We start from the raw sequence: 72089 nt of genomic DNA, 5'->3' as shown, positions 1-72089 counted from the left end.
GTGTGTAATGCATTTACCTCATGAAATCCAGCCATTTCAAATGATAAAATATAAAAATAAGGTGACTATATAATTTACTGTCCATAGCAGGACAGTTTTAAGAGTAAAATGAGGCATTTTTCAAAAGTAAAATTAAGAATTTTTAAAGATTGATTCACAAGGTACTTACGATATTGTTGATGTTACAAAATAATCCTATTTGAAAACCAATTCCAAACTGAAGGTGCATGTCTATGCACGTGAAAGTAAAATTTTAAAAACTTATTTTTATTATAATACAAAGAAAAATAGTTATCCTTTTAATATATTTTGTATTTTAGTAAGTTTCTTAGCCACTTGTGGTTAATACTGTCACTATATTGTTTTGAAGAATATTATTACTGCTAGGCAAGAATATACAATGAAGAAAAAGGCGAGTCCCTTCAATAAGTGATGCTGGGAAAACTGGACAGCTACACACAAAAGAATGGAACTGGATCTCTTTCTTACACCATACACAAAAATAAACTCAAAGTGGATTAAAGACCTAAATGTGAGACATCAAGCCATAAAACTCTCTGAAGAAAACACAGGCGGTAATTTATTTGACAGGGGCCTTAGCAATATTTTTCTAGATATGTTTCCTCAGGCAAGGGACCCAAAAGCAAAAATAAACTATTGGGACTACACCAAAATAAAAAGCTTTCACACAGTGAAAGAAATCATAAAAAAAATAAAAAGGAGGGGGCAATCTCCTGAATGGGAGAAGACATTGGCAAATGATATATCTAATAAAGGGTTTATATACAAAATATAATGAACTTCTATAACACCAAAAAAGGATCAAATGTTCTGATTAAAAGTGAGAAGCCCTGAATAGACATTTTTCCAAAGACACACAGATAACCAGCAGTGAGAAGCCCTGAATAGACATTTTTCCAAAGACACACAGATAACCAGCAGACACATGAAAAGATTCTCAACATCACTAATCATCAGGAAAATGCAAATCAAAACCACAATGAGATACCACCTTATACCTGTCAGAATGGCTGGAATCAAAATAACAAGTGTTGGCAAAGATGTGGATAAAAAGGAATGCTAGGGATTCCTGGGTGGCTCAGCAGTTTAGTGCCTGCCTTCGGCCCAGGGCATAGCCCTGGAGTCTTGGGATTGAGTCCCACGTTAGGCTCCCTGCATGGAGCCTGCTTCTCCCTCGCCTGTGTCTCTGCCTGCCCCCTCCCCTCTCCTCTCTCTCTCTCTCTCTGTCTCTCATGAATAAGAAATAAAATCTTTAAAATAAAAAAAAAGAATGCTCATGCAGCATTAGTGGAAGTGTAAATTGGAACAGTCACTGTGGACAACAATATGGCGTTTCCTCAAAAAAAATTAATAGATATACCATATGATCCAGTAATTTCATTACTGGGTATTTACCCAAGGAAAATGGAAACACTAATTCAAAAAGATATATGTACCCCCGGGTTTATTGCAGCATTATTTACTATAGCTAAAATATGAAAGCAACCCAAGTGTCCACTGATAGATGAACAGATAAAGAATATGTGTTACACACACACACACACACACACACACAAAATAGACTAATAATGGACTCTCACCCATAAAATGGATGAGCTCTCGCCATTTGCAACAACATGCATGGGCCTAGAGGGTACTATGCTAAATGAAACAAGTCAGGCAAAAAAAAAAAAAAAAAAACAAAAAAAAACAAATACTACGTGATTTCATTTCTATGTGGAATCTAAAAAATAAACCAAATAAACAAACAAAAGGCAGAAACAGACCCATAAATACAGATCACTAATGGCTTCCAGAAAGGAAAAGTTTGGCGAAAATGGGTGAAAAAGAAGGGGAGATACAGGTTTCTAGTTATGGAAAGAATAAATCACAAGGTGGAAAGGTACAGCATTGGGAATGTAGTCACTGGTATCGTAGTGGCACTGTATGGTAACAGCTGGTAGCTAAACTTATGGTAAGTATTGCATAATGTATAAATTTTTTGAATCTCTATGCCGTACATCTAAAACTAACATAATGTTATGTGTCAGCTATACTTCAATTAAAAGTATTGCTTCCTTTTAGAAATATCATTTTTATCAAATGATGTAAACACATTTTAATATAAAGAACATCCATTGAGCATTTAATACTTTATTTTTATGAGGAATAGTTTGCATATAGGAAAATGGGCCAACATCAATTGTATTGATGTTGTATCGCTGTTGACATATGTATATACCATATGTACCCTCTAGAATATTCCCATCACCTACTTTGCCTGTTCCTAGTCAACTGCCCTTTCAAACCAGAGGCAGATACTACACTGATTTATTATTATTTATTTATTTATTTATTTATTTATTTATATTTTTGGAATTATTTATATTACTGAAGATTAGTGCAACCTGTTCTTGAGCTTCAGAACAAGGGAATCCTACTCTTTTATATCTATTTTTTATGTGGGGCTCCCTCCATTCTGAATTATGTAACATTCATTCATAGTTACTTATATCATTCACTCATCTTTTTTTAATTGCAGAAAGGAATTTCTTTGTATGATTGATCATATTTTTCTATTTACCCGTTCTCTTGTTGACTGACATTTGTCTGCAGTTTCAGCCTTTCGGGATAAAGCTGCTGTAAGTATTATTTTGCAAGTCTTTTAGAGAACATATTACATTAATTTATTTCTCTTAGATACATATTTAGAGTGGAATTACTGGGTGAGAGAGCAAGTGTTCAACATTATTAGAAACTGCAAACAAATTTTTACAATGTGATGGAATAATTTTATATACCACAAACAATATATGAGAATGCCTGTTGTTCCACATTTTTTTAAAACTATGCTTAACCAAAATCATATTTCGTCTAAATGTTGATATTTATATATTTTGATAACTAGAGCCTTTTTCTGACTGGGAGAATATGAACTTGTTTGACTAAAATTATGAATTATGCGTTCACTGAAACCACTTCCAAGTTTTCCAGTTTAGTAAGAATATGATTTTTTTTTACACTTGCCATGCTCTGCCATCTATGTACTTGCACTATCACTGAAAACACATGTAATTTATCCTAATATAAAATCTTCAATTGAATTTATAATACCATGTATAATAATGTCAGATATTTTACATTCAACAGAATGACTTTCTAAAAATAGAGGTTTGATTCTATGATTTGGAATGGGAAAATTTTAATTATTTGAATTAATCTGATTTTCTATCAGAAGCATCTAATGATGCAGATAAAAAACTTTGCAAATTTTTCTCTTAATGAGTTCACAACTGTTACATCAATTACTACATATCTACACATAAAAAACAGCTTTGAATAGGGGTGGCTGAGGGATGCCTGGGTGGCTCAGTGGTTAAGAGTCTGCCTTTGGCTCAGGGCATGATCCCAGGTCCTAGAATTGAGTCCCACATTGGGCTGAGAAGAGTTTGCTTCTCCCTCTGTGTCTCTGCCTCTCTCTGTGTCTCTCATGAATAAATAACTAAAGTATTTTAAAAAGAATAGGGAGGGATACCTGGGTGGCTCAGTAGGTTAAGCAATCGATTCTTGATTTTGGCTCAGGTCATGATCTCCGGGTCTTTGTGCTGGGCATGGAGACTGCTTGGGATCTCTCTCTCTCTCAGTCTGTGTCTGTCTGTCTGTCTCTCTCTCTACCTCTCCCCTTGCTCAACCCTTGCTAGCACACACATGCGCTCTCTCTAAAAACAAAACAAAACACACTGAATACAAAATAAGTAAAATTAATTTTTTAAAAATTGTCATTTGATCTACACAAAAAGACAGACAAAATGCTATTTAAATACACCCTCTGTAGTAGGCCATGTTAAATTGTTGCTGTGATCTTCTAAATAATTACTAACATTTAAATTACTGGTTTATGCCTCTTAGGAAGCATCCTGATTTTTGTGTTGTCACTGCAGCCCCTATGTTGGTTGATTAAGGTCAACAAATATTTTGTCAAGTTATACAATTCATCATCAGTTTCCTTGAAAAATCATTATTAAGTTTTTCATTATATAGGCATTTAGATCTTAAGCATCTTATTGTGGAAAGGATTTATTGCAACATTAAAAATGTTACTAGGTAATACATACACACATATATTGCAAAAAGGAATGGGGAGGACTGGTCAACTTACATATATTTATTTAACTACATGTTAAAATAAGAACTAATCGAAACTATGACAAAAGCTCAAAGAACAATATTGTAGTTACCAAGCCTATTTTAATACAAATGAATACTATAGGACTGAAAAATCCTTGACAAATGACAAATACCAGGATAATTAGCAAAAATAGGGGTTACCAGAGCAGACCCAGGTGTAAAGTTCACACACATATATATACACACACACACAAATATATTTATATTATATAAATATATTTATATGTATATTATAAATATATTTGTACATTATATAAAATATATTTATATGTATATTTAAACATATATACATATACTCGATTATAGGCTTGTGTTATACAATATATAACCATAGGACTATAGCAAGAATGTTCAAAGTATTCTTTGTAAGCTTCACAGAAAAACAGCTCAACCCCACTCATCACATATTTCTTATATGCATAACCTATAATTTCCTATACTTCCCATCACTGTGATTACTAGAAGACTGATATCTTCACGATTTCTCAGGCAATAGCACGTCCTCGTGCTCTCAGGGCATGCCCTTATACTACATCCTTTAGAAATTAAATGCTGAGTTTCTTGGCAGCCCAGGGCCTTTATCTTGGGTCCTTGGTTACTAGAGTGTGCTGGCTTTTACTCCCTAGTCATCTGAATGGGACTGCGTACCCCTTTGCTCACGCTCTTCATCTCCATCCACAGCTTCCATATGATGCCAACCTCAAGATGAGGGGCCATTTTAACGACCACAAAGGCCTCACCATTACTTGGACCCAGACAGTGCAACCCTATGCTGGCGAAGGGTTAAAGACTGGATGGTATCCAGGTTGTCACTTCAGCACCTGGCTCACACTGGACTGAAGGCCACCAGGACAGCTAACAGTCTAGTTACCAGTCTTCCTACAAGAACACAAATCTCAACCTACCTCAACCTGTCTTATTTCTCTTTCCTTTCAACCCACTGATGAGGGACTTCTTTGGGACTGCCCACCTCCCACCAATCCACCAACAGGTAGACATATTTTTAGAGATATTAGACATATTTCCCAGGCTCAATCACTGTGAAGGGGAAGGGACATTAGTTCCAGGTGCCCTTTTCTACTTATTTTCTTTTGTCTACCCAACATCACATCTTATGGATTATAAATGTTTTTTTCTGCAGCAAATGCTCTCTCCCCATGCTTTATGGGGCTCCTGCAGCAGCAAGAAATTCCAGGTTGTCTGTATTTGGGAGATATGTGAAAATATTACATAGGAGCAAATTCTGCTCAGCTGTCAATATATGACATGTTTTTGGTGATACTAAAAATGAGCAGTTCAATGGGGTTTATTTCTGTGGTCTAAGGATGAAGGAATCTACGTTGCAGCATTAGGTATGATAACTGGATGTCTAGCATTTTCCCAGCAGGAGTGCCTGGAAGCAACTGGGGTCCTCACTTGTTTCCTTTCTAATAAAATAAAAACTGGTCACCTAACAAAAAACACCTCTTGCCACCACTGGAATAAGAAAGAATTAGCAGGCTCTAGCCATGTACAGCTGAGAGCACTTCATTTTATCAGCAAACTTTGTGTTTCCTTTGAATGAGTAGTTAGTATGGATCTGTAAAGGGTTGTAAAGTGAGAATGATGGGGGTGGGGGTGGGGGGAAACTGGTCAACTTGCACATTTAACTACATATTTAAATAAGACTGATTACTGCCAATGCATCTCAAAATTACCAGCTGAAACTCTAACAGAAGTTCGGAGAACAATGTGAGAATTACCAAACTCATCCAAGCTGATTTTAATACAAATTAGTACTTTAAGATAGAAAAATCTAGGAAAAATGACAAGCTAAATACCAGGATAAGTGGCAAAAATAGGGATTACTGGGGCAAACACACACAGTTGTAGTCACCCTATGCGTAGGGCATCTAGCATCTGCCTCGTAGTACTGTTTTCTATAGATACAAAGAAACAGATCTCATTAATGAAAACCTATTTTGACTATCTCCTCCAATATCCCCAAGAAAAATGTATATTAAATAACTTATTTTAAAATACACAATTTGAGTTAGTCTAAGAACTAAATGAAACAAAGCCCAGATGCTCAGTTTACTGGATTACTTGGATGGACAGTCTGAGAAACGAAAAACTAATGATAAATAGATTGTTGCAGGTTTTAAAATGACCCAGATATAGAACATGAACTGCCCAGAAAGGTGAGGTCCATGAAGACCAGAGGTGGAATGATATCTGGCAATTTTCAACATTAGCCTGGATTGCATAACCCTTTTTTGTTGAACAGAGCCACAAAGCAGTTTGCCATTTGCCAGAAGTTACACCAGTTAAGAATATCATTTTGAATGTTCTAATGTTGCAAGGAATCTGTTACATTAAAAAAAAAAAAAAGTTATTTTCAACTACTCCTTCCAACTGGCCAAGGAGATCTGTGATGCATCAGAGCTGCCCCATCATGTTTGGGATGTGCAGACAGCTCTCTGCAAGTCTTTGGCAGCAGCCTGTGAATCTGTGCTGAAGGGGGATCGTTTCAGGGTAGCTTTCTCTTTATTTTTGTTGTTGTTTCTCCAAATATGCAGTTTGCAGCAGCATCTGCTATCTCAGCTCAGCTCAGACGGTCCAAACAGATGTGCCATTACCTCATGTGATGAGCAAGCCCCTTGAACAAAGCTCCTGCTCTTCCTTGGCAGGTAGTCCTAGACGCTCTGTTCAAACCCTGTTGTAAAAATAGCCTGAATCCGCCAGGGAATGGGAACTAATGAGAGGCAATTTCTCTGCAAACTTGGTGAGGAAGATAATGGACTCCTTCTGAGTCCATGGTTTTATTAGTAGTTCCATTTCAGCAAAATGTGCTTTCGACACAGCTTTCAAATTATCACTGAATTTATCAAGCCTCTTTTACTTGATGTTGATGCGTTTGGTGAAGCAGATCAGGAGATGACTTCACTGGTTCTAAATACATAGTGAGTGTGAAGTGCGAGCAGTCAAACTATGGGATCTTCCGTCTTTGTGTCCTTACCGTGCACATAAAGCCAGCCAGCAGGGCCCAGAGGCACGCAGGAGGCAAGGGAAGCAGCTCTACACCAAGGGTGCTGTACTGCCTGCGGATGGTGCTCTTCCTCCCAGAGAGGAAGGCTGTAAATGAGTACAGTGATAATCTCTCACATAGACTAATTGTTGAGGAAATAATTTATTACCACCACCGTTCCCTTCTGGCTCTCCTGGAAGCCTGTGCTACAAAGCTCCTAGTAGACTGAGAAGATGAACCTATTTGCTCATCCTTTCAGAAGCAGAGTGGTTGGACTTGGGCAATGTGGAAAAATGGTTTACTCCCTGTAGGCAATGTACTATGTGGTTTTCGATATTTATATATTACATATACATTTACATACATCACATAGACATACACATTTTCTCATTTAAATTTCATACAACATAACTAAGTTGTATATTACTGAGTTTTACTGATGTGGAAACTGACAGGATCTTCTACAAGTTCCCATTTAGAAACTGGCAGAGAGATTAAAAATTCAGTTATATCTAACTCCAAATTACATTTTCTTTCTACCATGTCATCAGCCAGGCAAGGAAGTTTTGGCATATTACTTACAAACTCTGAGCCTCAATTTTTTTTTCCTCCATAAACTGGTTATTTTATAGACAGAATGAAAATATAAACATGCACACAGACACATGTGTGCACAAATCCAAAAACACAGGCTCACACTTATGCATAAGCACATATTGCTTAGCATAGACTCGGAGGCAAAAGTGATCATGGTAACTAATTTCAACTTCATATCTATAGTATTTGTAAAGTGTTAATAACTACTAACCACTTAACACTTATCCATCTTGATGGTTATCTGAACTTAAAACAAGGGGCCTAAAAAGAGAATTATTTATTCCCAAATAATGATATTTTAAAGATTTACCCCCAAACAATGATACTTTTTGGAGACTCGGCTATTGACTACACAAGATTTTTGGAATAGGTCTGCTTCCCTGGAAGCAGAGGAGCATGGAAGCACATGCTTCCCTGGAAGCACTGAGGACATCACCACTATGGTCTTTACATGGGCAAAGCACCAACAATGGCCTTAGGCATGGAGGTTCATTCCAGACAATTGAAAAGATGTTGTGTCCAGTTGACGGGATGATAGAAAACTTATTTTCTATTTTGTTTCTCTAGCATGGTGGTGTTGACCATGGGCTCTAAAGGAATTTAGTTGCTGTATAATCTTGAATAAGTTATTTAACAGTGCTAACCTGAAGCTTCTCCTTTTACATCGATAGGAAAAAAAACTACCTGTGTATATGAAATGTCAAACATAATAGTATCTCAAATAAAAGCAATATTCAGTAAATATTGGCTATTATTTTTATTTACAAATACTATTGCTACTACTACTGATTAAATGATTCTTTTTATTTCAGTGATATTTGTTCCTTTCATATCTGTGGAGATTTCAAAGGTGGTCAAATACTTACAGGATTTAAAATCCTCTAAAAAAGAGAAATAAAGTTTTTTTTTTATGATAGGTGTAATTGAAACTTAATTGTTTACAATGTCTTAAAACTATATATCCTGTGGCAAAGGGCCAAAACATTGCTGGAAGCAAGAGACAAAAAAAAAAAAAAAATCATATAACAACACATATCCAAAAATGAGAATTTTAAAAATTAAAGTTATTGTATACAAATATTTTTCCCTTCAGTTGGCCAATGAGAGAGTGCTAGAGAGAAAATAAGGAAGGAAGGTGGGAAGGAAAGGGTGAAAGAAGGAAAGGAAGAAAGGACCTACAATTAACTTTTTTCTGTTTAATGTCTGCTTGACAATGTGTTTTGAATGATTTGCAGCTGTGTCTTCTGGAACTTCAAACACTTCTGGAAGGTATCTGAATAATAGTTCAGCTTAAGACAGTCTTTTTATGAAATATGACATAATTGAAGCTCAAGAAACTAATTGATTTTCCGAAGATATTTGTTGAAGGGATGGGAAAGGCAAAGAGACATTTAGTAGGGTGAAGAGATTGGGGTAAGTTTAGTTTTTAAAATGACTTTCAAAATAATGTGGATTTTTGTGTTTTAATAAAGAGCAAAGAATGACACACATACTCAGTTTAAATAGAAGTTGTTATACACACACTTGCTGAGATATTTGGAGTTAAATTGAGAAAAGTACAGTTTTTCTAATATACTTTTTTCACTACCAATAATTCCATTCTGAATAGCATGAAGTCAATGTTTTAGGTTTTGTTTTGTAACATTCCTGGGGCAAGTTTCCTTTCACATATAGTAAATAGGAACATTGTCAAAATTTGTCAGTGGTCAACACAATTTCACACTTCAAAAATATTTCTTAGCTAAAAAGAAAAACAAAAAACCTTGATTACATCCCCTGCCCCCTTTCTTTTTTTAAGCCACAGTGTTGTGCTGAGTTATGAACATGGAATATAATCACAATTTTAAAAATATTGTGTTAAATGAGAAAAATCGTACAAAACACTGTTTTTCCTCATTGTAACATGCAAAGAAAAAACTATTGCCCCCCCTTCAGAAGAGAAAAATAGTCAATATAATGTCACGATCAAATACCTTCTTGCATTTTGCTGGTATAGTCATAGAAAATAATTTGTTACCAATTATCATAAGAAGTACTTTCTAAGGAGAGCCCAAGATTCCCTACTCCATTTTTACCAGCATACTTTGATTTTTTGTTTTAACTGACCCTTCCCAGGGCTATGAATGTGGCCAGTCCCTGTCCTCCTAGTTTCTCCTCTTCTCACTTCCTTGTCTTCCATAAATGGATAATTTCTTCCAACGAGCAAGGGTCCCTTCCTGGCATTATAGCATTTTTTGTAACAGTCTATCATAAACTACCAAGATTTTCCTTTTGGGGCACTTGGGTGGCTCATTTAAGTGTCTGACTCTTAATTTCAGTTTAGGTCGTGATCTCAGGGTCCTGGGATTGAGCCCCACATTGGGCTCCACACTCATCCAGGAGTATGCTTCAAGACTTTCTCCCTCTGCCTCTTGCATGTATATGCACTCTTTCTCTTTCTCTCTCTCAAATAAATGTTAAAAAAAAAAAAAGGCTATTTTTACAGCACATATTTTTTAGACAAGTTGGTGTAATAAAACAAACAAATGAATTGTGGTATAGTAATATCTGAAATTTTGGGCCAAGTAAGCAAAAAAAGTCCTCAGTGAGAAAAGAGGGACGAGCATCCTCCTAGAGACAACACAACAAATACTGATCACCTACTCTGTTTGGTAAAGTGCCTTCTTGAAGGTTACAAGGTAGTTATAAACAAGTCATTAAGCAATAAATTTAAAAGAAGTATGATGAACTTTAACCCAGCAAAAATGCATTGCAGTATGGGTATGTATAATCGGTAACATTAACTACTTTAGGAATTAAGAAGTGATATTTAAACTGACCCCTGGAAAAGGATAGGATATGACAAAGTGAAGGGGAAAGAGAATCAAGTTCCTGTTTGCCAAAATTCAAAGCTAAGATCAGCATCTATATTCTCAAATTCAGGAGAAAAATATTTAACATTACTCTTTTGACTTAGGGTCATTAACAAACCTTAAATAATTAAAACTTTAAATTCAATTTTACTGTAAAGCAATGAATGAGACAATTTTCACTCCATCTTTGGGCCATTACTCTTCCTGACTGCTTTGCCTTCACTCCCCATTTCAGATGATTCTTCACCACATTCCTAAACCTTGTTGCTCCTTTCTCAACACCCATTCCTTTTACTGGAGTGGGATACAGTCGCTCAAATAAAACAAAAGGTTTTCATAAAAATTACCAAGAATTTGCATTACAATTTACACTCAAAGCTACCACTACAATTTTTATGTCCATACCAATTCTTGTAAACAAAAGAAAAGGGTATTTTTTCTGAAAGAATTATATAGCTTTTTAAAAGATTTTATTTATTTTTGCGAGAGAGAGAGAGAGAGAGAGAGAGAGAGAACGTGCAAGCATGAGCAGTGGGAGGGGCAGAGGGAGAAGCAGTCTCCTTGAGGAGCAGGGAGCCTGATGCAGACTAGATCCCAGGACCCTGGGATCATGACCTGAGCCAACTGAGCCACTCAGGTACTCTGAAAGGATTATATAGTTATAAGCATTTTTTTTTAGAATGTTTTCCTTGGAGGTAGCCAGGTTGAAAAAATATAAGGTATAAAAGGTTGAGAACTCACAAACTAAATTAGAAGGATGGTAAGTGACTTTTTGCTATGTCAAATGGTAAATATGTAAAACAATCAGATCTAATACTAAATCTATTATAATTTCATGTTTTAAATTCTAAAATAGCCCAGTTTGCCTTTTTTATATTCTTTCACTGCACTCTGCTTACTCTGTTCCCTTTATCATGCCAGCATGGTTTACTGCCTACATTTTTTTCCTCCCATTTTCATAAATAGTACTGCTGAGCAAACTAGACTTTCCAATTTTTAGTATAAGCCAAGAATTAACATCAATAAGAACAACTTTGGGCCAAAAGCATGATTCCCCAATGAAAGCACATAGTCAAATGGTATTTTCCCAAAATTCTCAGCTTGGAAAACCAAGAAAAATGCAAAGTAATTTATGGGAAGAAGAATCTTTAGTACTTGACATTGAACATTTTAATTAGAAACGCATATGGGCCATATGTTAAAACTATATTTCAATGTCTATCCAAAGAAACCACAGTATCTACCAGGATATAAGTTGAAAAAAGGGATAAATTGTCTTTGCATCTTTTAAAAATTCCTTAGAATCTCTGGAGAGGACATATACAATCCAAATAGATTTGGGTTGATGTAGTTGGACTCTTACATCTATATATTAGCTCAAGCTTTCATGTTGCAAGTAAGGCACCTCTATCTCCAAGACCTTACTAAAGAATGTGTACAAGCAAGAGTTTTTTCACAGGCAAAGCTCTATGAAGACATGTAATGATATTTCTGCCTATCAACGTATCTCTGGGAAAGTGAAGAATCTATGTTGTTTATATCAACATAATCACACAGTAATCAAAGAGTAAAGGATTCCACTTTTTCATGAGCGTCGTTGTAAAACTTAACGAATTTAGTAAAGTTTTTGAATCTGAATTCTGGTAAACCAACCTTGCATCTGTTTGACGACATGCTAGTTACAAGGTGGTGACAGAAAGAGCATTGGCTTGAGTTCTGGCAGTGACTTCAAGGTGAAGGACTTTGAGATTCCAGTTTATCCTCTTTGAGATTACGATGTTATACACCACTGTTTGCCAAGATTCCTTTCTCCTAACAATATCAACCCATTTATGAACATAAAAGCTTTTTGTCATAACTCTCTAAGTGATGACTGCTCACCACTTACATCAAAATTATCTACCATGGTTGCTAAAAATGCCAATTCTTAAACCCCACCTCATCCTAGTAAGTTGGAGTCTAGAGAAGTAGATTTTTAAAAAATCTATCTTATATAAACACTCCAGGGGATTCTTCTCTATAGTTCGAAAACTATTAGTATATAGTGGATTATTCTGATAGCTCTAGAACATCCCATTATCAGTAGTATGTTTATTTTATAATTATAACAAGAAAAAAAAAGACCCTTTAATTTACAAAGAGATTTATAATTACAACTTCAGATGTTTTTCCCCTTCATACAAGGAACTCTTTTCTAGTGCATACTTTGTGAGAAAAAAAGAACTCCTGAGTAGAGAGTAGTGAGACTTTGTGTCAGAGGACACTCAGGTAATGATGAGGCATATGAATGCATGGGCTATTGCCACTTGCCTCCCTGCATGCCTCTTCCCCAGGATAAGCTCCACAGCTGAGCTATCAGAGTGAACCCCCAGACCCAAAGATGCCCTTCAACCTAGCTGGTTGTAGTAAAAATTTCAGCAGCCACATACTTGTAGTTACCTCAATCAGAAGTCTCCATGGCATGCTCCAGTGGTAGCACTCCAGCACCCACAGCCACCCAGGTTTGGAAACCTTTGACAGTGAATCTTTCTGACAGCCTCTTTGCCACAAGGCAGTCAAGCAGAGGCTTTCTCCCCCTGCCCTTCCCACCCCCACTGCTGCACCTGGATATGAAGTATAGGAAGCACTGCACACAGAAGTGGTGGCTCCTGGCCAGGAGGCACCAGTAGGCTTTGAGATGGTCCAGCACCACCGGTATCTGGGAGCGCAGGAAGAGCTTTGAGTACTTCTGGCTTCCCAAAGCTTCCACACCCTGCATACAGGTGAGTGTCCCTTCCAATGTCCTGACTGTAAGAAGTGCTAGAGAAAGAAGGAATACCCGATCAACCACCCGCAGCTCCACACCAGGAAGTGGCCCTTCCACTGTGCCAAGTGCAGCCTCAGCTTCATACTCAAGACAAGTTTTGTCAAGAATGACCATCATTTTGAAATATTTTCAAAATATTTCAGAAATACTTTCAAATACCGTTTCATAGAAGAATTGGTTGCTCTGGCTGCAGGGACTGCTATCAGCAGATATTTTTCAGTAGTCAACTGTTTTGGGTATTGTCTCAGCTACAGAGAGCTGTCTTATCCAAGGTCACATCTCTATATCTAATGACTGCTGGAAGCAAGAGTAAAAATACCCAGCCTTTTGAACTGCTGAGTCATGAAAATGACTGATGTCAAGATCAAACCTCTGCTTACTTAGGACTTATTTGGTGGTAACATAATCAAGGATAGCTGCTTTGATGGACACCCTAAAGGGCAATTTGTATCTTCAGAGCGCCATGTGGTAGGGCTGAACTGTCAGACCTTTGTTACTGCTCATCTTTCCCTGCCCAACCCTGCTTCTTTTACCTACCTTCCAAAAGTACTAATTTTTAGTACTATTCCCTAGAAAATATCTGCACATTTAACATCATCTCAGAGTCTGTCACAGACCCAACCAGTTGATATTAAGAGTGGTCCAAGAAAGCAGGCATTCAGATAGGTCTCAGAGCTGGATCATTTGTCACCAACTGGCATCAAAGACCCATCACCTGTGATATGTAAGCACAGGATAGTCCCTGGCACAAGGTATTGGTTCAACTTGTTAAAAATTCACTTGTGGGCAGCCCAGGTGGCTCAGCAATTTAGCGCCACCTTCAGCCCAGGGCATGATCGTGGAGACCTGGGATGGAGTCCCACGTCGGGCTCCCCGCATGGAGCCTGATTCTCTCTCTGCCTGCTGTCTCTGCCTCTCTTTTCTCTGTGTCTCTCATGAATAAATAAATAAAACCTTTAAAAAAATTCACTTGTTAATCAGAACAATATCCCAGTGGAAAGGAATGCACAATTTGTCAGTTGTTTGAAACATTTGGAGAATATAGGAAATTTAATAAAAATAAAATTGAATTGGGCTAAACTCAATGTATGCCTTATGAAAAGATAACAAAAAGCTGGGATCAATTAACAGACACCTGAAAGTGACTGGCAGCATCTGAAACAGCCCATACCCACCCTTAACCAGTACAATATATCAAAAATAGTATTGCCTTGGAGGAGGAGTGATGGAAATACGTATCACCATTAAGGATTTTAAAAATTCCACAGTGTAGGTTCCTACACATCTCTACTTCACCAGTCTATTTCCCACATAAATAGAAATATACTGTAGAATAAAAATAGATCACTGCAAACCTAACTTAGCAATAGCTCCAATTGCAGCCCCCTTGCCAGGTGTATTTTCTAGAATAGATCATCATACAGTCTTCTGGACATGGCATATAATGATTGATTCGGTGAATGTATTCTTTGCTACCTATAACATTATCGATAAAAGAATCTCCCTAAAACTTCATAATCGCATGGAACAGACAACAGAATACACTCACAGTTTTGCTCCAGGGCTGCCTTAACTCCCCAGTGGGGTGCCATAATAATAGTCCAAAGAGATCTGAACTACTTGGACAGTAGAACATCTCACTGATCCACTACCAGGGGCTTTGTTGAGACACATATATTACAGAGGTGAGACAGATAAACTTTTTTTTTTTTTTTTGAGACAGATAAACTTGATAAGGATTCAAGGTCTGCCCCATTTGCTGTATTTTTAAGGATCCAGTGGTCATGAGCATCCCGGGGAAAATGTTTCATTGTGCACCTCTCAGTTTAAAATAACCTTTTATCTTCCAATAGCACTGAATCCAAGCTCCTTCCTCTGACTTAAAATACAAAACACTGTATGATCCAGAGCCTGCCTCTCCTCTAAATTTCTCTTAAAAACCCCTCCTTGCTTCAGGATTCTGTATTAGTTTTCTACTATAGTGTAACAAGTTATTGCAGACTTAGCCATTTAATACCCATTTATTACCTTACACATTCAGTAGGTCAGAAGTCTCAGCATGGCATAACCGGCTCCTGGTCAGGTCTTCACAATGCCGGAATCAAGGTGTCAACCAGGGCTGGGCTCTCATCTGAAGCTTGAGCCCTCTATCAAATTCATTTAAATTCTTGGTAGATTTTAAACTCTGTGGTTGTAAGACTTAACTCCCCGTTTCTTGCTGCTACACAGATTGGTTTCTAGCAGCTGAGAGCAATGCTCAGTTCCTATCCATGTGACTCCTGCATAAGCAATTCATAACACGGCTGCTTGATTACTTTCAAGTTGGTAGGAAAACCCATGCTGCTTGAAATCTTTTTAGATTCTTTTTAAGGGCCCATTTAATTAGGTCAGGCCCACCTAAAGTACTCTCCCTTTCTTAGAGTCAACTGATTAGGGAGTTCACAGCAGCACCTACTTAGATGTTTGATTAAATAATTGAGAGAAGGTGTGTGTACACCATGGGGTGAGACTCTTGGGGGATATCTTAGAATTCCGCCTATCACAGTGACCAAGACCAACGCTTGTCTGAGACTGTTCTCGTCTTAAGCCTGAAAACATCTCACATTCCAGGAACCCTCTGATTCCTGAGCCAATCGTGTCCTTCTAAATTCCCATCATGTTGACCTTCTTTGGTTCTTCAAAAACACTTAGCCCATTTTTCCTTAAGGATTTAACATTAGCGCTTGTACCTATAATGTATTTTCTTCTTGTCCTTCACATTTCATATTAAATGTCATCTTCAGAGTTTATATTCTCTGGAGAGGAGGCAGCAAACAAAGAATAGTTGTAACCAATTAGTAATATGTCATATGTTACAGGATGAGAAGTCTTATGGGGGAAAAGTGAAACAAGCTAATGAGGATAGTAGCATTGCAATTCTAAATGAAGTGTCAGAGTGTATCCTTTGAAAAGGTGACATTTGAGCAGATATCTGAAAGGAGCAAGGGCATAAGCCCAGTGGATTTGTGGAGGGAGGATAGTCCATACAGAGGGAACAGCTGATGCTAATTCTAAGGTGGATGCCTGACATAATCAAGAATAGACAAAGAAGAAAATGCAACAGAAGCAGAGTGGGGAAAAGTATACTAGGAGATGAGTTCAGAGATGTAAGGGACAACCACATCATGTTAGTCCTCTTGGAATATTGTCAAGATTTTGGCTACTAAGATGGGAAGAAGCTGAGGAACTTTGATCGGAAGAGGGACATGATCTGATTCAAATTTTACAAGATTCCCTCTGGCCTCTATGTTGAGAATAGATTGGGGATGGGGGAAAGGAGGAATTAGGGAGAACATTTAGGAGGCCTGATAGTGGTCTGAGTATTTACGATGATTGAGTGTAGTCTGTTAACAGTGTAAGCAATGAAAAGTGATGAATGCAGATAGAGTACCAATTTGATGGTGCAACAGAGACAGGGAGGATGCTAGAATGCTATCCAAGTAGGTGAGAGGGGATAGAATCTAGTCAAAAGTGGAGGCATTGGCTTTAATTAGAAGGACTGTGTGTTCATACAGGGTAAAAGGTAGAGAGAAACTATGTGTGTGCTTGTATAAGTAGATATATAAAGCTCATGGTAGGAGTTGGGGAAAATTCTTTTTTTTTTTTTTAATTCTTAATAAAACAGAAAGCAGGCTGTAAGATGGGGATTTGGAACTGGCCCACTCACCACTACGCACACAAAAAGATTCCATCCTACTTGGTAGATTAGGGCACAGACAGTCCCTAGCAAAAGGTATCATCTCAGTGACTAAAGATTTAATGGGGAAAGGCAAAAATACCTAAGGAGGATAAATAGTTGTAACAGAGTCCAAAGATTTTTGAATGTTCAATGTTGGTTAATTTTGTGTGTCAATTAGATTGACCACAGGGTGCCCAGATCACACATTATTTCTGGGTGTGTCTGTGAGGAAGTTTCTGAAAGAAATTAGCATTTGAATTGGTAGATTGCCCTCCCAGTGCAGGTGGGCATCATCCAATCTGTTGAGGACTTGAACAGAACAAAAAGTAGAGGAAGGAGTATTATTTCACTCCTTCCTGCCTGATTGCTTCAGCTGAGACACTGATCCCCTGCACTCAGCATCCTGACTGTCAGGCCTTCATACCTGCACTGGCATCTATGTCATTGGCTCGTCTGGTTCTCAGGACTCAAATTAACCAGTTTTCCTGTGTCTCCAGCCTGCAGACAGCAGATGGTGGGACTTCTCTCCCTTCATAATTGCATGAGTCGATTTCTCATAATAAATTTCTCTATACATATAGACAGAAACAGATATACGTCCCGCTGGTTCTGTTTTCCTAGAGAACCTGGACTAATAGACTCAGCCAAAGTGTTATGTAAAGGTCAAAGTCTTACTAAGGAAAATGTGGGATCCTGCAACATGAGAAAGGGAGGTTTGGATGTATGCACCTGGGGATGTTGGCTCTGCAGATCCCTCAAACCGCCCCCTAGGTTTAGAGAGGTGGCCCACCCTTCTCTTGTTAAGAGCTAGCATTTCTACCATGCTGAATGATGTTACAGATCACACTTCCACCCCTCCACCTCCTGCCATGTAACAACCCCTCAGGAGCTTCTCCTAATACCTTTTCTGGCTTCCTCCAGGGCTACATCCCTTTCTAGCCTGTCTGGAGAGGTGCTGGGCTTCATAAGTGATGAAACAGACTATCTAACCAAAAAGTTTTAAGAATTTGTTAGTTTGTACAAGTAGGAGCCAAGAAAACATTCCTAGGTTTGGAATTTGAGGATGGTGACTTAAAGGGGCTAGAATGTGAGACTGGACAAAAAAGAATTCACTTGGGCTCATTGTTTCAGAGACCCAGAGTTTAACATCCTGGAAAGGACCGTGGGGAATGGAGCAAACTCCCTACTAGTGTGGTTTAAAGAATCTTAGAAAAAAACAAGGCCTGTGCTCTGTAAAGGGGAAATGCCCGAATTACCTAACAGATGTCAGAGGAAGGAATAAAGGGCCTGGGGCAGTGGCTAGGCTTGAGTGGATATATGTAAAAGGCAAGGCACCCACCTGAAGGCTAGGTTCCATAGGAGGGATGTAAGGACATACCATTCATCGAGGGCCTTAGGCACGCTCTGGTGAGAGGCGAGATGCACCTCATTCTAGTGACAAAGCTCAGGATCATAAAGAAGTTCACTGGCAACTGGCTTCTGTGGTCTGGGGCTGAAGCTGGTCACAAAGGTCACAGAGCTGAACTCACTAACTTCCATAGGGAAGATGCACCCCACTAACAGAAGCCAGATGGCACTATTTAATCACCAGAAGCCAGGAGGCTACAATTATAATTGGAAGGCAACGGCAGTGGAGACACCAAGGGGGTATTATCCTCAGGGACTTGGGGAGATAATTAAGCACAGCATCCCCAGGGACAAAACAGATGTGCTGTCAAGAAGGGTGTTGCTTAGCATCTATAACCAAGAAAGGCAAAATGCAGGAGCAGAGGGATGAGGGCAATTGCCCCCATTAAAAAGTAACGAGCTCTTGTTCATTTCTCTGAGGCATTTTCAAACCTGGAACCCATTGACTAACGAAGTGGCCTGGTCCCTCAGAGAAAGAGCCCCACGGTGATTACATACTGTAATGGTTCCCCCAGTCCTTCCCTCAAAGGGAGCTATGATCATTTACTCAAGTCACTACATAGTGAGGTAGGAGGAATACTGGAACAGCTGGGGAACCAGGGTCTGAGTAGACATTAAGGTATCATCATGGCATAAAGTGGGAGCTTACTGGAACCCTACTAAATGGAGTCCTGGCTAAAGTCCAGGTCACAGTGGACAACTAGGACTGACCAAATGTTCCTTTCTCCAACACCCAAGTGTATAATTTGAATTGTTATACTTTGCAATTAGAATAATCCCCCCCACACTTAGCATATAGGGAAGAGTACTCAGAGTAGGTAAGGCCAAGTGGAAACCTATGAAACTGCCCTCCCCCACCATTTTAGTAAATAAAAAGGAATATTACATCTCAGAGGTAGAGAAGGGGGTGGGATGGCAGAAATTAACACCACTATTAATGACATGAAGATTTAAGAGGTATTGGTCCCAATCATATCTGCATTTAATTTGCCAGCCGGGCCACTGGAGAAACTGTATATATCCTTAAGAATGATTTTAGACTACTACACTCAGTCAAGCAACATCTCTATATTTGGCAACATCTCACGCCAAATATAGCACATTCATGGTCTTCCTTAGAGCTGTGTTAATGCTCTGTCCTCCATCATAAAACAGTACAAAGATATCTGAGCCACCTGAATATCACCTGCATACCACATTTATCAGTTATATTGATGATGCCATGCCAATTGAGAAGAACAAGCAAGAGATGGCTAGTACATTGGAGACCTTGATAAGATATACGCGCTTCATGAATTGAATGTTAAGACCTATGAAGGTTCAGAGGTATATGCTACTTCAGTGAAAATTAAGAGTGCAATAGTCAGGGCCTGCCCAGATATCTCCTCCAAAAAAAGAGGCAAATTATGCATCTTACATCCCCTAGCACAAAGAAGGAAGCAAAGGGTCTTCTAGTAGGCTTCTTTGGATCTCAAAATCACACACCAAGGACTACTGCCCCAGCCCATATACTACGTAAAATGGAAGGCTGCCAAATTTGAGCTGGTCCCACAGTGGTAAAAAGCTCTGGAGTTGGTCCAGGATACAATGCAAGCAGCCCTGCCTCGTAGGCCAAACAATTGCGCAGATCTGTTGTGTGGAGGCACCCCTGATGGGAAAAGATGCAGTAGGCACTACAGCAAACAAGAGGATCATAATGCAGACCCCTGGGAATCTGGAGCGAGGCTATAGGAGAGAACTATACACCCTGTGAGAAACAGCTCCAGGCATGCTACTGATCCTTAGTAGAGATGGATACTTGACCAAGGGAAAACCTGCCCTGCCAAATCATATGGACCAATGGGCCCAGCAGTTCATCATAAAATGGAAATGGTACATCTGAAATTAAGCCCAAGCTCTCAGATTTTGCTAAAAAGGTTAAAAGCCTTAGTTTTCATTTTCTTCCACATGTAACAAATATTACAAGTTTGTTTCTTTTTTAAATTGATAAGTTTTTATCTTTAAATCGATAATTCATTATCTTTTAGAAGCCATTAATATTAATTAATCTAATGAACTTTTAGATTATGTGGGGCTTTTTTGTACTATGCATTGTCAAACTAGACAAAAGTCACTAAGGTATTTGTCAATACTTACAAAATATGCAACAGTTATATACAGTTCTCAACATGTTGTTTTATACTGATAGTTTTGTGTACTTGATGCTTCCCACAATCTCACAGCAGCTCTGTTAGCTAAGAACTTGTTTAAGAGAAATCAATGTCCAAAATTCCAAGATACCCAAAGATAAAGAAATACTTACATTTTAGTATAGATTATATAATTATGTAATGAAATATTATGTAACCATTTGAAAACATGTTTTTAAAGAAAATTAAATGGGGGGTGCCTGGGTGGCTCAGTTGGTTGGGTGTCCAATTCTTGATTTCCATTCTCATCATGATCTCAGGGTCTTGGGATCCAGCCCTCATCAGGCTCCACACTCAGTATGGAATCTGTTTGTTCCTCTCCCTCTACCCCTCTCCCCCTACTCACTTGCACTCTCTCTCTCTAAAGTAAATAAAATCAAAAAAGAAAATTAAATGGTAATGGTATAAATAATTCTCATGGGACAATATCAAAGTAAAATAATCTAGATACACAACTTATATAAATTTATTGTGTTTAAATCTTTTTTTACATATGTTCTAAAATGGGTATCATTTTATAATATGAAAAACATATATTATGTAAATATAAGATGAATAATTTTCTTCAAAATCACTATGGAATATTAAAATTATATCATCTCTTATATTCATATATCATAAGGTTTTATCTACCATCTAGAACCTGAGAGCAAATGGCATCATAACTGTCTCCACATAGTTTTATCAAGTATTCATTTTGCTCAAATTGTCTTCATTATAATAATGCATGATGTATAATAGTAACACTATAGATGTTTACTCAAACAGAAGCCCTTGGGATCCCTGGGTCGCGCAGCGGTTTGGCGCCTGCCTTTGGCCCAGGGCGCGATCCTGGAGACCCGGGATCGAGTCCCACGTCAGGCTCCCGGTGCATGGAGCCTGCTTCTCCGTCTGCCTGTGTCTCTGCCATTCTCTCTCTCTCTCTCTCTCTCTCTCTCTGTGTGACCATCATAAATAAATAAAAATTAAAAAAAAAAAACAACAAAAAAAACAGAAGCCCTATCCTGAGAACACACAAAACATTGTGATCATACCAAGGACAGCACTAAGAATTTATGGCTAAATGACAGGCACTTCCTGCCCAAAAACAAAATAACAAAATGACTTAAATGAAGTCAATCTCCAGAGAATAAAATGTAAATACATTTTCAAATATACATAAGATACATATCTATATCTTGCAACTCTCTGCTTAGCATATTCATTCTCCTAGGTTTTTCTACTTATATAATACAATTATAATGCCTATTTTAATATTCTTGTCTATTAATTCCTATATATCTGTCAGCTATGCATTGATTTCAAAATGATTAATTTTCTTCTTTGGTGTGTTTCATATTTTCCTACCTTGTAATTTTCATTGGATGCCAGACATTGTAAGTTTAACCTTGTTTGGTGGTAGTTATTTTTTTTATTTCCTTGTACATATTCTTGAGTTTTTTCTGGGACACAGTTGAGTAACTTGGAAACAGTTTGATTCTTATTGGCATTTAAGATTTTTTTAGGTAAAAAAAAAAAAGATTTTTTTAGGTAGAATGAGAGTAGCATTTCTTCTAAATCTGGTCATTCACCTTTACTGAGGTTTGTGTCCCTTCTAAAAAAGATATGTTGAAGTTCCAATACCCAGTACCTCAGAATGTGACATCATTGGGAAATACAGTCTTTGCAGATTTAAACAAGTGAAAATGAGGTCACTCTTCTACAAGAGCCCTAGTATGACTGATAGCATTTTAATTAGGGGAAGTTTGGATATAGACATGCACAGAAATAAGTATGGGCAGGGGTTGGAGTTATGTTGCCTTGAGTCAAGGAACACCTGGGGCCAACAGAAGTTAGGACAATGATATGGCACAGATTCTCCCTCACAGCCCTCAGAAGGAGCCAATTCTGCTAACTCCTTGATTTTAGACTTCTAACTTCCAGATCTGTTAGACAATACATTTCTCTTATTTAAACCACACAGTCTGTGGAATTTTGTTGCTACAGCCCTAGGAAATTACTGTAAGAGAACTTTCTGAGCACTCTAACCCATATGAACAATGAGGTTTTCCAGTCTGAATGTGATAATAGGCACTGTACATTTTTTAAACTATAGAGCACAAACAGGGTTGCTGGAAGGAAGGTGGGTGGGGGATGGATTAAAGGAGTGATGGGGATTAAGAAAGGCATCTGTTGTGATGAGCTTGGGTTGTTGTGTGTAAGTGATAAATCACTAAACTCTACTCCTGAAACCAATATTACACTATATGTTTAGTAATTAGAATTTAAAGAAAGACTTGAATCAAACAACAAAAAAAACAGGCACTATTCTTAGTGCTCCACGAGGCCTGGCTATTGTTATTTCAAATCCTGCGAGATGGTTCTATAGCCTTGAGTAGTTTCCTCTCTTGCATATATTGATTTGTACTCTGTGGAATACTTGGGTATATCCTCTTTAGTCCTTCAGAGTTTTCTGTATGTCCAGTTTTGTTCTCTTCTGTGTTCTGCCCCTAGCTCTCAGCTCTGTCTCCTTAACCAATAGAATCCACCGTGCCTCACCTGCTTTCCCTTGATGCTACAACCTAGAAACTCTCTCAAGACTGTAAACGTAGTGTAATTATAGGGCTTACCCCATTATCTCTTAGGGATTACTGACCTTCATTACCTCATGTCCAATGTCTTGAAAACCATTGTTTCATACATTTTGTCTAGTTTTTTACATTATTTCGGAGGTTGGGTAAAACCACTCTCTATCTGGAGTACAGTGAAACTTTATTCTCACATAGGCATTACTTGTTTTTATTGCTGGCATATTTTTATGCATTTCTCCTCAGTAATTTCTCCAGAGTATCCAGAATGAAACTTCAAGACTTTAGGACGTGCCACATGCCACTGTACTTTGAGAGAATCTTAGAATAAAATCCAAAACCTATAGTATGTAAGCTCTCTTCCTTGGTCTGCTTCATGCCTATTTAGTTGACCTCATCTCCACTTCAGCTGTGATGCATCACCTATTGGCCTTCTTTGATTTCCTCACAGGCATAAGTTTATCCTCAGAGTGTTTACACTTGCTGTTCTCTGTGCCTGGAATGCATTTCCCAGAGATTTTCTCATAGTTGCCTGTCTTTCATCATTCAGGTCTCAGCCCAAATATTTCTTCCTCAGAAAGTATTTCCTAAGCCTATCTATTGGCTCTGGTACCCTGTTTTATTTTATTTGTACCACATTTCCTTATCTGAAGTAAGTTATTTAGCTTCCCATATTCTCTCAGAAAATAAATTCCAGGAGAAATATGAATTCTGCTGTCTTGTTCAAAGCTACATCTTCAATGTACATATCAGTGTCTATGGAATATTAGTGCTCATTAAATGCTTTTGAGCACTGGATAAATTGCTTTCAGAAAAGAATGCAGACAGCTAAATATATAAATAGCATTTTTACTATACACCCTCACACAAAAATAATATATTATTGTAAAATAATTATGTTTATGTTATCCGCTCATGTTGTAGTAGAAAGGAAATATGGTAACATTATTCTATAGGGATTAAAAATAGTATTTTACTTTGCACTACCGAAAAATATGTTCCTGCATTAAAGAGCGGAATAATCAGAAACTTCATATTAATTTAGAGTAAGTATTTATTATTCCCCATCAGCTCTCATTTCCATAACTATAATACCTATTATTGCTCTGCAGACACTTATCTTCAAATGTGACACTTGAGAAGGAAACATAGTTATATTCTTTTGTTGATTTAAAAATGGTAATGATTGAAAAACTCTAAGCAAAATATTTAGTAAATGAAATTCTTAGTGTTATATAAAAGAGCTGTAGCTACAGTATATCAGTCCTAGAACAATTGTATTCTTATCTTGTGGGAAATAAGGGAAATGTGAAACAAGAAAATAGAAAGAGATGTATATGTAAATTTGTGCTTCTACAGTCAGAGATTTGAGTTGAAAGTCTCTCCTAATATAGAATATGGCTTTTACATTGGAAATAGGGAGCACTATTATATCCTTTAGTGCAAATCAGTTTCTATAAGGCAAATTGAATCAATTGCATAAATGTTCTTTTAACTGTTACTACAAACCAACATTAACGGGGTCATTAAAAAGTAACTTCGGATACTACAGGGTGAAAAAAGAATTCCATTAGAATCAGCCAGGGGCATCTTTGTCCTTCAGTTCTGCTAAGCATCAGCCCTGAATTTCATGTTATGGTGCATAATTTTCTATATGTTGAATACTGTATGTCTCATGTGTAGTAAAAAGTATATATATATGTTCACTGACAATTTCATTGTATTTATTAACATTTGATTATTTTCTCAAAGGAACCCTTTACTCGAAAGGAGGAAAGTGGTGAATGTGGAAATATTTCTTGTTGTAGATAGATAATGATGTTCACACTTAACAAATGTTGCAACTGGAGTTTCAGAAAAGGGAAATCCACATATAAACTTATTAAAATGGCTGAACAACCTAGCTTTTTGAGGAAGGGGCTCATTGCCGTGGGCAAGTATTTCTAAATATTGAACTTCAGAATTATACATGCTTACATAGGTGAGGCTAGGAAACCAGTGTCTTCCCTGGCTAACTGATTAGAATATTTTCTCTGTGGGCAAGCCCACTCCCAGGAAGGAAGAAGAGGAATGGGCTATACTACATAAGGATCTGAGAGGTGAACAGCTCAAATGGTAAGGACAAAACCTCCTCCACAAAGGAGGTGTTCCATCTGTGACTCCTATATATGCTATGATACTTTCTACATGTCATGGTCAAAGATAGCTTACTAATTCTGTATCTTTATTCTAAGCTATTGGAATGAGAAGTGGTGGACAAGCAAGTTCCTTTTATCGATATAATCCATAATTTACACACATCATTTTGTTAACATTTCTTTTCTTTACAGTTTAGTTGCATGGCCACAAATAGCCCCATAAAGGAGGCTTGGTGGTTGTGGTATTGTGAAACATATTTGGTCTTCATCCATTGTTCCTGACACAAAGCTCCTAAAACCTTTGGGATTTCCTAAGTGTAGAGAGCAACAAAGGTGTCTTTTGTTATGTTAATGAGGTGAATTTTGGACTCTATAAGGATGAGGTTGGTTGCCAAGGGAACCAATAATGTGATTAGAAGGTTGGAACTTTCAATCCCACTCCCTTGACCTCTGGGGAGGGAAGAAAGGTTAGAGGTTGAATCAGTTTCCAGCGATCAATTATTTAATCAATCATGCCTGTGTAATGAAGTCTCCATAAAAACTCAAAAGGGTGAGAGCTTTAGGGTTGGTGAACATGTGGTGATTTGTGGAAAGTGGCACACTCTGAGAGCACATGGATGCATATTTTACCCTGTATATTTCTTATCTGACTGTTCATGAGCTATACCTTTTTATAATAAATTGGTATTCTAGTGGGTAAAATGTTTCTCTGAGTTCTGTGAACCATTTTAGCAAATTAATGGAACTCAAACAGAGATTCATTGGAACCTCCAGTCTTATAGCCAGTTGGTCAGAAGCACAGGTCACAATTTGGACTTATGATTAACATGTGAAATTGGTGGAGGGAGGGGCAGATTCCTTTCTAGGTAAATAGTGTCAGAATTGAGTCAAATTGTAGGACACCTGCTGGTGTCTAGAAAATTGCTTGTTTGGTGTGAGGAAACTTTTCCCTTACCAGCAGATGAAAATTAGAAGCAGAACCTTTATTTTATTTTATGAAAATTTAAAAAATAGAACTTGGTTCTTTATGAATTTACAATTTATAATTTAGACTACCCACAATTGTATCTTATATTTTTTTGTTTTGGGTATGCGATGTATATAATGTGAATCTACCAGTCTACAAAATGCCAGCTTCAAGTTCAAATAGCAAAGGAAACCACATCTACTTCCTGAGAATTAGTCATTCATCTTCAGAATTCCCATGAGTTTTTGCATATCTCTATCATTTCTCTTACCAAATTGAATTCTAATGACATTTAAATCCTTTTTTTTTTTTTCTATTTAGGTGGTTGTGATCACCCAAAGTCAGAAATTATCTTTTTCTCCTCAGTTCAGTGCCTGGCAGACAATAAGTACTCATTGAATGTTTAGTGACTTGGTAAAGAACAAAATCAGAATGTCAATTTATTACTTGTTACTTAAAATAATAATTAAAAGAGAAGCAATCAAGTGCCCTGACAAGCTAAAGCTAGATTTTGTTGCAGTGACACATACCGCCTACTACATTTTAGGGATTAACACAATAAAAATTTGTCACTCACACATGATCCACCATAAGTCGACACTCTCCATAATAGTTCTCTGCTAGATGTAACTGTGAGCCAAGATGCTATGACTCTATCCTAGTGGCTCTACCATTTCAATATGAAATGAACATTTTTGTTACAATAGAGGAAGGGATGAACCTAAGAACTCAACAGGCAGTTACATTGCCTTATAAAAGAGGTGCCTTATATCATGTTTGTTCATGTTTCAACAGTCTAAACTGGCAACACTGCCTTCCTAACTATATAAAGGGGCTGGAAAGTATATAGTCTTTACTTATATCCAAAAAAGGAAAAGGAAACCAAATATTGATGATTACTAATAGTGTCTACCATAAGAGTAAATCATAATAACTTAAACACCTTGAAGCAAATTTTGAAATTAGGATTTTATAGTCTTCATAAAGGAAACTTTACTTTGCATTTATCAAAAAAAATGAAGTGCGTTTAATTAAAAACAGTATTTACTCACTCCAGGTAATTTTCAGAGATTATAATTTCAACTGTTTTATTGATAAAAACAATAATTATGGAGAATGGAAGTCCATACATTTTTCTAGAAATACAAATTTTATACTTTTATGAGAATAAACCATTTGAAAAGAACATATATGGACAGCATTGTTTCAAATCTTTTTACATTCAATTTATTGTGTCTTATATCAACATTATTCTACAGACCTACGTTGAGTCATATTAGAAGAAAGCATGATATAAACTCACTCCCTAGAATACCTATCTTAGGGATGTTAAAAAGACCTGTTCTCTCACATGAAAGTTTTCTCTTTATCATAATACATGAGAGAAATTGACTCCAGATCTTAGAAACAGAAAAACAAATAAAGCAAAAACAGATCTTCCAAACAGCCAGTTTGCTTATTCTTTTGAGTGATATAAAAATGATTATACTTTGTTCTCTGTTTTGATCTCATCCTTGTGCCATGATGTTACATCCTCACTTCTGTCAGCTATATGGGTCATGTGGTTCAATTTCTGTTCATTGATATATTTTTGGCTATATTATTTTCCAGACCATATTGTCTTTCCATGAGACTCTCATGATTTTTTTTATCTTTTAGAATTTTACATTTTTATAATTCTCTGAAATGGTGGAAGATGGTGAATAGATAATCAAGTTACTCCTATATTTATTTTAGGAAGAAATATATCTACTAAAAGATTTGACCCTTATATATCCTCTAGTTAGCCACTTTTCTCCTTATTGGCTTATTAGGAAAAACTCTTGTGTTTCTCCTCTACTACTCTTTCAGAACATTTCTGTGACCAGATATGTTTGTTTGTTTTTTTCCTACACTGACCAATTCTGATACCAGCTTGGTGTCCTAAAATTCAATGCAGTTCTACACTATGTATAGATGACACCATCTACCTGGAGTTAGGATCAGATTCCACAAGTTAAGGGCTTAGTCCCATAAAGACTGCTCCCTCTTCACACTCCAGTCACAAATCCCAGGTTGTCACCTGCACTTCTGACCAACTGGCTATAAATATGGTTCTCATGAGCCTCTCTTTGGGTTTGATAATTTGCTAGAATGGTTCAGATAATTCAGGGAAACACATATATTTACTGGCTTATTATATAATAAAGGATATGATAAAGGGCACAGATGAATAGCCAGATAAAGAACTACAGAGGGCAAGGTCTGGAAGAGTCCCAAGTATAGAAGTTTATATCCCCCTGGAGATGGGGTGCACCACCCTCTCAGCATGTGAATGTATTCACCAACCCAGAATCTCTCCAAACACCATACATTTAGGATTTTAAGTAGGGTCCATTAGGTCATGTGGGCATGACTGACTCATGATTGACTCATTTTCCTAGCCCTCTGGTTGGAGGGGGGTGGTAGGTGGTGGGGGCTGAAAGTTCCAGGCTTCTAATCTTGGTCTTTCTGGTGATCAGCCCATATCCAGAAGCCTGCCAAGAGTAACCTCTTTACAACAAAAGATATTCCTATTACCCAGGAAGTTGCCAGGGATTTAGGAGCTCTGTGTCAGACACTCCTATCACTCAGGAAATCACAATGGTTTTGGAGATGTGTCAGGAACTGGGGTCAAATACCAACTATTAGCAGGAACTGGGGGTATATATTTCCTATTATTTCAAAACACTATAAATCAAAATCAAAATGCTGTTTGGTGATTGTAAAATGTGACTAAGAAAGATTGGTATATGATTTAAAATGCTAAAAGGCATCAGATTTTTTTTTTTTTTTAAGATTTAAACAACCTAATAATGCCTTGGTCCTTCAGTTATGGGCATAGACCATCATCAGTAACGGATTTGGTTCTTGGGCCTGATCAGGCTAGCTTCTTCCTGGACAGGTTTAAGAAGAGATGGGGGCATACCAATATCTTTATTTGCAATCATTTTCCAAGGTTTTCTTCCTAAATAAACCTTCTCTTTTAGGTTTATTTGCTATATTCCTTCTTTAGATATGTTAAAATTCTTCACTGCGATTACAATCTAGTCATTCTGGTATGGAAATTACTTCAAGTGGTTTAGAGATTTATGTTTATCTCTATGCTCTTTCTAAATGAATTGATTCTGTTTTAACTCAATAATGGTGATCTTTTTGCTTATTTAAGCATTCCATTGACCCGTTTTACTAAGAAAGTGGTCTAGACTCAAACATCTCTGGAAAATATTGTTAAATTCCTTCCTTATATAACCTTAAACTTTCTTTTTCATGTTTCTTATAGAAAGCACAATTGAAAAAACAATCATAAAAGTTTCTTGAAAAATTGTAATTTCCAGCTGAGTGTGGAAGGGGAATTTGATGAAAGGTCTGGTCGTTTCCTAAGAAAAGTGCATAGGGCAGCCCGGGTGGCTCAGCAGTTTAACGCCTCCTTCAGCCCAGGGCCTGATCCTGGAGACCCGGGATCAAGTCCCATGTCAGGCTCCCTGTGTGGAGCCTGCTTCTCCCTCTGCCTGTGTCTCTGCCTCTCTCTCTCTCTCTTTCTCTCTGTGTCTCACATTAATAAATAAATAAAATCTTAAAAAAAACTGCACATCATACATGTGTTAGCACATGATTTCAAAGATCTTCCAAAAGGCTTCTCAAAGAACACTGTCTTGGGGTATGTCCGTGGCTCAGTTGGGGAAGTGTCTGACTCTTGATTTCTTCGGGTCAGGTCATGATCTCAGGGTTGTGGGATTGAGACACCTCAGACTCAGAGCTCAGCACAGAGTCTACTCATCCCTCTCCCTCTGCTCCTCCCTTCAATTGTGCCAATTGTACTCTCTTAAATAAATAAGTAGAATCTTTTTTAAAAATTACCAAAGAACACTATCTTTTCTCTAACAAAGTCTTTTTATTTGGCAATCCTTTATCTATTATGTCTATGCAAAGAGCTCCAAAATCTTAGTCTCAACTCTTGAACCTTTTTTGATTTGCTTACAAGCATCTCTTACATGATGTTAGGTCTCATTTCCTCTGTTTCCTCTAAATTGTCATAACTTTATTCTTTTACCCTTCTTGTGACAGTTTACACTTTCAACTTTGCATTTGTGTCATCTCATCCAATAGACTGCAGTATCTGCATGGAAATTTAGAGAAGGGAATTTCCTATTCATGTTTACTAAACAATTACTGACTGGGGTGGGGGGGAAAGGCAGGGTGGGAGTGGGGGATGGAAACTATTCTCCACTTATTTTTTTTTAACCAAAAAATGTATAATTCATATATAGAGCAAAACTTTCAACCAGTTTCCAGAAAACTAAAACACTATCAGGTAGCTTTGCATTAAAATGTTAAGTGCTGGGCAGCCCCGGTGGCGCAGTGATTTAGTGCCACCTGCAGCCTGGGGTGTGATCCTGGAGACCCAGGATCGAGTCCCACGTTGGGCTTCCTGCATGGAGCCCGCTTCTCCCTCTGCCTGTGTCCCTGCCTCTCTCTCTCTCTGAATAAATAAATCTTTAAAAAAAAAATGTTAAGTGCTTAAAACATTTCTTCTGGAATATCAATTAAGATGGCTTCATATAGAGTAATGACCTCTCTCAATATCAGCTACATCTGAGATGCGCATTCCCATTTTTGACATTGGACATGCTTTTCAAAATGCCTACACATAATTCTAATTATGTGCCTGGGTGGCTCAGTCAGTTGGGCATTAGACTCTTGATTTCAGCTCAGGTCATGATCTCAGGATCCTGAGATTAGGCCCGCATCTGGCTCCACACTCAGTGGGGAGTCTGCTTGATATTGTCTCCCTGTCTCTCTGTCTCTGCCCCGCTCACATACTCTCTTTAAAATAAGTAAAAAAATCTTTTAAAAAATTTCTAACATTTGGAAATGAAGGCATATTTTTTCTATAAACATAACCCAAAACATTATATTTAGAGGTATGCATATTCTATAAAGTTTTGGTATTAAAAATAAAGAGGTATACCAGGAACAGGTTAAACTGGGAGACTTCTTGCTAATTCTTCCACTCGTAGTTAATAGAAACTAACTTGAGGTAATATAATTAGGAAAATTATTAAAAGGATAATGAATAACTCACAGAATCCAAGGATGAGCCCATCTACTAAGCTTTAGAAAGGGTGGTAATAAGAATCTTTTCAGAGATCTTGGCTGTAACATTCCCCATATGTTTTCATAGAAGAATCACAGGCCTGTTTTAGCCACAAGTCAGAACCCAGATATTACTCTGCAAATCAAAATGCCAAACCTTTGGGAGAAAGAATCTGATTGGATCTGCTTGGTTTAGGTGTTCTGCTGCTAGGCAAATCAACGTGGGCTGGGAAAAGTCATGAAGCATGAAGCTGACTGCTTATGGACTATTCATATGTGGCAAGTAGGTTGTTCTTAGATTCAGGAGGTTTAGCATAACAGTGTCAAAGCTTTTCTCTATTCCTTCTATCTGATTCATCTATAAATGAATGAGGGTGGATGATGGAACTTACTTTCCACTACTGAAACTACCCTAACTACATTTATGCAGTAGACATATGCTGAATTCATATTATTTCCTTTGCTTCCACATTTTTTCCTAAAGACCTGTAATATATTTCACAATCACTACTCACAGCATAGCACTTGGAAACATTATGATGTTCTCATTTCAGAAAATTCTTAAGTTCACTTTAAATTAATCCAATGTATTTTGATGACACTGTTATGTAAAATGTGTTGAGTTTATTTTTCAAGTTAAAAGTAAGTTGAAGTTATTGGAGTAAGCTTCTTACAGAATTATTAAAATAATGCAATCTGAGTGACAGGCAGTGGAATTTAGCTGAACTGTTATGAAAAGAGTTTGTTCTTTGTTTTGTTTTGTGTATTAAAAGATTGTAATTATTCCCATCCAGTTCTCTTTGTCTGCTTCTTTACAAGAATTTCCCGAGTTGTATGAAATATGGATGAGGTCCTTAACATCTGACTTAAAATATACAAATATCTTGAAAAACTCTAAAGTAGCTTTATTTGGCTTTCATAGTTTTAAAAATCTAAATTTGTTCAGAGATATACTTATTTTTTTCTAAAAGCTCAATGCTAAAGCATAGTTAGAGTCAAACATAAAGTATAACCTGGAAAAAACAACAAAATATAACCTGGTTGGAAAACTTTTAGTATAATATTTGGTAAAGAATATACAAATGTATATACCTAGTTTCATGAACATCAACTACAATATTATTACCAAAGGTAAATTTGAAACTTTATTCTTGCTTTTCCTGTCTTCCCCAAACCACAACACTCTATATTTTCAAAGTGAAATGGTTTGATTTGAATTGCAAATCTTATCACATATATAGTTTTATTCTTTTCTATCTGGATGAGTGACAGTGGTATATAAGAGTTAACAAACCTTATCCAGTTTTAAATACATTTCTGGTATTGAAAGCTAACAGAGCTGAAAGTTGAATGGGAGAAAGCTCAGCTCCTGTATTCATTCTTTTATTTGTGTTCTGAAAGGGCCTTATGGAGGAAACCTGATAGAAATGTCATGGCATTACTAAATAGATCGAAGTCCAAGGTAGGAAAATAAAAGGTTGGCTTTGCTGCTTTTTTTGTCATTTTATAAGGAATGGATAGTGCTTTCAAAATGAGGGCCTGAGGCTATGCATGTCCTTTAATTTCTCAGACCCTGAGAAGAAGCGAATCCATCCCTCAACGGTCTACTGAAAGAAACCTTTAAAGAAACTCCATGTCCCAAGAACACACATCTCTTGTAAAGATGACAACAAAATGGGAGGAAAGTCTAAATGAAGGAGGCATATATCCCTGCACACAGGGATAGCCAACACCCACTTGAGAGCTGATCTGGGAGGATTATCAGCATGACTGCATAGGAATTTATTTTCTGTGATTTGTTGTGCTTCATTTCACTGGAATATAGGGTTCATCTTTAAATTGTTCGTGAAGTAGAGTGATAATTTGGGCGTCACGGGAGCTTATAGCTTATAGCTTATAGCTTATATAGCTACATTGTTAACATATGATAGTCAAGTAAAAATACTGCACTCTGAGAAATTCCTAGAAAACTTAGCAATTTGTTTCTCATTTGAAGCCACAAAGTATTGTAGAAAAGTAAGGTCTTTGGAGTGAGGCATTCTTGAGTTTATATACTCACTTTATTTCTTTTTGCCTTTAGATAGGTTAGTTAACTTTTGGGCCTCTGTTTCTGTCCTTCTTAAATGAGGATGGTAATGTAGACTATATTAAGCTCTCTGAAGAATTAATTGAAATAACATAGGTAAAAACATCAGTACAAATTAAACTTATAGTTCTAAAGTAAATTTCCTTTTCCCCCACTGAAATTAATTTGGTTTTAACATGGATGGTTGCATTTACTTTTTTTAAACCAATGACAACAATTATAGAAGAATTTCAAGAATGATATAGAATTTTTGCCATTTAGAAAAATTTAAAATGACTAATTATTTCTTTTTACAGAATATAATTGTTAGTTATTAAAGAAAAATAACGATCTGGAGGTCAACTCTTAGGCAGAATAAATGCATGCTGCAACCTCTTCTTCAGTCAGTGAAGATTTAAGGAGCAGAATATGCTTAATGTATATCTGTCCTGAAATATGATAATATCTAAAAATACAGCAAACTTTTGCTTAATAGAGTAGCACTGCCACTTATAAGGAAATGATAAACAATTTTAGATTGAGAAAGCAAAACAGCTACAGCTTTAACCTAAAATTAAGTAAGAAAATAAGGTAAATGAAAAAAAAGAAAATAAGGTAAATGATATAGATGTTAGCTCTATAGTTTAAATGAGATAATACCTATAAACAAGGAACTATATGTCCCGTTTTCCTGGGGCAGTCTTGTGTTACATTTGAAATGCCAACTGTATTATTAATAGGGCTTGCTCTACTTTTAAAGGAACATTGTTAATATAATTATTAGAAGAAAACACATTTTTTATAAACTTATTTTTGGGAAAATCTTTCTAATTATGACTCAAAATCCAGATGCAATACAAGAAAATTTGGTAAGTTCAACTACATTAAAAAGAAAAGCTATCATATAGAAAAATACCATGAACAAAATCAGAAGAAAACTGAAAACATGGAAAAAGTATTTGTGACATATATTACAGCTAAAGGTCTAATATATAAAGGACTCTTTAAATACTGGAAAATAAAAAGACCAAATCCTCAATTTATTAAAAGGGCAAAATAATGTTCAAGAAAACTAGTTCGATTCATGAAGAAAAAAAGCCAATATATAACAACAGAAGTGGAAAAAGAGTAGTTACAACTGACACCATAGAAATACAAAGGATCAAAAGAGATGACTACTACTATGCCAACAAATTGGAAAACACAGAAGAAATAGATAAATTGCTAGAAAAATAAGACCTTCTCTGATTGAATCAAAAAGAAATAGAAAATCTAAATAGACTGATTATGAGTAATGAAATCAAATTGGTAATTTAAAAACTCCCAAAAGGCAACACTCCAGAACTGGACAGCTTTCCACAGATAAATTTTATAAAACATTTAAAGAAGCATTGATACCTATCCTTTTCAAATTATTCCAAAATATTGAGGAGGAAGGGATTCTTCCTAACTCATTTTATAAGGCCAACATTACCTTAATACCAAAACCAAAGACATAAAAAATAAATAAATAAATAAACAAAAACAACAAGAAAACAAAAAAATAACAATAACCAAAAAACAGGCCAATATCCCTGATGAACACAGATGGAAAAATCCTCAATAAAATATTAGCAAATTAAATTCCACAATACAATAAGATACATCAAAATCACATGAGATTTATTCCAGGGATGCAAGGATGGTTCAAAATCCATAAGTTAATCAATATTATATACCACATTAACAAAACAAAGTATAAAAATAATACAGTTAGGGACACCTGGGTAGCTCAGTGGTTAAGCATCTGCCTTTGGTTCAGGACATGATCCCAGAGTCCTGGGATTTCCCACAGGGAGCCTGTTTCTTCCTCTGCCTATGTCTCTGCCTCTCTCTCTGTGTCTCTCATGAATAAATAAATAAAATGTTGAAAAATAATAATAATGCAATTATCTCAATAGATTCAGAAAGAGCACTTGACAAAATTGAACCATTTGTGATAAAAACTCTCAACAAAGTAGATACAGAAGGAATGTATCTCAACATAATAAAGGCTATACATGACACCCACAGCTTGCATCCTACTCAATGGTAAAAAACTGAAAGCTTTTCCTCTAAGATTAGAACAAAAGAAAAATATACATCCTTGCCACTTTTATTCAACATAGTATTGGAATTCCTAGCCACAGCAATTCAAAAAGAAAAAGAAATAAAAGGCAACCAAATCAGAAAAAAAAAGGAATAAAACTGTCACTATTTGCAGATGACATGATAATATATAAAATCATAAAATCTCCACCAAACTCTATTAAAACTAATAAATAAACTCAATAAAGTTGCGGGATACAAGATTAACATACAGAAATTGGTTGCATTTTTGAATACTAATAAAGAGCTACCAGAAAGAGAAATTAAGGAAACAATCTCATTTACTGTTACATCGAAAGAATAGAATAGCTAGGACTAAAACAAAAGAGGTGAAAGATTCATACACTAAAAACTATGAGATATTAATGAAAGAAATTGAAGACAACATGAAAACTGTAAAGATATACCATGCTCTTAGATTGGGAGAATTAATATCATTAAAATGTTCATACTACCCAGGGTAATCTACAGATTAAATCCACCTTCCATCAAAATACCAATGGCATTTTCCATAAAACTACAACAAAGAATCATAAAATTTGTATGGAACCACAAAAAAACAAACAAACAAGCAAACCTAAATAGCTACAGCAATCTTGAGAAAGAATGAAGCTGGAGCTATTATCTTCCTTATTTCAAACTATACTATATTACAAAGCTAGAGTTACCAAAACAGTGTGATATAAGTATAAAAATAGACTCATAGAGAATACAGCTCCGAAATAAACCCAAGTATATATGGTCAATTACTGTATGACAAAGGAGATAAAAATATACAATGGGAAGAGACAGTCTCTTCAATAAATGGTGCTGGAAAAACTGGAGAGCTACATACAAAAGAATGAAACTAGGCCACTACCTTACACCATATACAGAAATAAATTCAAATGTATTAAAGAATTGAGTGCAAGACCTAAAGCCATAAAACTCCTAGAAGAACACATAGGCAGTAAACTCTTTGACATCAGTCTTAACAATATTTATTTTTCGTCTAGTCTCCTCAGGCAAGGGGAAAAAAGGGCTAAAATAAACAAAAGAGATGATATCAAACTAAGTAGCTTTTGCATAGTGAAGGAAATCATCAACAAAACAAAACAAAACTTACTGAATGGAGAGGATATTTGAAAATTATGCTTCTGATATAGTTTAATATTTAAAATATACAAAAACTTACACAAATTCACATTTAAAATCCCAATTAAAAAATTGGCAGAAGACTTAAATAGACATTTTTCTAAAGAAGACCTACAGATGGCCATCAGACACATGAAAAGATGCTCAACATCACTAGTCATCAAGGAAATGCAAATCAAAGCCACAGTCTCACACCTGTAAGAATGACTATTATCAAAAACAAGAAATAACAAATGTTGGTGAGGATGTTGAGAAAAGGGAGCTGTCATACATTGTTGGTGGGAATATTTATTGGTGCAGCCACTTGGAAAAACAGTATGGAGGGTCTTCAAAAAATTAAAAATAGAATGAACATATAATCCAGCAATTCCACTTATATATATTTATCCAAAGAAAGGAAACACCAATTCAAAGAGATACATGTACCTCTAAGTTTATTGCAGAATTGTTTACAATAGCCAAGGTTTGAAAGCATCGCTTAAGTATCTACTGATAGATGAATGGGTAAAGAAGGTATGATATTACATCTTTAAAAAGAATGAAATCTTGCCATTTGTAACAGTATGAAGAGATATAGATGGATTTAGAGGGCCCTATGCTAAGTGAAATAAGTCAGAGAAGGACAAATACTCTATGATTGCACTTATATGTGGAATCAAAAACCAAACCAAACCAAAATAAAATAGAAACAGACTCATAGATACAGGAAACAAACTGTTAGTCAGGGGGGCAGGCAAAATAGGTGAAGAGGTACAAACTTCCAGCTATAAAATACATAGGTCATGGGTTCATAATGTGCAGCATAAGGAATATAGTAATTATATTGTAATAACTTTGGTGATGGGGTAGCTACACTTAGTAGGGGGATCCTTTGGAATGTACAAAAATATCAAATCACTATGATGTACACCTGAAATTAATATGATATTGTATGTCAATTATACTTCAATTAAAAAGGACAACTTAATGATCAGCCTATGGAAAAAATGATATGTAAAACATCTTTAAACATGTTAAAATACGCTCATTTTCACTCTTATTAAGAGAAATGCTAGGGGCAGCCCAGGTGGCTCAGCGGTTTAGTGCCACCTTCCACCCAGGGTGTGATCCTGGAGACCCGGGATCGAGTCCTGCATTGGGCCCCCTGCATGGAGCCTGCTTCTCCCTCTGCCCACATGTGTCTCTGCCTCTCTCTCTCTCTGTGTGTCTCTCATGAATAAATAAAATCTTTTTAAAAAATTTAAAAAAAGAGAAATGCTAGTTAAAACTACCATAAGACACTATTTTTCACCTATAAAGTGAATAAAAATTCAAAAGTCTATTGCTACACTCTGCTGGCAAAACTGGAGAGAGAAACCTCCTCATACATTACTAGTGAGAGGGCCAACTGGCACAATCCCACTTCTAGGGTTTAACTGAAGATACTACAACAGATATAAAATAACACATAAACAAAATTATTCACTGAATTATTATTTGTGTAACAAAATACTGAAAACAACCTAACATAATCTATTTCTATGGAAGCATAAATAAACGTGTGTGGAATCTCTATAAACCACTATGGAATGGTTTCTGAGACATACTAGCTTAAAAAAATAAAGTGCAAATGCCTCATACTCCAGTGTTTGTATGAAAGAAAAAAAAATCAGAAGGCAATGTATGCACTTGCTATTTTTTGTGGAAAGAAGACTAGGAAAACTGAATTATGATAATAAAAAATCATTACTCAGAGAGTGGGAAGTAATGTTATTAATGGAATAGGGCTGGGAGTGAGAATTCATGGAGTTTAACTTTCTCTATGGTTTGACTTTTGAACCACATTAGTATTTCACATATTCAGAAATAAACTTATAAAGGATAAAATAGTCACTCCCATTCCATCTACAAAAACAAACCAAACTTCATTTCCAATTAATAACATACATTAGAAATAAAATAAAGTCGAGTAACTTTTGGACACAGTCCTCTGGCAGAACAGTTAGTGGTAGACATTCTTTTTCTTTTTTTTTTTTTTTTTTTTTTTTTTTTTTTTTTTTAGTGGTAGACATCCTAAGGAGAAAAATCACCACAAAGGAATTACAGATGACCCTTGAACAACATGAGGGGTTTGGGGCACCAACCCCCTGCACAGTCGGAAATCATATAACTACCGACTCCCCCAAGTACTTAACGACTAACGGCCTACTGCTGACTGGAAGCCTTACCAATAACATCAACAGTCAATCAACATGTAGTTCATAGGTTACATGTATTGTATACTGTACTCTTACAATAAAGAAAGCTAGAGGAAAGAAAATGTTATTAGGAAAATCATAAGGAAGAGAAAATAGGACTCACAGTACTTTAACTATATATATTTTTTAATTTTTTTATTATTATTATTTATTTATGATAGTCACAGAGAGAGAGAGAGAGAGGCAGAGACACAGGCAGAGGGAGAAGCAGGCTCCATGCACCGGGAGCCCGACGTGGGATTCGATCCCGGGTCTCCAGGATCGCGCCCTGGGCCAAAGGCAGGTGCCAAACCGCTGCGCCACCCAGGGATCCCAGTACTTTAACTATATTTAACAAAAATCCCATGTATGGGTAGATTCACACACTTCAAACTATGGTGTTCAAGGATCAGCTATATTTTAGTTGGTTTATTGTTGGGGTATGAATGTAGTTAAATCTAAATCTTCCTTATGTGTGATATAGAATAGATCACATATGTAAACATATTGATATCCTCAGGAACCAGAAGACTCAGTGTGGAAGAAAGAAGATACAGACATCCAGTGGAAAGTGAGGAAGAACTCTGTGGAAGACAATGTGTGTGTTCTAGTTCTTTAGGAAGAGCTGGGGGCACCCTGGGTGGCTCAGTGGTTTAGCGCCGCCTTCAGCCCAGAGCCTGATCCTGGAGACCCGGGATTGAGTCCCACATCAGGCTCCCTGCATGGAGCCCACTTCTCCCTCTGCCTGTGTCTCTGCCTCCCTACCCCCTCTCTCTGTGTCTCTCATGAATAAATACATAAAATCTTAAAAAAAAAAAAAAAAAGAAGAGCTGGAAAATCCTGGAGGAGCCTAGAAGCAATGATACAACATTAGCAATATGTACCTCTTGAGCTGAGATCTAGATTTTAGTTCCCACTAAAGGGAACTAGGACTCCTTGAAGAAAGAGTCTTAAATAAGACTTAAGTTTTCAAGTAATTAAGAATTTATCAGCTTGAGTTTGTACTTACGTACACATTTTCAGCTATGTGACCTCGAGTGCATTTTACATGTATATGTTTGTAAATACAAGTAAATATATGTATAAATACATATACATATAAACACATGTATATATGCATATATATATTTCTTCCATTATCACAATGAGAATTATTGCAATAGCTAATGCTTAAATAGTCTTTACTATCTGCCAGACACTAGGATTATTTCTGTTGTATTGGTTTCTTGTGAGAAAGTTGGTAATATGAAATGCAGAAACTATACACTAAAAATGATATACTTTACTTATATATTTAAGTATATTATAAACATAATTTAAGAAAAAACATATAAAAGTCATGACAGATAATATACTTACTTCCTTACACTTCAAAGAGATTTAGCAAATTAAGAAAAATACTATTAATGCCACAGAAGGAAAATAGCAAAGGAGATGAAAGGAACTTTACATAAAATAAGTTAAAATTACTGAAATAAGTAGGGGGAAAGTTTAAACTGTCTAAAAATCAAAGGAATATAATAAAAAGTGAGTTATAATGTGTCATTTTCAACTTAAAAATATTGAAACAAAATTATAAAAATTAAAAGCTAGTCAATCTTAGGGTTCATGCTAACAGCACATTAAATATTAAGCAGAACTCTAAATTGATATGAATTTCCAAGCAATTCATATAGGAACCTCAAAAATATATATAACTTTGATTCAGTAATTACATTTCTTAGAATTTATCCTAAGTAAATAATTAGGGTTTGTAGAAAGACACAGCTACAGTCATGTTCTCTCCAGGATTGTTTATAGTGCCAAAAACTTGTAAACAACCCAAATGTTCCAAAATGAAGACGAATTCATTACTAAACATCCATATAGTGGAACACCATGCAACCATTACCAACTACATTAAAGGAAATTACATTCATTGTACATTTTAATTTTTTTTTAAGATTTCATTTATTTACTTGAGAGAGAAAGAGCATGATAGAGAAGCACAAGCAGGGTTCAGAGGGGCAGAGGAAAGAGAAGCCGACTCCCCGCTGAGCGGGAAGCCTGAACCCTGGGATCCTGACCTGAGCTAAAGGCAGACGCTTAGCTGGCTGAGCCACCTGGGTGCCCCTCATTGTACATTTTAAAATAATATATTTTTAAAAATATAATACAATTTTTAAAAGATATGTTTTATAATAATTCAAAACACTAGAAATCTGTGTATAACAAGGTCAAAAGTACTTATCTCTAGATCTTAGTTGTAGGATGACTTTTATTTTTTATTTAGGTATGTGCAGCTTTAAGCTCTTTTTTGGTATTCTTTTATTATTGTAATGGACGTATATAACTTATGACAGTAAGAAAAGAAGATGTAAAAATAGATTCGAATTACTATTTTGGAAACAGGATCTTCAGAAAAACACACCCGAGATTCTAACATTTCCTCTTCTTAATCCTCATACAATTAACTTGCTCAATAAATTTTAAATTGTACTAGCACATCCTTTCAGAGAGCTGCCTTAATTGAAGAAAAATAGCTGAGTAACTTAAAACCGATTTTTGGGTATTCTGAGAGCTTACTCTAGTGACTGGATGAATTTAGCTCAGTAAAATGAAAGTTTATAACTCAAAATAAGGATTCGTTTATTTCTTTTTCGCTAAACGAATTTGCATTGTTTAATTATGGAACATACCAAAAAGATTGAAGAATTAGAAAAACAAATATTAAAAAAGTATGATAAATAGCAGTGTAACGGGCTGGGCTGAGGGGGATTGTAGAGAAAGCCTAAAGGCTGATGGGAGATCTAGTGTTATTTAGCCTCTTCACTAATTATATGAATCCAATAATAAGTAGAGTATATCTGAAAGTTTCTAAGAATATACAAGTAATTTAAAATATAACATATGAATAGGGATGTCTGGGTGGCTCAGCAGTTGTATGTCTGCCTTTGGCTCAGGTCGTGATCCTGGGGACCTGGGATTAGGTCCCGCATCAGGCTCCCTGAATGGAGCCTGTTTCTCCCTCTGTCTGTGTCTCTGCCTCTCTCTCTCTCTGTGTTTCTCATGAATGAATAAATAAAATCTTTAAAAATATATAAATATAACAAGAATATATAATATTTATGTATATTTATATGGATGTATTATATAAGGGTGTGTGTGTGTGTGTGTGTGTGTGTGTGTGTGCGCGCGCTGAGATATTAGGGAGAGATTTAGAAGTTTCAATGAAACAAAGGAGTTTTACAGGAGACTAAAATCTGAATAAAAATGCCACATTCCTGGTAGGGAACCTTGAAATTTTAATCACCATAATAAAAGAGATCTTGTTATAGTTTGCTGTTTGCTTTTAAATATCTTAAGTTTTTCTTTGCTGCTTAAAGAGATGGTTGTCTTATATGAGAATTCCACCCCCTCCCCTATTTTTATAAGGTGTCTTGGGTAATGAAATTGTTCCACTGAGAAAATAGCAAAGTTCATGGTCATCAATTCTAAATCCCTAATGTGATTCCTCCATTTAAAAATAAATTTAGGAATTCCAAGCAAGATTTATTACATGTATCAGAGTATTAGCTCCATGAGGGCAGGGTTTTGACTTCTCACTGTTGTATGCCTAGTTAAATTTGACATTCTATTTCATTTATTATTTTATGGCATTAATTTTCTTCCAGATTATTGTGTTACTCTCTGTTCCTCTTATCCTACACCTTACATTTCTTTGTTGTTTTTGTTATAAAGCAAGACAGAGTCAAATATAAAAGAAGTAATTTAAATTTCAATGTTTTAATATCCCCTAGTCTTAAAACCTCCAAAAGTTATGTTTAATTACAAGGCCACCTAATGTTTTCATGGAGGATTTAATAATTCTTTTTAAAAATCTACTTATTTATTTTAGAGAGAGGGAGAGAGAGAACCCAAGCAGACTCCCTACTAAGCACACAGCCTGCCTCAGAGCTGATCCCATGACCCTGACTGAGATCATGAGCTGAGCCAAAACTGAGAGTTGGAGGCTCAACTGAGTGAGCCACCCAGTGCCCCCCATGGAGGATTTAATAATTTTATTAATGCCTACAGGTTTCAAAATACCTGAATGATCAGAATAATGAGTAGCAGCATTTTGAGCAAATTCAACATATGATTACTGATGTTCCAATCTATACCCAGCTAGTGATATTTTTTGACTAAAGAAATTACAGCTAAGGTGGACTTTTACTTTTATCTAAGAAAAACAGAAAGGCTACAACCTAGAAAACATCTCTCAGTCTGTGAGAAAATGATGAAGTTCATCATTAAGAGTGATGATGTCAGCAAGAATGCAAATCATAGCATACATATGTGGAAGTGCTTTTAGTTCTGTGCACTCCACCCTGTCCTGGCACCATCCCTAATCCTTCCAACAGTACTGAAGACTAGGTACAATTAATCCTGTTTTGTAAAAGGTGTTATTTCTTTCAGTAATCTCTATGCCCAACATGGGGCTCAAACTCACAACCCTGAGATCAAGAGTTGTGTGCTCTGTGGGCTGAGCCAGCCCAGTACCCCCAATTAATACCATTTTGAATATGAGTAACCAAGTAGAGATTATGCAATTCACTCATGTATGAAGTGAAAACAGGATTGAATTTGGACATGTTTATTTTCTAATCCCATATTCTTTTCACTTTTTATCTCTCTAGTGAAATAAAGAACATTAGATGAACACTACAGTGATACTTCCAAGTTTTTGCAAAATGTACAACAATAAAAATAATAACTAAAAACAAATTAAGGGAAGCTTATAATTTCTGTCAGGTGAAGTTCTGCTGTATGCACTTTGATTCATTTTAGGATAGTGTTCAGTAATATTCTGGAAAGATAAACTAGACATCCAGTATCTTGTAGAGAGATCACATATTTTGATTTAGGAACTTCCTGACTTCAGAAACAATGATTAATCATTTTCAGCTTATTCACATAATCTTTATTTACTTTTAGTAACTAAAATAAAATTCCTTATAAAAAACAAAGTCTTGGTATAAATAACTCTTAAAGTTTCTCCATATAGGCTTATAGTCTCTAATCTTGACTCCATAATACTTTTTGTAGCTACTGATTCAATAATTATGATTAATAGGGAGTAAAATTATCTTTTTTGTTAGAGAGAGGGAGAGCCTATGGCAAGCAGGCATGGGAGGGTATGCGGAGGGGAAAAGGGAGAGGCACAGAGAGAAGAGGGAGTCTTAAGCAGGCTCCACACCCAATGTGGAGCAATGCGGGCTTGATCTCACAACCCTGGAGGTCATGACCTGAGCTGAAATCAAGTCTGGCACTTAATCAACTGAGCCACACAGGTGGCTGGTAGTAAATTATCTTTAAAACATCTCTATACTATTTATTTTATATAAAGAACCTCTTACACAATACATAAAAATATTGTTTTATGACATTCATGATTATTTTCTCTAAATATTGAATACTAGTTTTTCAAAGCTGTCAAAATGAAGGTGTTAATTGTATCCTAAAAAATAGTTAAAATTTATGAAATATTTTGTAATGTTGTTCTTTCAAAATTCATTAAGTTTCTAATACCTTATACTTTCCCATAATCTGGGTCTGAATTTTATTATAATAAAAATATAATTTCTTATTAATTAGATCAAAAAAACAACCCAAAACATCTGGGCTGAGTCTTTCTTTTTAATCTGCACTCTTGTGCTCATTTCAGTAAAATGTTGTTGAATAAAAACTCCAAAGCCAATCACACTGTCATATATATGTGTGTGTGTGTATATATATATATACACACACACACACACACACACACAGACACACACAGAGGAAACATAATAATTCTTTAAAGAACTAGTGTTGATGGGAAGTTTTATTTTAGGTTTTTGATGTATTGTCATCATTTGGCTCTAATTATAAACTCTTATGATTTATTGTAGATTTTGAATTAACCTTAAATATTGAACATGCACTATGATTAGTTGGTTTACAAATTTCCAGGCTTAGGAAATTTTGAGTAAAGTTCCTTTCACAAAATAGATGAACAGCATCCAAGTGATGCTTCTGATATACCATAGAAAGAACAGTCTTGTGGTTCTCTGTAAACGCAGGTGTAGGGCACTGAGGAAGAGGACTCCAGAATGTTCTATCAACTTTTGATTAGCCTACAGTAACCAGATATTGCCAGGATAAAATCTCCAACTTCCTTACACACTTCTTTGGTGAATAACAAAGCAGTCTAATTAGACAGACATGACATGTCACATCTTAAATATATAACTTTTCCTCCATTAATTGTTGAGTGGCTCTATTACCTCTAGAGTAAATGTAAATATTACACTGTTCCTAATGCAATGAAAATTCGCACCAGGAATTGATTGTACTTTATAATGCATTTTACCTTTATTTTATTGTTAATATTAATAAATTCCATAGAGAAAAAAAATAGCATCATTGTAAACTGTTCCTGATTATTATGTGGTCATATTTTGGATTTCCAATTCTTCTATTTTGTCCCTATATTTGAAAATTTATAATAACACAGGTTTACATTTCTCTGCTTTCTTAGGTCTTAAGTGATAAGATAGGCTTGCTTTGTGCATAACATGTCTCACTTTATTAAACTGATAAGAACAGATAGTCCACTTGATCTTAGCCAAAAGGCTGAGAAGCGGTAATATATCTCACTTTAAAATGATGAGTTGCCCAACCACCTGCTCCAATGAAATGATCTTATAATAAGGCAGACCACATGCAGTATTTTAAAAACAATGGTTGTTTCTTCTAGCATAAAATTTAATGATATTTTGATCCATCCTGCAGATGAAAAGAAGTTGAAATACATTCCAACATTTCCCTTTCCATTTTACTTGATTTAATAAACCTGTCCAGCGGGTGAGACTAAGAACAGCCTCTTAGAAATATAGATCCATGATATGGGGCAGGAAATAAACTTGGAAAAGATTTTTCCAAGAGACACCAAAAAGCTTCCAACAGTTTGGAGTAAGGCAGATCTAGTCGAAAGTAGAGCACAGAATCTATTGCTTGCTAGCTTGTGACAGTGGGAACATTAGTCTCTTGGTGCCTCAGGTGCTTTATCAACAAAATAGGAATGCCAACTCAATTAGCTTTGTATTACTGTGGAGCAAATTACCCCAAACTTAACGGCTTAAAACAATGCCCATTTTAGTACATTATCCCGCACATTAGGTGATGAATAAATCTAGATAGATATTATTCCTATTATTATTAACGGTTTACATGGATTTAAGTACTGAATAAAGACGTAAAAATAGAACTAATCAGTCACAGTGATTAAGCATGATTCATGTAATCAGAGATGTGATGTGAGATTTATTTTCTAAAACAGAAGTCTGGAAACTTTTTCTCTACTGCACCAGATAGTATAATAAATATTTTAAGCTTTGTAGGCCATATGGTCTTTATTGCAACTCCTTAACTCTGCTACAGTGGAAGCATGAAAACAGCCCTAGTAAATACATAAATGAATACGGGTGGCTGTGTTCCAACAAAACTTTATTTACAAAAACAGGCATCAGACCAGATTTGGCCTTAGGACTGTTAGTTGGCCCATTCCTCTTCTAGAATAGGAGCTAATAGGGAAAAGTCTCCACCAGTTCCTAATGTTATTTGTACTAATAGATTTTTCATTTTCTTTTTTTGGAAAGACTGTCCCATTTTAACATCTTCACTAGATCACCAATTAATTATATGAACAGTATAGGCTTTGTGATTCATGTTTCTATCATAATTAGTCTGAGGGTGGCAGAGGGAAGAATGTTTTTTTAAAAGGAAAACAGAACATGGGAAGCTTAAAGATGTTGGTTTTGCTCCTTTTTCTGGCCAGAAATATATTACTAAATTTCACTAAGGCATTTTTTTTCCCACCTAGAAGCTATAGATAAAAAGTTGCCTTTTATATTTCTTCCTGAAGTGTTGTGACAATGATTCATTGTGACTGTTTGACATCTATTGAAGAACAAAATTAACACACAAAAAACAGACCCAAAGCCATGCTTTCACTCGAAGTTAGAATCCCTGGTGGCTCCCAGGCTACTTCTCCTTCAATCCTCTTGTTGGTTATGAATCCTGATTGGATGATGTTCAAAATCAAAATTAATAATCCAGTATAGGATCACTTCAGTTACATTATTATCGGTTTATATTAATTTATTGACATATAGCATTTCTTGCTTATGTTTCACTACAGCTATTTGATTAGGTTTTTCTTTCCCTATTTCTTTCTTAGTAAAAATTTAGCAAAGTCCCAGGCAGAGTGGAGATAATGAAAACTGAAGAGATCATTAAACTTAATTCTGTCAAATGTCTGCATCAGTTAAGTAAGTCTGAGTTTAGAACACCAAAAAACTGGGGGTAAATTCCATTATGTTTAAAGATCACTAAATATAGCATATTGATTTATTCTGAAGGAATAAATAACTTCTAGTTGACAGGGTATTAAAATTAGTACTCTCTTACAATTACTTGTATGTTTAGTTAATTGTAGAAAAAAAGGATTTTTTTCAGAAAATTTGTTTCAATACATATGTTGACTGATACAAACTTGTTAATATGTATTTGCAAACATTTTAATCATAGACACACAGACTTTCGTGTCTTTTATTTATTCTAAAGCTGTTACTCATACAATAGTTGGTCTAATTAAAATGCATTTCTGTTAACCATATATAAAACAGTCGCACCCTAAGCATCACAGGTTCTCAAAATGGGAAATAGTCCTTTGGTACAAGCACTGAAAGGTCTAGAAAATGATAGTGAGGAATGAAAAATAACGCTAGGAAGGGAGACTTTGAGGCGAAGATCAAAGGTTTTTTTTTCAAACAAACACAAAGCAAGGATATACTGACAATGCCATTATACTGGATTAGGGATGGCGAAAAGAAAGGGAAGATACAGACCTGTTAACAAAACAGCTACATGCATTATTTTTAGGCATGATTTCTCTACTTTTTTTTTTTTTTTTACTTCTGACAAGCAAATAAAATGCATCACATTCAATTCCCCTAACCCTTTAGCTACATATCCAAATACTGCAGACATACTTTGGAAAATGATATGAAGTGTCCCATGCAACCCACCACTTGAAATGACTGTTATTTCCAAATGTTTTCTTTTGTTCTAAGCTAAAAATAATAAAATAATGGGCTGAGCACAGTTTCAAATTGAACTGAACCATCAGGAGACTGTTTCAAATTAAACACGAACCGCTCCAAATGCAGCCAGCATGAAGAGATAAGGGTTCATGCACCTCCGTGAGAGCGTTCACACACAACAAACCCCTTCTTGTTTACATGCCTATTAAGAGTTCCCAGCAGCTGAAATTATTTCACTCAATTTGATTCCATCCTCATTCTCCATGGCTCATTTACCAATTCCTATACAGGCCTATTCATGTTCCTTGGGAGAAAGTGAAGGTGAATATTGTATTTACAAAGGTTAAAGCCAGACAAAAAAGGATTTCAACAATTGCTGCTGAGATTCAGATCCCACAGTTCCCCTTAAGACTATCTTCTCTATCTGGAACTAAGCATCCGAGTTCCTTATTTCAGACTCCCAACGGCCAATGTCAAAATAGGTTGACGATAAAATTTCCAGCAAGGCACAGAGGCCAGATTCCCAGGTCTGAGGTCCTATTTTCAGAAGGGAGGCCTGTGAAGAATAGTAACCGTACTTTCAGTTCTATGACAAGAATATTTAGCTTATTTAATATTGCTTCCAACTTTTATAACCTAGTTCTTGCTTGCAGAATTTACTGCCTTTAATTGACGAAGCAATGGCTTTACGACAAACCCTAAGTCTCCTTATCTAATAAGTAAATGTAGTTAATCAATAGCTGCTTTTAGCAAAACAATATATAGAGTTAAAAGTCAAGACAGTGTATAAACTTTGGGCTGAGTAGTGCCTAGACGGGAAAACCAGGGAGACTTCTGAGGAATTGGTAATATTTTCTTTCTGGAACAGAGTGCTGACATCGCAAGTATACTCTAAGAAAATTTAGCATTCTGGACACCTGGATTTGTGCGTTTTCTGCATTATATTTTACCTTGAGCACTGGGTGTTATACACAACTGATAAATTATTGAACATTACATCTGAACATAAGTATGTACTATATGTTGGCTAACTGAATTTAAATAAAAAAAATAATGGCTCTTTTGACTTATGTCAGAACAGATTATATGATGTGCTGAAGAATAAAATGCGTGACAGCATGTTATGTAACCTGTAGTCCGCTGCTAAGTTGTTATGGTGATAGCAAGCATGCCTGTCTCTTCAAGGAAGTCCTTCCAATGCTATACTTTGACTTTCAGTAGGATATAGGCTTTTGGATTAAGATGGATTGTTTGATAGAAGAATTGTTCTTTTATTCTTGTTTTAAAAAATGAGATATAGGATGTTAGAAATGAATTGAGATGTTTTATATATGTCATATATTATAAATATATATTTTAAAGATTTTATATTATATATAACATGTTTATGTATAACATATGAACATATGTAACATTGTATACATGTTACTTTTTTTTGAGGAACAAAAACCAAGCTTTTTATTTGTTCATTTTTTGCATTTGAAGTATTCCTCAATGACATCCTGTGCCTGAGACTCTTTGCCATTGTTCTTAACCACCACACTGTGCAACCAAACATTTTATGGGGTTTTCCCTCTCTGTCCATTTTACAGAGGCCTACCCATTCCCCTTGATACTTGTCATCAACCTTGATTACATGGATTTGGTGTTTAGCACAAAGGGCCTCCACCAACTTGACTTACACAAGCTCATCACAGTTGGAGGCAAGCACACACAGATGGGCTTGGTACTTGTCTTAGGCTTTGGCAGCTTTGCGAATTCCACGTGCTAGGCCACCATGGATGACATACCTATATATCTGTATATCAAGAGAGAGAGGAGAGAGAGAAAGCTTTTATAACTTGGCAAAATCTTTACAGGTAGAAATGTACCTACATATTCTTATCTACTATATTTATTGACATCATTACTGAGAAGAAACTATAAGCTCAAAATGACAAAAGTTCACTATTCTGATGATCCACCTAAGTTGGCCTGGAGTTGAGCAAACCAAATAAAAACCAGATAAAATATTGCCAAAATTATTCTCTTTGCCATTGCTAGTACCAGAAAGTTTGGTCTTACACAGAAAGAGAGATGAACAGAAGATCAACATTATTAATTCATGAATTAAACCTTAAGTATAACATTCAAATTTTCTCCACGTTCTTATATATTTGATGTGTTGAACATTGTCAGGTGATCAACATATGCAAAAATTTTCAGCAATTGTTTTATGTTAGTTTCCTTTTGATTTCTAACAATTTTACATATGTATTTTTGAGGCAGCATAACACATGTTTGAAATGTAATAAAGGATATATCTACATTAGGAATTATAATTTTTATCAAAATAAAATTACCCATCTGTCTCAATTAAAGTTGATTGCCTTCAATTTTGCTTAACTCTCACTCATTCAAGTTTAGTTAGAAATTGAAGTATTAAATAGAGTGGAGGCAGACAATAAGACTGAAGTCATTACTGACCTGGGCCAGCAATGAGAGATAGTTGAAGTACACAAGCACCTTGAAAGGGACTTTCCTATAAATTTCAAAGAAATATGCCAAAATATACAACTTTCCCCCCGGCAAAAATAGTTCTAGAAATGTAATTATTTTCAAAGAATGTTTAACTTCCAGATAACAAAGTATAGTCATATTGTGAATCCTTCATATCCCTATGCTCTACTTAATTTCTTTAACGTTTAAAATTTCTTTTAGGGCAGCCCTGGTGGCTCAGCAGTTTAGTGCAGCCGTCAGCCCAGGGCCCCATCCTGGAGACCCAGGATCCAGTCCCACATCAGGCTCCCTGCACAGAGCCTGCTTCTCCCTCTGCCTGTGTCTCTAACCCCCCTCCCCCCACCGCCCCTGTCTTTAAAATAAAATCTTTTAAAAAAATAAGCTTTTAAAGATGGCATAAAATTGTTCAGAATTTATAACTCATTCTTTTCTGAAATATGATAGAAGAAAATTTGTAAAATATACCTTGCAAAATGAAATGATTGCTTGAATTTAATTTTCTTTAAAGATTTATTTATTCATGATAGACACACAGAGGAGAGAGAGAGAGAATGAGAGAGAGAGAGGCAGAGACACAAGCAAGCTCCATGCTGGGAGCCTGATGCGGGACTCGATCCCAGGACTCCAGGATCGCACCCTGGGCCAAAGGCAGGCGCCAAACCGCTGAGCCACCCAGGGATCCCTGAATTTAAAATTTTTAAAGTTTTCTTTATTACTTAATTTATATCCTCAAATGTGGAACATCCAGAATCACTGTGACAAAAATAATGCTGAAAATGTACTTGCTAATTGAATACACTTATTCATTTAACATGAGAATGCATATAATGAAACCATCAAGAACGGAAATGTGAATGAAAAGTGAAATTATAGCTCTAAATTTTCATATGTTTAACTTGGGAAAAAAAGGCAATTCATTTTACTCTGACCTTTAACAAAGACTGCTGTTGTACTAAATAAATATTCTACAATGGAATTTTTCTTACAAAATTCTCATTTGTATTGAAGGTTAATTTGATATTTTCAATGGCAGTATGGCTATGCACCCAATTAAATTTCCAAAATGTATTGAGAAGCTCCTAAGCTACCCAGAAGTTAAAAAAAAAAAAAAAAAAAAAAGTTCCAGTGTATCCACCTTATGAATGGAAAAGCATTTCTATGTTTTGCTTCTATTAGGTAAAATAATGCATGCAGTAATGGCAGTAGGAGGTAACAAATATTTAGTACTACTGAATTAGTGAAACCCCATAAATGATGTCTTTTAAATCACTTGGTAAAGATGGAATGAATTTAATCATAACTTAAGGAAAGCATTGAAGTATTTTAAATATAAAAATACTCAACCTTTATTGGGCATTCACAAATTGTTAGGTACCTTGTTGGTCATTTTGCATAGATCACAATTGCTCCTCACAATGAACTATGAGTTTGACACTATTATTTTCCCCCATATTCTATGTAAGAAAACTGAGGGTTATAAAGGTTAGGAATTTTACCCATGTTCCCAGAGCTAGTAATTTTTAGTGTCTGCACTTGAACCCAGGCAATCTGACCTTACAACTTTTGCTTTCGACTCTATTTCAAGATGTATGTAGACTTCATTATGACAAGATCAAGTATTCTTTAAAATATGACTATGTACACACTAAGCAATAGAAATGCTCTAGAACAATTTTTGTCTGGCTTTATGATTTTGGTCCAATAAACAATCGTTAAGGAATCAGGAGATGCAGAATTCAGCATCTGTCATATGTAAATTTTGCAAATTAATGTAACAAAATATTTATGTCAGTTTTTTAAAATTATGTACTGAAAAAGAAAAAAATAAATAATCAAAAGTGCATAATTTCTGGCTTTTAATTCTGTAGAATGAAAATAAAGACAAACAAGCAAAGGGTAAAAATAAGAGAGAGAAATCAAGAAACAGAGTCTTAACTATAGAGAACACATTGAAGGTTACCAGAGGGAAGAGGGTGAGGGGAATGATGAAACAGGTGATGGGGATTAAGGAGGGCACTTGTTATGATGAGCACTGTGTGTTGTATGGAAGTGCTGAATCACTAAATTGTATACCTGAAACTGATAAAACACTGTATGTTAACTAACTGGGATTAAAATAAAAGTTAAAAAACTGAAAAAATAAATTAAAAACTTCTTTCTTAGCATGGAAAAACAAGAGAGAATAAAGAATGAAGATATTTTAAAAACTCAAGTAATCCTATGATTCCATGAGAGCCAAATTAAGAATAACATGTGGAAGAAATTCTTTTTTTAGAAAAAAAAGAAGCTGATTGAAAAGAACTATTTATAAATGTTGCCAAGTATCACCTAATATTTCAGTCAGTGAAAAATCAATGAATTGTAGAGAAAAACAATCAACAAAACTCTTTGCATAATCTTTCAAGCTATTTAATATTATTAAAAATAATATAATTGAATATAAAATAGTGTAATACAATTAACAATTAAAAATTTCATAAATCTTTCAACTATTTTTCCTGATGTCTCATACATGCACCTTAAGTAGAAACAGAACCAGAAAAAGAAAAATTGAAAGTACAAAAGACAAAAATGAGTGGAGACTTCAACCTATTAATGTGGGTTATATTCTTGCTCTATGTTATATGGTAAAATTCATGTATATTTCTGCACTTATTTTTCTGTTCTGAAAAACCTTTCTCAACTAAACCTGACCTACAGGGCAGTCTACTCCCCTAAGTTGAAGATTCTACAATTCTCTTTCAAAGTGTAATGAACCAACAAAACGGTGACAGAAAAATGCTAATAATATAGGTGCAGGTGGGTTGAATTTGATAAAGAATTAAGCATTCACACAGTGGTTTTTGTTCCTGTTAAACACTCTCTGACAGTTTTCAAAATTAAAACATTGTGAAAGGGCAAAGCATGCTTTATTTCAAATCTAAGTATAGAACCCAGACTCCAGCTCATCAGTAACACTTTCCAGATTATTTAATTGGTATTTTGTTTCAGGGGGAAGAAATTGTGCTGTGTACATTTTTCACTTAGTATCAGCAGTAAAATGGCTGAGGTAACAAATAGGGATTTTTTGTTCACATACTGGACACAGATGTGCCTGATTTCGTTTAATTAAAAAATAATGACTTACAAATATAAACATCTTAGAAAAGAAGACTCCTTAACGAGGCCTCATTAACAGATAATCCTAAAAACTCCGTTAATGTTTTACACATTTTATCCTGGCTTTTCATGATATATATAGCACAGTTAAGAACTTTTTCAAATAATCACATGTTTCTTACCTATTTGCAAATTCATAAACTGATGAAAGTAAAATAAATACAGCTTGCTGCCTCTTTCAGAATTTCTAAATATAGAAGATGGTTTGAATTTATCCCCCAGTAAAATAAAGAATAACCATATGTACTGACAGTTTTTCAGGTTGATGAGGCACTAACTTTAATAAATTACATGAAAATTAATTTGGCACAATGGATTTTTTTGATGAGATAGTGAGCTCCTGAGAATCAAAGGCTAAAATCACTAATTTTTACCAAAAGAATGCAACAACAACATAAGATAAATGATGTGGAGATTTTTATATTTATCTGAGACAGCATGCCATGTTAAAACCCAAACCCAAATCTGTATAATTAATGAGAAACACAGAAAATGTTAATATATGTTTCAGAAGATCCCTCACTTTTCCTTTAGGAAGAGTTTGCTTACCTTACACTAAAAAACAGCATATACATGAAAGAATAATAATACTCAAATGATATTCTCCCTTTGTAAAACTCAAACACTGTTGACTAGATTACACTGTTAGGCTGTGATTAAGAACTGGCAATTACCGAGTAAACTCGAACTGATAAATTAGAATCTCTGTTTTATATACATTTTTACATTAAATGTTGTAAGTTGCAGAGGCTGTGACTCAAAGCAAAACTGTGAATTTACATTTGCCTTTTTTGCATGATAAAGTCTTAGCCTGTTATTCAAAGAGGACATAAAGTGGAATTATATAAGTGGAGTACAACTGGTAAGAAGTGAGCTCTTTCGATGCACTGTTCCTTAAAGAGTGGTACCAATCCAGGTATAAATACCCCTAAATGAGCAGACTATCCCTAAATTACATATATATGTATGTTAGTAGGAACACTAAAATCATATCACGGACTGCATTTGTCTTTGTATCTCCCAAATAGAATAGAATACCAAGGGCCTATTTCTCAAGGAACATGTATTTTCAACTCACCCATATTAAAGATACTCATTTAACTAATTTATAAAGATCATAAAATGGATTATTTTGAATACTCAGCCTCCATAATGTGAATTATGTGTGATTTTCTAGACCACTACCAAACACAACAAACTGCAGATTGTACACAAGGACACATAATGTGGATCCAGTATCAACTTCTAATTTGTTTTTAAGAAAAAAAAAAAAATGGGTGTGGCTGTGGGAAATCTTTCTCTTCTGACCTAGACTATCTTCTTTCATTGTCTTTATTTGTTCTCTCTTGTCTATGCTATTCCTTTTTTTTTTTTTAAGATTTACTTATTTATTTATGAGAGACACACACACACACACAGAGAGAGAGAGAGAGAATGGCAGAAACATAGGCAGAGGGAGAAGCAGGCTCCCCTTGGGGAGCCAGGTGTGGGACTCAATCCGGGGACTCCAGGATCAAGCCTTGAGCCATCCAGGCATTCCTATGCTATTCCATTTTCTACTCTATTTACAGACTATTTTAATTTATTAAGGCTCCCAAGACAAAGTACCACAGACTGGGTGGCTTACACAAAAGAAGCTAATTATCTCACAGTTCTAGAGGTGAGAAGCCTGCAGGCAAGATGTTCCCAGGGTTTATTCCTTCTGAGAGCTGTGAGGGAAGGATCTGCTCCAGGCCTCTCTCTGGCTTGTAGACACTGTGCTTCTTTCTGTGTCTTTCCACATACTCTTCTATGGGCATCTTTCTGACAGAGTTCTTCCTCTTAAGAGGTTACCAGTCAAATTGGACTAGGACTTACCCTACTGACCTCACCTGCACTTGATTACCACTCTTTAAGGAGTCTTTTTGTTTTTTGTTTTGTTTTGTTTTGTTTAAGGGACCTTTTTTTTTTTCAAATAAGGTTGTATCCTGAAGTACCAGGGATTAGGACTTCAACATATACACTTTGAGGATACACACTTTGAGGATACAGTTCAAACCATGCCATTAGCAGGTCATCTAATACTTGAAGAAAATCTTGTGTGTGAGAGGGTCTTTAATGCTGATGCAAAAAATAAATAAATAAATAAATAAATAAATAAATAAATAAATAAACATATTTGCCCACAATTATTTTGTTTATTATAAGTACAAAGTTTTCTGGTAAACTTATTTGCTTGTTTATTTACTTATTTTATTATTATTATTTTTTTAATGGAGTTCCATCCCTGCCCTTCTTCCATGTTGAGCTCTTTCTCAAACCCAGACCTCAGCTATTTTCCAGAAATGGGAAAGTTGTAATAGATCTTCCCACCTCTAGGTACTCTGTTATTTCTTTCTGAGCTGTGCTCTGGGGAAGTAGATGGTGTTTCAGAGGTTGAAGTGTTCATATTGAGTATGACCTGCATCAGATTCCATTACAAAAAGACATCACAGAATTTGTATACCCCATCTCACTATTAAAAATTCTTCCTTATTTATATTGCTTGGTGATATATTGTGTTCATGCCAATATTAATATTACAGCAACATAAAACAAAAGTACTGTCTCATCAAATCAACATCAGCCAGCTAAGAATTAGTATATAATATACCATGTAGATCATGTACCATTAGTTCAGAAAATAGCCATTAATTTTATAAATGCATTTGTCAAGGACTTAAAATTTTTCAAATAATTTCTAAATTCATATCAATCTGATTAACATTAATGACAAAAATTGGATTTTCTTTGAAATAAAGTGTGCTGGTTTTGTCTTTCCTCTCCACTTCTTGCATTCTATTTGTAGAGTTGATATTATAATCTGTATTGTTTTTGTGTTATAAGCATATTCAAAAACATTTTTTGATTTTGCCATGAATATTTTTTGGTTTTCACCAGCTTATAATCTATCTTTTCCCTCAAGTGACAATCTCCTGCTCTGTTTGAAGAACAACCTCTCCTACTTTCATTGCATATTGTTTCAGATAGTCTTACCTATTCATGTGGCTCTAAGGCTTTGGTCAAAGTATTCCATAGTACTTAAGTCAAGAATGAGCACATGGCCCAAGGTAGTTCAATAATAGCTAATTCTAGAATTTTTAGGGAAAAAAACTTTTTATGCTAAGAATACTGCCTTATAGGATGAGAAGCTTTGAGGTAATGGTAGCCAACTATAAGGAGAAAGCCTGTCTGAGAATCAAGCTAATATAATAGAAGCAGACTGGGGACATAACTATAAGGTGACTGAATTTTCAAAATAACTTTAGGGTACATAGATTCAACTCTATCTGAAATTCGTCTTATCATTGGAATTTTCACTTATATGAACCAATAAATTTACCTTTTTTTTTTTTTAAAGTTTTTTATTTTTAAATCTGTTTTCCAGAGACTTTGAATGTATATCTGGGTAACCTTTTCAGGAGTGCTACTGGATTTTATTATTGTTATTATTGTTTTTCTCTGGCATTTCTTAACTGAGCTTGTTCTCTTTATTTGGAGATTTTCATGAGAAGTTTTGATGAAAATCTTAGATAAGAATTTATTTCTAGGATATGGCAATTTAGTAGTTAAACATGTAAAACAAACATATGAACTTACATTTGAATGAGTAAAACATAATTAAATAAGTAGAGCAACTGACTGCTAGTAGTAAGACTTCACACAAAGGCAATAATATAAGGCAGTACTCTGGGAAATGACTGAGGGGCCACTTTATATTTGAAAGTCATAAGAATACTCTGGAGAGATGACAGATCTGAAGGAGGAAGTGGCCATGACAAGATCCAGGCAAGGAGTTTCTCACGTCAAAGCAAGAGCTAGTGCAAAGGTGCTAGGCAAGAAGTGTAAAGGGGAAGAAAGACACCAGTATATTTGAAGTTTACAATGTACACTCATGAGATAGAGTGTTCAAAGTTAGGAGCTAGGCTTTTATTCTTTAAGCTATATGATAAGTCATCTGCATGTTTTTGGGGGCAATCTATTCCAAAAAGATCTTACCCTATGGAGAATATCAAAAGAGTAGCAAGAAGAGAAAGGGAGACCAGATGGCAGATTATTGAAACTATACTTTATCCTTCTTTCCTTCTGTCCTCCTGTCCTTTCATTTTTCTTTTGTCCTGTCCAACATTTTTAGAGATCAAAGTAAAAGAAAAGTCTCAAGAAAGAAAATCCTATCAAACAAAAACAAAAGCTTTGGAGAACAGGTACCTCACTTTTTCATTTCTCTATAGCTAAGGCCTAGCATGGTACCTGGTGTATAACTGATGTGGACTGGATAATTTTTAAACTATGAAGTCAAATTGAATGAGTCATCAAGCATGAGTTAAGTACACAATTTTTACAATTTTAGAGTTTATCATAATTTCTCCATATATTATTTATTAGAAAAACAATGAGGAAAAATATGTAAATGCTTTCTACCCTGACTTGCCCCTGATCATAACAACAATTGAAAATATCTTTTCTTTAGCCTCACCCCTAATCACTGCAGATATTCCAGCTCATATAATAACCCTTCAAAGCCTAAGGGTGAGAAATCTGATGACTAGGCCTCAGCATCATCTTATAGCATTGCTGAAGTCTAGGGATTTCCTCTTTCCAATGACAGTAACACCAATGGTGCTCCTAACATCTTTTGAGAAAGAACTGTTAGGATGAGCTCCCAGCCCAGGACCGAGACTTGAATTCATGGATAGCCTGGGTCACTATTACACCATACTGAGAACCACATTTTTTCTGCTTACCTTTGTGTAGTTTTCTGAACCTAATTTTTATGCCTCAAACATCTTCCATATTATCTTTGCTAAATTCTTTCTCAATAGATTGCTTGGTTTTCCCCTAATCCTCCAGTCATATCTGATTTATAATATTCAAAATTCCTATGTCAAGTTCCATTCTACTTTATGTAAGCTCCATCTCAGTTTTTTCTACTACTTCTTGCATCCTGAAAATAATTTACATCCAACTACTCTGACTGTTTTGCTCTTATTTTCCCTAGTTTGAACAGCATTTCCTTTCATCTAATGGTATATATACCTTTGACTGGATATAAAAATGTTAAGATTTTCACCAACAAATGAAAACATGGCCAATTAACCTGAGTAGTCAAAGAAAAAAATGTATGCTATGAAGAATAATAATACACTAAAATTTTGTTGATCTTTATTCATTATAACATCCTTGAAACATTTAAAAATTTTAAAAATCCTTGAAACATTTTCAAAAATATTTTTCTCCTTTGAAACTTTAAATAACTAAATTTGATTACTCTATTTTTCATCAAGAAATATTTCCATGGAGACAGATAAAAAAGTATCACAGTTATCATTACTTTTCTTGTCTTAATTGGAAAATAAATGTGAGGTTGTGGTCATATATTTTACAAACTCTTCTCCTCTTCTGTTCTGAAATTTTCTTGGATACAGTTAAAAGAAAATGGCAACATATGGTCCATTAGTTTAAATGAGGTGGGGGAAGAACAGGATGGATTATTAATGATAATAATTTATGCTTCCCTTTGTATCTATATGCTGCTGTCTTGATGAAAATTTGGCAGGCCTCACAGTCAAATGAAGTTTAAGGTTAAAGGTTGAAAAATGACAAAAGGATTTTGGGGGCAAAAGGGAAAGCAAAAAAAAAAAAAAGTCTACATTGGATTTTTATAGATGTCCTAGCTGTACTTCTGCAATACAATTCATCTGCTGGCAAGTAACATTTCTTGTATGACTGTACAAATACTGAACTAAAATTACTTTTTAGAATTTCATTACCTTATTGTAATTCAATGATCTCCCCAAGTTTTAGGGAGAAGATGAAAACGTGGTATTTTTTTCGGAGTATTTGGAAGTAAATAGTCTTCAGTATTGAGGGGACATTTACGGGTAATTGGCTGGTCTAGGCATGTCCCTCTTGAACAACAATTCTTAAAAACAATGACCAACTGGATGTTCGCAGACTGCTTCGCAGAACAGAAATTCCAGGGTCATTATATTCTCACATACATAAACTATATGAATTAATCTGTTCCTTCTGTGAATTCTCAGCCTTATCATTGTCCTCAAAATTTTGATCTATATTGAAAGTTCTGAAAATCTATAGTTAAGTCATCACACTTATTTTTAATGCTGTTTCCTGACACAGTATACTCCAACATCAATCCTTTAAAAATATTGTTGTACAAAATATCACCTTTAAAGAATAGGGGCTTTCAAATGTGTGTTATTTTAGCAGAAGAATTCTTGTTTCCCTAATGATAAAATAAAATATTACAAACAACCTCTATGCAGGTTGAGGTGGGAGCAGAAAATTAATAACTCCACTAAATGTTACCTGCCCTCTCCAATTCTCAGCCAGCTCTCTGAAATATCCCTGAGGCATTTCCTACAACCTCGGGAACTCATTCTGAAATCTGCTGTTTCATGAAGTATGAGAATGCAGCCATTCTTTAGAGAATAACTATTCTCAACAATTCATTGAAAAAAAAATCACTAGATTTTATTGGGAGACTTTGTTTTTGTTGTTTTCTGTTAAAAAACAAAACAAAACAAAACAAACCTGTGCTGCAAATGAAAATATATGGGCACGTTTGTCAGTGCAAATAATAATAATAATAATAATAATAATAATAATAATAAAGCTTGGCCAATAACATGGACTGTGTTCAGGAAGCCTGAACAATAGTTTATCTGTTTACAAAACTATGGAAACTTCCTATTTATGTACAGTTAAATAAAATATATGTATTACATATAGCCAGAAAACAAATGTATTCTTTAGAAATGCTGGTGGCACAAATGAGCATTTTCTCCGTTAGAACTCTGAATTCCTCTTTCCCAGCCTTGTTTTTAGGAAAAGCCAAACAAACATATTAAAGTGGATTTAAGAATGCCTAGTCACTAGATCAATGACCTATCCAGAGTCAATTAATAATTTAAACAGCACAGTATACTGCTCTTAAAACATATAAAACCGCTTAACTTGTAAAAATAGACTTACAAAGATTTACTAACAAGTTTATAAAAATAAAGTAAAATAAATGGTTCCTAGCTCCTTCTGTCATTTAACAAGTTCCTTATCCCATGTAATAATTCCTTACTTCATCAACTTGAAAATGTACTGCAGCTGGATGCTAACTTATAGAATGAAGACAATATACATACCAAAGCATTTGGTAACAAAAGGAGACATAAAATGTAGAATATTATAAACTATTGTTAATAACTTAGATCTGGAAAATAAGAAGCAATTATAATTAACTACACCTATGCATTAATTCTAATGTAATAACAAAATCGTCAGTGAGTCTATGTAACATTACAAATTTAAAATGAAGTGAGAATTGAGACTATACAGCAACTCGGTTTCCTTCAAAATATTCACCCTGGTTTTCTTTGGTATTATGAACAGAACTACTGGTTAGAGTTACATTTTCTGAGTTACATTTTCTGTATGATTACCCTCATTTTTACAAATATTGACATTTTAAGATGCATTGCAATAAGAAAAGCAAAAATATTATTAAGCTATGGCTTTGCACAGATCATATAATATTTGCAGATGAAAAGGAAAAGAATTTTAAATTCTCATTTTCAGTATCTTCTCTCAAAGATAACAGGACACTGATTTTACTACAACTTGAATATGGTTAAAAGTTCATTAAAATCTACTGAGATAGGGGATGCCTGTGTAGCTCAGTGATTGAGCACCTGTCTTTGGCCCAGGGTGTGATCCTGGAGTCCTGGGATCAAGTCCCACATCAGGCTCCCTGCAGGGAACCTGCTTCTCTCTCTGCCTGTGTCTCTGCCTCTCCGTGTGTGTCTCTCATGAATAAATAAACTTAAAAAAATCTATTGACATAGTACATGATATGGAACAAACACCACACTTAGAATCAGAAGCCTAGCTTCAAGCTCTAGCACAGTTTACTTACTAGTGGGATTTTGGCAAGATAATGATGTCCCTTTAAAATGAGAAAGGCAATGTCTCCCCAATCTCTCTCAGAGGATTCTGAAGATCAGAATAAAAAGTAGCTTTGGATGTCATTATAATGGCTCTGTGGATTGTTAGGGAATTCACAAAATCAAGATGTTATTCACCAATTATTCAAAGTGAAGATCTGAAATACAGTAACTGATAGAGACATACAGTAAGTTATCCTCATTGTAGACCACTTATTTAATATTATACATAACACCTGTAGAGCACTTAACTATGTGCCACATACTATCCTAAGAACTTAATGTTAATCAATTTATTAATGTGATAGGATTCTACTTTTATCTCCATTTCACAAGTGAGGGAGCTAAGACAGAGACTAGATAAATGACTTGCTAAAAGTTATCCACTAGTAAGTAAGGGAGCTTGCTTTGAAACATGCAAGTTGACTACACTCTATGCCCAAAGCATCTCAAATCCTCCTTGCATCACTAAAAACGTAACTTTTAAGAGGAGATTTAAGAATAAGAAGGAAGTGGTGAGGAGAATTAGGGAAAAATGAGAAACCAGACACAAATATCCCGAGATAAGAAGACATCTCTATACTATTCATGAATATGTAAACTTTGAAAACTTTCCTTAAACTTTTCCCAATTGTTTAAAAATAAGAAAGCAGGTTTTAACTCCAGTTTGTACAGAGCTTGGGAGTCATCACTCTTGTTTGTACAACAACAACAGAAAAGCTAAACAAACTAAGAATTAATTATTTTTCTTGGGCTTATCAAGAAATGAAGTTGTAGGGCAAACTGTCACCCTGGAACCTGGAGAGGCAGCCTTATCCAGGGAGACAGCCAAGATAGACTCACTTCAAATAGAAACCACTAGAGCCATGAACTAGTGGAACACTTAACTGGCAATTTTGATGAATATCTGGGGGCCAAGTGTGAACTAGCTTGAGAGTGAAAAACTCCTGGGAAATGTAGGCTTAGGAAAGATTCACAATTTCATTGGTTTTGCCTCCAGGAACCCCAACAGGTGAGTATTTAAGAAAGACTCTGTGGCTCTGGTGATGACAAAATAAGAATGATGATTGTGAAATGCCCAAAACTTTCGTCATCATAAATTCTCACTCTCCAAAGAAAAGACTTGGCTAGAGCTTTTTCCCAAGTGAAAAAAGGGCATCCTTCCACTTTGCCCTCTCTAGTCTTTTTGTCTTACCTAAGGGAAAAAGAGAAAGAAAACATAGTTAACAAAGTCTGAGGCTTCAAAGAAATGGATGTAAAATGCTGAAATGAGAGAAAGGTGTATGGGGGTCAGTGAAAGATGCTATGCCACTAAAGAAACACTTGTCAAAGGCACAGTCCTGAGATGGGGCATACTGAAACACTAAGGTATAATGAGAAGATTATAGAATGCTCCTGTTCGCCCATCACACTAACAGAGATCCTGGATTAGAGTGGATTAGAGATGAAGGAACTTCAATCACATGATGAAGAATGCTAAGGGAAGCCCAAGGTGGAAAGAGGAGACGAAAACAAAGATACCAGGGACATCTAACACCTCTAGCAAGTGTAACTATAGCAAACATCAAACAGTCTAACTCCCAGCAGATAACATAAATTCCCACACAAGAAGTCTATTTACCTCAGTTTCTATCATCCAGTTAAATATGTCTGGCTTTAAACAAAAAGATTGTAAGACATGACAAAAAAATAAATGAAAATACAGCCTTAAGAGACAAAGCAATCATCAGAAATAGATTCAAAGAATGATGCAGATGTTGGAATTATCAAAGAATTTAAAATGACTACATTTAATATGTTAAGGGCTCTAATCAAAAAAGAAGACAATATTAAAGAACCTCACTAATACATGCAGAGAGAAGGAAATTCAAATAATTTGTAATTACTAGAAATTTAAAACATTTTAACAGAAATGAATTCTTGTGATAGGCTCATCAGCAGACTTGACATGCCTGAAGGGTCAGTAGCTTGAAGACAGGTCAGTAGAAATTTCCCAACTAAAATACAAAGAGAAGAAAGGATTGGGAAAAAAACAGAACAGACATCCAAATTAGATAATTTCAAAAGACAGAACATATATAGAGTTGAATACTAGAAAAAGATTGGAACAAAAAAATATTGAAAGTAATATAATGAAGGGTTTAACTCAATTTTTTGTATTTGATTTCTGACATCTTTTAAGCCTCATGCCTCTGTCTGAACCTTCTTTCCTATATCTGGAAAAACCTAGATGCTCCTTTGGGAGCTGTTAAGTTCAAACAATGCACAGGAACTCTCATCCTGGCCCTAGCTCCTAACCACCATAATTACTCCAAGGAAAATCCTATGCCTACACTCTCAAGGGCAGTTTAGCATTTGCTTGGAAGATTCCCTGCTTTTCCTAGAAAGCCTCATTACATGACTAGTAAAATTTTCATATCCTCTTGGGTGTGTGTGTGTGCACATGTGTGATTATCAGGATCGCAATCCCTGACCAAGATCACAGTCGGTGTCCAATTTTGAGTTGGCTCTAATATAATCATTGGAAATTGGTCACAACAAGTAATAGTGGCTGAAAATTTTCCAAAATTAATGATAAACACCAAATGAAAAGTCTAGGAAGCCTAAAGAATACCTAGTGGTACACATACCTAAAAAGCCACACCTAAGCATGTCATATTCAAACTTAAGAAAGACAAAAAGAAAATCTTGAAAAAAGCCCAAGGGATAAAAATATCCTACCTATGGAGGAAAAAGGATAAGAATTAGAGTGGTATTCTCATAACTATAGAAGTAGGAAGAGAGTAAAACAAAATATTTAAAGACTTCAAAGAAAATAAATAAACCATCAACCCAAAATTCTATATCCAGCAAAATTATCCTTCAAAACAGAAGAAGAAAAAAATCCTTTTCCCTACAAATAAAAACTGAAGGAATTCATAACCAGAAGAATGGTCTTGCAAAAAATGCTTTAAAAGATTCTTCAGGGAGAATGAAAATGATATAGAAACTTAAAATGACATAAAGAAATTAAGAACATTAGAGAAGAATAAATGATGGTAATATAAAATATATTTTTTATTTTTAACTGATCAAAAGCATAATTATTTGTTTGAAGTAAAAATGGTAACAGTGTATTGGATGACTATACCGTATGGATCAATAAAATGAAGAACAGCAATGTCACCAGGGGTAGGAGACAAGAAATGGGAAAACTCTTTCATAAGAAACCTACAATAGCTAGAAGTGGTAAAGGATTATCTGAAAGTTGACTCAGATTAGTTTAAAATGTATATTTCAAAGTCTAGGGTCGCCACTAAAAATTCTATAAAAAGAAGTTTAATTTATATGCTATGAGAAATAAAAAAGTGAAATGGAATGATATTAAATGCTCAATTTAAAAAGCAGGAAAATAGTGAGAAGAGGAAAAATGAAGTACAAAGGCAATGAATAGAAAATAGTTACAACCATGGTAGATAGTAATGTAAATATATCAATAATTATTTTAAATGTGAATGTTCTGTCATAATCAACAAAATAAACATCTGGGACTTCATCGAACTAAAAACTTCCTACACAGCAATAGAAACATCAACAAAGTGAAAAGACAACACACAAAACGGAGAAAAAAGTTGCAAACCTGCAAAAGTTAATATCCAAAATATACAAAGAACTTATACAACCCAACAGAAAAAAAAGGTAATACAACTGAAAAATAGGCAAAGTATTTAAAGAGATATTTTTCCAGAGAAGATATATAAATGGCCAAAAGGTACATAGAAACATGCTCCATATCACTGGTCATTAGGGAAATGCAAATTACTACTACAATGAGATATCACCTCACACCTGTTAGAATAACCATCATCAAAAAGACAAGTACTAACAAAAGCTGGTATGAATGTGGAGAAAAGGGAACCCTGGGCACTGTTGCACTTATGGAGAACAGTATGGATGATATTCAAAAAATTAAAAACAGAACTGCCATATGATCCAGCAATTCTACTTCTGGAAATAAATCCAAAGGAAACAAAAACACTAACTCAAAAAGTTATCAGCTCCCCTTTTGTTCACAGCAGTGTTATTTACAATAGTCCAGGCACTGAAACAACCTAAGCATCCATAGATGGATGAATTGATAAAGAAGATGTGGTATACAATGGAGTATTATTTAGCCAAAAAAAAAAAAAATAAGGAAACCCTGCCATTTACAACAACATGAATGGACCTTAAAGGCATTACGTTAAATGAAATAAACCAGACAGAGAAGGACAAATAATGTATGATCTCACTTATATGTGGAATCTAAAACAAAACAAAACCAAAACACGCAAACTCATAGAAAAAAAAAAAAAAGATCAGTTTTGTGGTAACTAGAGGTGGAGGGTTGGGGGAGGGGGAACTGGAGGAAGGTGGTCAAAGATACAAACTTTCAGTTATAAAATAAATAAGTTTTGCCAAGTATGTTCTCATACCACAAAGGAAAATATATCACAATCTTATAAAATATTTCTTCCAATTTTTGGACCATCCCAATTTTACAAATATCATTCTTTTAAACTAAAATATGTTTCCCTGTGGATTCCCTCTATCTTTGGTTCCCTCAGCCTTTTAGAGCTGTAAACAGTAAGTCTAAATCTTCACTAAATGGCAGCCCTCCAGGTATTTCAATACACGCCTTCTTCAAAATCAGTTTTATCAACAAGAAATGTGCCCGGTTCCTTTGATCATTATGTATAATCTCGTCTGTAAACTCTTCAACCTCTTGGTTGCTCTGCATACATTTTAAAATGTGTTCACACTCCCTTAAAATATTATAAATATTTAGCACATTTGATGGAGATTTCCTGCTAAGATGGCAATTGAAGCTATCAGTCTACAACTCTCCTAATGAATAACAGAAATAACTCAAAAGTATAGGCTTATATTGTCCAAAGAGATTATTTTGGATAAATTTAAACTGAATAAACCTAGATGGTGTCTCAGAAGTTGTATGAAAATCTCATGCTAAAGCCAAAGGAAAACATGTTCAGTACTTTATTTATCCAATTGGGCATCAAATTTTTTTTACTTATCACATGTAGGTTTTTTTATTGTTGTGTTTTTCAATTGCTGTTGTTGTTGTTAAGTAGGCTCCATGCTCAGCACGGAGCTCAACGTAGGCCTAGAACGCACAACCCTGAAATGAAGACCTGAGCTGAGATCAAGAGTCAGGCACTGAGCCACCCAGGCACCCACCCCTCTAATGTTTTCGTAAAATTTCAAGGTTCCATTTAAATATGAGGTACACAGTAGGTTATCAGAATTTAATGCATAAAAGGGAACTATTTGTTTATGGTATATCAATGTAGATTCATCAATTGTAACAAATGTTTCTTCTGGTAAGGGATGTTCATAACGGGGGATGGGGGCTTTGCATGTATAGGCAGGAGGTAGATGGGAAATCTCTGTACCTTCTGTTCAATCTTGCTGTGAACCTAAAACTGCTCTAGAAGATAATCATAAATCTTAAAAAGAAGTGGGAAAAAAAAAACCCTGAACTACACTAAGAACTCAGGTTTTAATGAAACATACATTGTTTGAACATTTTTATTAAATTAGTAGACAATAGCAAAAAAAATCTGGGGGGGAAATTTTTTTTTTCCTGATGATTATTCCTTCTTGTACTGGGTCAGTCTAGTCAATATGGCCTCATTACATATGCATACATACATGTACACTCAATTTTTCTGTTCAAAGAAATGTAAAGCACAGAAATGTGTCTAGCTGTACTTTGTAAACACAGATTTGATGACAAAGAAGTTTTTGGCTGCTTGTCCAAATCATTTTGAAATTCCAAGCACATAAGATTTTTGCTGGTAATTTAATCATAATATCTTCAGAGAAATTTCCAGTTACTTTGTAGTTATTGAAAATTTCATGCAGATAAAATTCTTAAGATAACTTGAAAAAATTAACTTGTGGATGGAAATGGAATGTGTTTTGCAGAACTGCAGATGAAAAAACAAAACCTAAGAACTTATGGGTGTTATATTTTATTTTAAGATACACATTTTCCCTTTCAAGGTCATATTTATCTGGATCATAAAATAGAATTATAGAATTTTAAGAAAGCCAAATTTAAATTAACAAAATAATCCAAATTTTTAGGCCATCTAGTAATCACCAATATCTGTGTGCAAAACTAGCCATTTCTCTGAAATATATCTAGGTGCCAGAGAGACCAAAACAGAAGTTTCAGTGGTATAATTGAGTATTATGTGTTCTAGGAAATTTAACCAGAGTTAATATAGAGTATCTGCGAGTACACTTAAATTTCATTTAGAGTATAAAAATATTTTTACAATTGTTTTGTTTATCCTAACCAAAGATTTTTCAGCCCTTTAGCCTGAAAAAAAAAATGTTTGAAAGAAATAATTTACATGAGAATGCTATATTAAAAAAGACTTAAGCCAGAATACTCAGGGGCATAATTACTTTGAGCCCATTTATCTCTCACCACACTAACATCCATCATCTTCTCTTTAAGGTCCAAGGATGGATTCACATGTGGGAAACTTCCCCTTGTCATCTGTCCCTTGCATTCAAGTGATAAACAGCAAGCTCAACCCCAAGGCACAGCCAGAACTTCTCTGAACCAGAATGCTACATCAGATTCCTGAAAAACTCACTGCTTCTATTTGTTGTGAGGTAGTAATATGTTTGTTTCTTCACGTCACACAAAAGTTTCTCCTCATTCCTTACCTACCATGGACAGTGCAGATTCCACACTTTGCAGATTTCACATGATAGATCTAACATTTTTGGTAGAATATTCTAGGTCTCTATGAACAAACATCATTGTGACTTGGACACTGAGTTAGGCAGCAGATATTTAATGAGTTAATATTAAGTATTTAGAAACAACTGAATCCCTCATATCTGGCACACTTGAAATCAGTCAGTGGTAAGTAAGATCATTGTAAATGGAAGTTAAATCTGGAAATCATAAAAATAGTGATGTAGTCATAACTTAAACATTTAACTTACAACATAGCAATTTTAACTTGATTTGCTTATTCTTTACTGTAGGAAGAAAGCCATTTCCTTTAGGTTTACAATTTGCAGGTTTCTTAAATTTTCTTGAATCAATTATATGCAAAATGTACCAATTTAAGTTTCTTTAAGGAGAAACTAGAATTTTTAAAAAGAAATGTAAAGCAATTTGAATGCAAGAGCCTCCTAGTGCTTCATAATTCCTTTCCTCTACAATTTTTCTACATTTTCAGGTACACACTTAAGTTTGCAACTACCCCATATTTAAGCTTTCAAATCATGTCATTTAGTCTTCATAGAAGTAATTTTTTGTTTGATTTTATTTTTCAATGACTTATACAATAGTCAATTACATTTCATTAATACAACAGATGCAACTGATACAAAGAGTTTTTTTTTTTTTTTTTTAAGATTTTATTTATTCATGAGAGACAAAGAGAAAGAGAGGCAGAGACACAGGGAGAGGGAGAAGCAGGCTCCATGCAGGGAGCCTGATGTGGGACTGGATCCCACTTCGTCTCCAGGATCACACCCCTGGTTGAAGGCATGATAAACCGCTGAGCCACCTGGGCTGCCCTGATACAAAGAGTTTTGAGAAGACACTATTGACGCATACTCAACATACAATGAAAGTAATAGGAGCAGAAATGCGGAGGTTTCAATGCACTATAGGCTCTAATCAATATGTTTACAGAGAAAATGGAGAGCTTCAGTTAATCTAGCAGTTGGTTAAAGGTAAGCTATATAAGCCAATTTCTATTGCACTTATCAAAGTCATCAGTTTATGTAAAGATGTGAAAAGGGCTTAAATTGTTTATAATATGATCAGATCTCCTACAGTAGAATCTGATGCACTTTTCAACCTCTGGACTGAAATAAATATTGTTTGAGCTCTGAATTAAAGGAAAGGTAGTGAACTGTAGCAGAAAGAAAACTAGAATAGAAAATGAAAGGAAAAAATTAAATCCCATATCCATTCTTTCCAACTTTGGGAATAATAAAATTAATGATTTAGCTCACAAAGTTGATATAAAATATAGGATATGCTAAAGCTTTTTAATCTTCCAAATATTGTCCATACATATTTTAAAAATATTATTATCCCACTATCTTGTCTGCTACTTAAATATCCTAGCTCAAGATAGTAAATGGCTGACTTAAAAATATTTATTATGTCAATATAGCTAACAATTTGAAATATGGTATCATCTACGTTTGAAAATTATTCCATACTAGATAAAATATTTTAAAAAGATTTTGTTTATTTTTTCATGAGACACACACACACACACACAGAGAGAGAGAGAGAGAGGCAGAGACATAGGCAGAGGGGGAAGTAGGCTCCATGCAGGGAGCCCGATGTGGGACTCTATCCCAGGACCCCAGGATCATGCCCTGAGCTGAAGGCAGATGCTCATGCTCAACTGCTGAGCCCACCAGGCATCCCATAGTAGATAAAATGTTAAAACCAATTCTAAAACATATTTAATACAAATATTGTGAAAAATATTTTAATGGATATTGTTATCCATTAAATCAAATAATAAATAAGCAAAACCCAGTAAGCCATACACCTGTCCAAGGGTCTGACATTTGGATATTTGGAATTTACAGTTGGATTAACCATTCTATATTTTGGTCATAACATATGCATTGTTTCTTTGCCAATGCTGGATTTATGCTCATTCACCAGGAGGAATATTCACTCCCATTGCATTATGTGTTGGTAAACTCTAAGGCACAAAAATCAAGTTAACAGCACTTCCACTGTAAGTCTTTTTATCACATATCTGTACATCAGATTTCAAAAACCCAAGGACCCATGTTGAAATTGGCTAATAACCAAAACACTCACTGTCAAATTAACTGTTCCCATCTGAGGTGATAAATGGAGAGTTCATAACTGTAAACCATGGCATATGAAAAATAACTCATTGACATCTGTTCTTAACATCTGGCTTTTTAATCGATGCACCAAAGCGAACGGGATGTAATTCTATTTTCCTTCTCAAAAATTGGCCTTTGTGAACATTTTCATCTGAATTATGGCCACATAGGTCTACAAAACAAAACAACAACAACAAAAAGATTTAGTGTTGTATTAACAAAGTCCAAGCACTCAGCTCCATGAACGGTTTACCTCTGTCCTTTAGTTAGCAATTATATGTATGTATGAATACTACCAGAATCATCATGAGACAGTGTTAATACAAGTCCTGTTCCCAGGAAAAACAAAACAAATGCTACACAGTTTCTACTCTTACCAAGCTTCTCAGGAGAAACACTGTCTCAGTAATTAAAGAAAAAGAAAGAAAGAAAGAAACTTTACACACAGTATTAAAAAATACTTTACACATATACATACTTTACACATAGAAATACACATAGAAATACATAGTTTCTTGAAGAGTTCCATATAGAAAGAGAGCTTTAAACTAATTATGTATTTGTTTCCAAAAAAACACTAAGAAATGACTTATCCATAAGGTTTTTCAAACTCACTTAATATAAAATAGACACAAAATACAAATAAATGTATATTGGTTGTCTTCACCACAATATGTACTATAAATACAACAAAATTATATACAGATATATGAAAATAAAAGCGAGTTTAAAAAAGTGCTGAAAATGATTATACTGGCGACTACCATGCATGAGCCAGGCAAACACTCAGAGTATGGAGACAATGCCTAAAGAACTCAAAACTACACTTGGTTTATACGGTTCACTAATAATGTGACTAAGTCATCATGAAAAATATATGTAACAGAGAGGTTTAATGAATCAAATTGCCCCAAGTTTGCAAAATGATACATGTATCCTTGTGAACAGACTACAGAGCATTCAAACAATAACTTTTAGGTTTATAAGTATGACTGAGTGGTCAAAGTGACTAAGAGCTTGGGGTCTTTACTAGTCCTATTTAGTTTTATTTTACCTGTCTAATTCACTAGTCCCGTTTTAGAGAGACTAATATAAGTTAAATCAAGTTATTAACTTGCCAGAGCCCATGCAAATACTTAAGAACATAATAAGTGACTATGCAAGGCACTCTATCTGATAAGAGTTAAGCAAACTAATAATTGCTTACAGTATGATGACTGACAGTAATAGGAAGTACTTTGTCCTAAATGAAGGAGGACCTAATTCAGACTAGGAGTTTAGGGAATTCGTCCCACAGGAACTGATTTCTAAGCTGAAAATGGAAAAATACATAACAATTAGGCAAAGAATGGACTGG

General features: G+C 35.2%; 2 long non-coding RNA genes and 1 pseudogene across 3 annotated transcripts; 1 reads left to right on the top strand and 2 right to left on the bottom strand.

The window, feature by feature from the left end:
• Window positions 1–25888: 25888 nt before the first annotated feature.
• On the top strand, window positions 25889–33390 carry LOC112642771 (uncharacterized). Of its 2 annotated transcripts, none has more exons than XR_007403797.1 (3): window positions 25889–26019; window positions 31748–31834; window positions 33122–33390. It is a non-coding gene; the product is annotated as an uncharacterized LOC112642771 (long non-coding RNA). The 2 variants fall into 2 exon arrangements; XR_003125427.3 differs by having other exon boundaries at window positions 25902–26019; window positions 31640–31834.
• Window positions 33391–45518: 12128 nt separating this feature from the next.
• LOC125753007 (uncharacterized) lies at window positions 45519–70899 on the bottom strand. The gene is made up of 3 exons (XR_007403800.1): window positions 70701–70899; window positions 49880–49995; window positions 45519–48753 (listed from the first exon to the last, which is right to left on the bottom strand). It is a non-coding gene; the product is annotated as an uncharacterized LOC125753007 (long non-coding RNA).
• On the bottom strand, window positions 45637–45738 carry LOC112642818 (U2 spliceosomal RNA; annotated as a pseudogene).
• Window positions 70900–72089: the final 1190 nt, after the last annotated feature.

This window comes from Canis lupus, chromosome 19, assembly GCF_003254725.2.
Source record: "Canis lupus dingo isolate Sandy chromosome 19, ASM325472v2, whole genome shotgun sequence".
Taxonomy (NCBI): Eukaryota; Metazoa; Chordata; class Mammalia; order Carnivora; family Canidae; genus Canis; species Canis lupus.
This window is presented reverse-complemented; position numbering and strand designations above follow the sequence as displayed.